Source organism: Apium graveolens, unplaced genomic scaffold (genome assembly GCF_009905375.1).
Source record: "Apium graveolens cultivar Ventura unplaced genomic scaffold, ASM990537v1 ctg4399, whole genome shotgun sequence".
NCBI lineage: Eukaryota > Viridiplantae > Streptophyta > Magnoliopsida > Apiales > Apiaceae > Apium > Apium graveolens.
In genome coordinates this window covers 29,432-101,520 of record NW_027418523.1, presented here as the reverse complement: position 1 = coordinate 101,520, position 72,089 = coordinate 29,432, and the positions used below count along the sequence as shown (strand labels likewise).

At 35.8% G+C, this 72,089-nt stretch overlaps 3 protein-coding genes across 3 annotated transcripts; 2 read left to right on the top strand and 1 right to left on the bottom strand.

Moving 5' to 3' along the window:
• The first annotated feature begins 42,561 nt into the window (after positions 1–42,561).
• LOC141701798 (uncharacterized) lies at positions 42,562–43,773 on the top strand. The gene has a single exon (XM_074505431.1). The coding sequence runs from the start codon at positions 42,562–42,564 to the stop codon at positions 43,771–43,773; it is 1,212 nt and encodes a 403-aa protein (XP_074361532.1).
• A 1,368-nt stretch (positions 43,774–45,141) lies between these two features.
• LOC141701796 (wall-associated receptor kinase-like 14) lies at positions 45,142–49,904 on the top strand. Its single transcript, XM_074505429.1, has 3 exons — positions 45,142–46,032; positions 47,487–47,561; positions 48,496–49,904. Exons 1-3 carry the CDS (start codon positions 45,303–45,305, stop codon positions 49,782–49,784), a joined length of 2,094 nt encoding a protein of 697 aa, XP_074361530.1. The 5' UTR covers positions 45,142–45,302; the 3' UTR covers positions 49,785–49,904.
• Positions 49,905–49,993: 89 nt separating this feature from the next.
• Positions 49,994–50,645, bottom strand: LOC141701797 (uncharacterized). Its single transcript, XM_074505430.1, has one exon. It carries the CDS (start codon positions 50,547–50,549, stop codon positions 50,088–50,090), a length of 462 nt encoding a protein of 153 aa, XP_074361531.1. The 5' UTR covers positions 50,550–50,645; the 3' UTR covers positions 49,994–50,087.
• Between the last annotated feature and the right edge of the window lie 21,444 nt (positions 50,646–72,089).

Sequence of the window (72,089 nt, the reverse complement as noted above, 5' to 3'; positions counted from 1 at the left end):
CTGTCGCTCTCACGAAAGAATACAGTGTTGTGCTGCAGCAGAAGTTACCTCCGAAGCTTAAAGATCCAGGAAGCTTCACTATTGCATATACTATTGGAAAAGTGTCTTTTGACAGATGCTTATGTGACTTGGTAGCTAGCATCAATCTGATGCCTTTTTCAATCTTCAAGCAGTTGGACTTACCTGATCCCAAACCAACTTATATGACTTTGTAATTGGCCGACCGTTCTATTACATATTTGCGAGGTATTGTGGAGGATGTCCTTGTCAAGGTTGATAAAGTCATCTTTCCTGCTGATTTTGTAATTCTTGATTTCGAGGAGGATAAGAAGATTCCCATAATCTTGGGAAGACCTTTCTTGGCAACTGGCCGAACCTTGATCGATGTATAGAAGGGTGAGCTTACAATGCTAGTGTTGGATCAGGATGTTACTTTTAATATGTTCAATGCTATGAAATTTCCTACTGATAATGAGGAGTATTTAAAAGTGGAGTTGGTCGATTCGGTGGTCACATCGGAACTTGATCAATTGCTAAGGTCTGATGCCTTAGAAAAAGCCTTATTAGGGAATTCAGACAGTGAAGATGACGAAGGTGAAGAGCAATTGTAGTATTTGAATGCTTCTCCCTGGAAAAGGAAGATTGATATGCCTTTTGAATCTCTTGGAATGGAGGAATTGAATAAAGCTCCTAAATGCCTCAAGCCTTCTATTGAGGAAGCTCCATCTCTTGAGCTTAAGCCTTTACCTGAACATCTGAGGTATGCATTTTTAGGTGATGCATCTACTATGCCTGTTATTATTGCATCTGACCTTTCAGGTAGTGATGAGGAAAATCTTTTGAGGATTCTCAGAGAGTTGAAGTTGGCAATTGGATGGACTATAGCAGATATCAAGGGAATCATCCCTTCTTACTGTATGCATAAAATTCTGCTAGAGGAAGGTAGCAAGCCTACAGTCGAGAAGCAAAGAAGACTTAATCCTATTATGAAGGAGGTAGTGAAGAAGGAAATTTTGAAGTGGCTAGATGCAAGGATCATCTATCCTATCTCTGACAACTCATGGGTAAGCCTGGTTCAATGTGTGCCAAAGAAAGGTGGAATTACTGTGGTAGCAAATGAGAAGAATGATCTTATTCCTACATGGACAGTCAAGGGTGGAGAGTCTGCATGGACTATCGGAAGCTGAAAAAAGCCACTAGGAAGGACCAGTTTCCATTGCCCTTCATTGATCAGATGCTTGATAGGTTGGTCGGTCATGAGTATTACTGTCTTCTGGATGGCTATTCGGGTCACAATCAGATTTGTATCACTCTAGAAGATCAGGAGAAGACTACCTTCACTTGTCCATTTGGTACTTTCGCCTTCAGACGAGTTTCTTTTGGTCTGTGTGGTGCACCAGCCACATTTCAGAGATATATGATGGCCATCTTTTCTGACATGATTGGCCAGAATGTGGAGGTGTTCATGGACGACTTCTCAGTCTTTGGTGATTCTTTTGATGAATTCTTGCATAATCCGGGACACATTCTCAAGAGGTGTGTTGAGACCAATCTAGTTCTCAATTGGGAGAAATGTCATTTTATGGTGTGTCAAGGCATTATTCTCGGGCACAAGGTTTCTAATAAGGGTCCAGAGGTGGACAAGGACAAGGTGGGGGTCATTGAGAATCTTTCTCTACCTATTTCTGTCAAGGGGATTCACAGTTTTCTTGGTCATGCGGGTTTCTACAGGCATTTCATCAAGGACTTCTCGAAAAATTCAAAGCCTTTGTGTAGTCTGTTAGAGAAAGATGTTCCTTTTAAATTCGATGACACGTGCCTTGCATCTTTTGAGACATTGAAGAAGAGTTTAATCATGGCACCTGTCATAACTGCACCTGATTGGAATGAGCCTTTTGAGATGATGTGTGATACAAGTGACTATACAGTTGGAGCAGTTCTTGGGCAAAGAAAGAACAATATATTTCATGTAGTCTACTATACTAGTCTAAATGGTGTTCAACTGAATTACACTACTACGGAGAAAGAACTTTTGGCTATTGTCTACGGTTTTGAGAAATTTCGATCTTATCTACTGGGGACTAAGGTGACAGTTTTCACTGATCACGCCACCATTCGATATCTCTCTCAAAAGAAGGACTCGAAGCCTAGATTGATTCAATGGGTTCTTTTACTCCAAGAATTTGAACTAGAGATCAAGGACATAAAAGGAACTGAAAATCAAGCTGCTGATCATCTCTCGCATTTAGAGAATCCTAATGTTACTTCATTGGACAAGACATTGATAAATGAGTTTTTTCCCGACGAGTAGCTGTTTGGAGTGCAAGAAGAAGAACCGTGGTTTGCAGATATTGTGAACTATCTTGTGAGTGATATCATGCCTCCTGACTTATCTTATGCTCAAAGGAAGAAGTTTCTTCATGAGGTGAAGTGGTATATATGGGATGAGCCATTTCTTTTTTTCCAAGGAGCTGACCAAATCATCAGGAGATGTATTCCTTACAGCGAAACGAGGGGGATCTTGCGAGATTGCCACTCAACGGCTTATGGAGGACAATATAGTGGAGAAAAGACAGCAGCTCGTATTCTTCAAGCAGGTTTCTTTTGGCCAACAGTGTTTAAAGATGCTCATCAGTTCGTTTTGAAATGTGATCGATGTCAACGAGTGGGTAATATGTCTAAAAAGGATGAGATACCTCTTAATGTGCTTCTCGAGGTTGAGGTCTTCAATGTTTGGGGAATTGACTTCATGGGGCCATTTGTTTCATCTTGTAACAATTAGTATATCTTGTTGGCGGTTGATTATATGTCGAAATGGGTTGAAGTTAAGGCATTGCCAACAAATGATGCGAAAGTGGTGCTTAATTTTCTTCACAAGCAAATATTCACAAGGTTTGGAACTCCAAGAGTCATAATCAGTGATGAGGGGCCGCATTTTTGCAATCACAAGTTCACTGCTATGATTAAAAGGTATAATGTGAATCATCGCATCGTACGGCTTATCATCCTCAGACAAATGGTCAAGCTGAGGTATCTAACAGAGAGATCAAGCGCATTTTGGAGAAAGTGGTATGTCCATCAAGGAAGGATTGGTCTTTGAAACTTGATGAAGCTGTTTGGGCGTATAGAATAACATATAAGACTCCATTAGGAATGTCACGGTTCCAGTTGGTGTATGGTAAGGGGTGTCATTTTCCTGTGGAGCTCGAGCATAAAGCATATTGGGCTTTGAAGAAATTGAATCTGGACTTGGATGCAGCTGAGAAGAAGAGGATACTTCAGTTAAATGAACTTGACGAGTTTTGACTTCAAGCTTATGAAAACAACAAGATGTATAAGGAGAAAGTCAAGAGGTGGCACAATCGGGGTCTAATGCTCAAGAAATTTGTGCCAGGGCAACAAGTTCTTTTATTCAACTCTCGTCTCCATCTTTTTCCTGGAAAGTTGAAGTTAAGATGGTCAGGGCCCTTCATAATCAAAACCGTGTTTCCACATGGAGTGGTGGAAATTTTTGAGAATAATCTGGGCCAAGCATTCAAGGTAAATGGTCAACGGTTGAAGCACTATTATGGTGATACGGCAAACCGTGAGGTGGTTAGTGCCGTTTTATTGTCCACTTGATCTCAAGATTCTACGTCGAGCTAGCGACGTAAAAGAAGCGCTTCTTGGGAGGCAACCCAAGTTTGTTGTACATTAGTAAGTAGAGGAAGCAAGAAGAAAAGAGAAAATCACAAAAAAAATCAAAAAATTGGAAAAATACAGATCTGACTATAAAAGCCTGGCGCGACCGCGCTGCCTCAGGGCGCGGCCGTGTTAGATATATTTGTGATGTCATGTCTAATCTGATTTGTTTAGTTTCAGAACTTAACTGGAAATTAGAACTTACTGAAGACAGGAAGTTATCAAATGTTAAGCCATCAGGACTTATATCAGTACTTAAGTGCGGATACACTACAGGGATGAAAAGCGGCTGATTTACAGGAGAGGATCTGGAGTAAACAAAAGAAGATATGCTTGGAGAGTTGGACATCCAAAGGACTACAATAGATAATCTCTAATTGATGTATTTTAGGAAACATAACATATCATATTAATTAGGAAATATCTTGTAACTGTGTAGTATATAAACACAGATTAGGGTTTACACTATATGTGTTATCATTTACGAGAATATTATTCATTGTAACCCTAGCAGCTCTTAGTGATATTATACATCACTGAGAGAGTAGATTAAACCTACTGTAACAGAGTTTGATATATTAAATAAACTTGTTTTCTGTTACATACTTCTGTTTATAATCGAATGATTGCAGATACTATATTCAACCCCCTTCTATAGTATCATTGAGGCCTAACAAGTGGTATTAGAGCCAATCTGTTAAGCTTACAAACAGTTAAGATCCAAACAAACAATCAATCATGTCTGATCAATCAAAAAAAAAGACCCTCAAGAACCTGCAAAGGTTCAACCCATTCAAAACACTAGTAGATATGAAACCATTAGGGTTCCTATGCTCAGGGTGTCTGAGTACCCTGTATGGAGTGTGAAGATGGCCATGTTTCTGGAAGCTACAGATCCAGAATATTTACACGGAATTTATGATAGTCCACACAAGCCCACAAAGCTTTCTGTTGCAGTTGGGAATGAGCCACAGAGGATGATTCCCAAAGAAAAGAGAGAATTCACCACTGAAGACATCTCTTCACTAGGCAAGGATGCAAAAGTACGACACTTGCTTCATAGTGCACTTGACAATGTCATGTCAAACAGGGTAATTGGATGCAAGTCTGCAAAAGAAATCTGGGATACAAGACTGCAAAAGAAATCTGGGATGCATTGGAAGTGAGATGTCAAGGAACCAATGCCATCAAAGAGAACAGGAAGACAATACTCACACAGGAGTATGAGCACTTTGACTCAAAATCTGATGAGTCACTAACTGATACATATGACAGATTCACAAAGCTGTTGAATGATCTGTCACTAGTGGATAAGGAATATGATCCAGAAGATTCAAATCTAAAATTCCTACTAGCTCTTCCTGAAAGGTGGGATTTGAAAGCTACTACAATAAGAGACAACTATGAACTTGCTGATATGTCTCTTGATGAAATCTATGGGATGCTCAAGACTCATGAACTTGAGATGGAGCAAAGAAAGAAGAGGCATGGAGGGAAGTCTAAGAAATTTACTTTAAAGGCTGAAGAAAAGCCAATTGTCTCTAGGAAGGCAAAAAGAAAGGCTCTCATCATACAGTCTGATTCAGAGTCATCAGGTTCTGATGATGATGATTCAGAACCTGAAAATTTATCTGAAGTGGATGTTGATGCAGAGATGATGCAACTGTGTGCTCTTATGGTGAAGGGTATCACAAAGATTGCCTACAAGTTATCAGAAAGGGTAAGAAGTTTTCCAGGAAAGGTGGAAGTTCTGACAAGAAAGGGTTCAGAAAGACAGAAGATAAAGGAGGAAAGTCTGACAGAGGAGACAACTCAAATGTAAAATGCTACAATTGTGGTAAAAGAGGCCACATCTCTCCTAATTGCAAGAAAGGAAAAAGTGATAAAGGCCAGACACTTATCACAAAGAAGAAAAACTGGGCAGACACTTCAGAATCTGAAGAAGAGGTGAACTATGCCTTAATGGCTAATGCTGATAGCAGTTCTGATGCTGCTGAACTAAAGGTACCTCTATCAACTCTTGCTTTTGATACTGAAGATATTACTGAGTTGAGATTATTTCTGAAAAACATTTATATTAGCTATAGAGATCAGACTTTAGAGAATGAAAGATTAAAATCTGAAAATCTACAGTACAAAAACAGAAATTGCTATCTTGAAGAAGAGTTAGTCAAGATGAACACTATTCAGACAAAGATAGATAATGTTGTGTATGTTAAGAATGAATTGCTTAAACAGAATGATTATCTAAAAACTGAATTAAAAAAAGAAAGAGAAATCATCAGGACTTGGGCTAACTCAGGCAAAACAACTCAGAATATTCTAAGTAGTTGAAACTGGAAAGAGGGGTTAGGTTATAAAGATGGTAAAAGTGAGAAAGGGACTTTGCAAATTAAGCCAATTGCTATAAAACAGACTAAAAAGCCAATGGTAAATCCTGTTAAATTTGTTGCAAAAACTGTTGTGTCTGATTCTGAAGAGATGAAAAACTTTAAATAAGAAGTCAAAGAAAAGTCAACTTGTTAGGTCACACAACACTGTAGAAGGGGGTTGAATACAGTGTAGAATACAATCAAATCGATTTAAAGCATAAGTAACAGAAAACAGATATATTCGATATAACAAACTCTGTTATAATGGAACTATTCTCTCTCAATAATGAACAAATATCATGAGAGCTGCTAGGTTATAATGTATGATCTTCTCGATGATCGTAACTCTTATAGAGTAAACCTATGTTTGTGTTTATATAGACACACAGTTACAAGATAACTTCTAATTGATATGGAATATAATTATGTCTCCTAAAATATATCAATCGGATATCTTATATAATTCTTCTAGTCCTCTAACTCTTTCCATGCATATCTTCTTTTTGTATTAGTCTCGATCTTCTTTCCTGTAAATCAGCTTCCTTCCTTAACTGTTAGTCCTTCAGTACTTAAGTTCTATATCCATCTTCTGATATTATCTTCTGATAATCTAAGTCCTGATATCCTTAAGTCCTGACTTCCAGTAAGTCCTGATTCCAGTAAGAACTGATATTTCCTGTTAGTTAAGATCTGAAAACTAAACATGAAACATATTAGACATGACATCTCAAATATATCTAACAATCTCCCCCAACTTGTAAATTATGCAAGAATGTACAAGTTAATAGATTTGATGATGTCAAAAACATTTAAGTTCAAATGCAATAAGAGTTTAATAAGACTATTAATTACAACTTACAAAACATCCAGCTTTACCAACATCACTGAATCAATCTGAATCCATAATGATTCTTAACAAAATCATTTATCAGATTATCTTCAGCTTTCTTCAGAACTTCAGCTAACTGTGCTTTGACCTGCATCAGTTCTTCTTCTTTACTATCACCAATTTGATAAATGGCTGTTATGAGAGCTTGAATGGATGTTCTTTCAAGTCCATCACCAAGTCTGATAACCTTAGGATGTGAAGAGTTTTCATTATAACATAAGCATCTTCCTCTCAGAATAACTTCCAGCTTAGCAGAATTCTTCAGCATAGGAATTTCTCTTCCATCACCTTCAGTAATCATTGGACTGTAATGAGAAGTCTTTGTACCAGAGATTCTGAATAGATCTCTTATAGCCTTCAAAATGTATTCTGACCATCTTCTTGTAACATCAGATTTTACTTCCAGAAGATAGTGAATATATTGAAGTTCTCTGATAGACTTCTTTAGTACATCAGTATCAGCTAATCTATAAGTCCTTCCATCATTGAGAAATAAGATCAATTTCTCTTTTAGATTCTCCTTATTATGAGCATCTATCACAACTTGAGCAAACAACACCTTGTCAAGGTGCCTTTGTTTGATTTGTTCATATGGTTTGTCTGTCAATATGAAAGGATCTTTTAGAGTAACCTCTACTCCTGTTTGAATCTTTTCTTCGCCAGAACCTAATCCAGCTCTATCTCTAGGTTGCTTGGCTCTCAACCCAAATGTAGCGAGTTGATTAATCATGAGATTGGATTTTGGTTCAACTGGAGTAGCTTTCTTCCATAACAGCTTCTTCTTATCAGCAATTGTCATTTTCTTCAAATTAACTTGAGCATTGTCAGTAGTTGATGTCTTGATAGCTTGATCGGAATTTGTTGTTTCTTCTGTACCTTCCTATCCTTTATTCTGAACAACAACTTGAGCAGTGTCAGAGGTTATTTTAGAATCTTCATTTATCTTTCTTCTTTTCATAATTTGAACAGTTTCATCTTCAACAAGATTATCATCAGTTACTTGAACCATTTTACACACTGGTTTTATCAGATCTTGAGAAGTTTTCAAGTCCAGTGACTTGGTTGGTTCATAAATTTTTCATTTCCCTTTGTCTTTGGGATCTCTCTCAGTCTGTGATCTAGTCTTGAACTTTGAAGTTTCAGAATTTGACTTTTCCTTGATCACAATGCCTTTTTCCTTAGGCCTTGGAGGTTTCTTTGCATCAGCAGCTTTAGACTTAGGATTTGTCTTCTCAGCAGCAAATCTAGCTTCTTCCTCCTTGAGAGTTTCTAAATCCATTCCTGGATTGTGTTTCAAAAATAATCTTCTTGCTATCTCCTCATCAAGTGTCTGGATTTTAGGATCTTTATAATAAACAGTAGTCTGCTTCCCTTTAACTTCAGAGTTTGCAAAAAATTCTGAGAGTCTTCAGATCCTGACTGAATCAGAATATCAGAACTTGACATCAGACGTTGCTTATCACCACTTGACTTCAGTCTTTGAGCATTCACAACATTAGATCTTGACTTGTTCTTAATAGAAGATTTTCCTTGAACTTTTCTTTGACCTCTGCTCTTTTCAGAGTTTCCCTGGTCATCACCTTTATCATCCTTTTTCTTCAGTTCTTGAGTAGGTGAGCATTTGGACTTAACTACCTTCTCCCCCTTTTTGGCATTATCAGGAAGTAAGAGAGAAAGAAGAAGTTCAACTGAAGATTGAATTTCATCCAATTGAGCTTTCTGAGAAGCTTGATTAGCCAGAACCTCAGCAATTTGGGCATGTTGCTTCTCTTGAGTTTTCTCAATGGCTGCAACTTTTTCAGAAATAGGTCTGATATACCTGTTCTTGTCAAGCTTGATCTGTAGATTAAACTTATCAGCTTGTTCCCTGAGTGTATCAACCTTTTCATGAGTAGAAGTATGTAGACCTTGAAGATGTTTTGTAGACAGAGCTGTGATCTTGAGTTGTGTCTTGAAATCAGCATTTGTGAACAACTCATCATCTTTTGCAATATGCTCTGTCAGAACTTTAGAACATGGAATAAAATCTGATTCATTCCACTTCTTGGTCCCCCAACACCTCTGTGAGTATCCTCCCAAGGAATAGGTGCTTCCTTTTCAACAAATTTCTTCACCAATTCTTCCTTGCCCAGAGTAGGTACTGGAGTCTCAACAGAAACACTGTCATCAGAACTTGAGGAAGACTAATTCTGTTCTGATAGCTCAACAGTGTGTGAAATAACTGGAGATTCAGGAATAACATCATCTAAATTCTGATCAGCAGAATTTATCTCCAGAGCTGGTGTCTTTGATGTAGATGGAGCTTCCAGATAAAGAACTTCAGGTATATTCAAATTATGAATATCTATTTCAGAATTGTCAGTTTGTTCTTTAGCATCATCTGTAGCTTTAATAGGAGAGACGGGAGGGGTAACAACTGTGTCATTAGCATTTTCTTTGGCTTGAGCTGGAAGGGCTTCAATGATAATTGGTTCTTGTGAGATCAGAGATTCCTGATCCCCTTCCTCAGCTTCTTCAGTATCTTCTGATATAGCCATAGCCAAATACCTCATAGCCTTCATTTTCTTCAATCTTCTTGCCAATGAAGGAGTTGCTTCTGCAGCATCATAATTTACAGATTTCCTTTTCAAAGTATCAGAACTTTGAGCTGCTGTTTCTTTCTGAGAAGTAACATTCTCAGCTTCGACTATCACAAGTTCAGATGCATGAACTCGTGCTTCAATTGTTTCCTCAAATCAACAAAATTTAATCAAAACATTCATCACAGGATAAAGTTAAAAATCGATGAAGTAAAGATTAACAAATTGCAATTAAACATGCATAGTCACATAATTTGAGAAACAAAGACCAAATCTTGCAATTTAAAGGAAATTTCATTAATATATCAGATGAGCACATTTTATGAAATTTATCAATTACATGCAAAAATTACAAGATAGTCCTATTATAAGATTTTTAACATCAACATCCTTAGTCCTAGTCTAAGAAGCCTTATCGACTAGCTCCTTCTGCTGCTGACGAAGAGCACTGTAAGATGGATGATTCGTTCTTGCTGACGGAGAGCTTCTCTCATTTCCTCCTCCAAACGATCAAGATGGAGGTGGTAGTCCATCGAAAAGAACAAGAGGTCTGTGTGAACCTCTTGTGGAACTGAGTTCCAGAGCTCTTCAGGAATGGCGGTGACATGCCACTCATGTTGCCAATCATCACAACTCAACTCGATATTGAAAGTTTCATAGTTCAGGAACAAATTGAAACGAACCATTTTTGTTGATGAGAATAAAAAGAGAGTGAGTTTGTGAAAAAAAATGTTTTGGATGGGATGAATAGTCGGTTTAAATAGCCAATAGAATACCAAGGGACGCGAGGACTGTTTAACAATTACAAGCAAAAATAATGATGCCTCGTCTCCCTAGACCGATGTGTAATAATAACAATCAGTAAAAGATCTAAAGCAAGAGTTAATGAGCACGGGAAATAATTAATAATTACTGTGCACATGCAGTTTTTCAAGACATACACGTTAACCACTAACCATAATGATTATGACTATTTTTATCTCACCCAAATTTATTCTGATTTAAATATGACTGTTTCAAATTTTGCCACAAATAATTCAAGTAAAGAAAAATGCCACGTAAGCATCAAAGATTCCATCAGGATTTAATATCAGAACTTAACTTATATCAGATTTTAACAGTCATCAGAACATGGCTTCTGTACTCAAATAGTGAATATCTTTTTCTGTGATTCTTCATACAAATACTGACTTGTTTTCTTCAGAGTTTAATCATCAGAACTTCCATCAGAACTTGTCCTCAGAATTTATGCAAATGACACTTAACTGTTTGTCAAAAACAACTTAATCACCACAGTAATTTTCATCATTCATATGGAGTGAAAGTATGTGCATTCAGCAAAATATCAGATAAAGATTAAAGTCTGATCAACTTCAGTACATCTTAGAAATAAGGCATAACTCAGAAAACTCCTTAAAATCTGTCATCAGTCATGATGTCTACTATAGAACAAATCTATGCAAGAATCCACCTCAACCGTTTGTGCTCATTTTATGCATCTTTTGAAATTCCTTTTTATAGTGGCTTCTCAGTGTAAGTGAGTCACGACTCCTTATCAGAATTTATGCTATTATCAGAGTATTTCTCCCGTAATCATAGAGTGTGAAAAGTTACCAAGAATTTTTTTTTCTTTTCTAATGCGTATTACTTAATACCAGCAATGCACTTGGTTCTTCCCTTCCACATTTTTACTATAGATCTCAAAGGAGTACCTGACTTTTATTCTTTTCTTTTCTTTTCTTTTGATAAGTGAGCTTATGAGCACTTAGTTCATTCTTAAGATTTACTGACATCATAATTTGACAGATAAGAAACAAGAATCTAGTTTGTGACTTAGTAATAAGATACACAAAGTAAACTTGACTAAGCTCAATATCAGAATCTGCTTGTGTTAATATGTTTCCATATAAACAACTAATTCAAACATGGGATTTCTAGTATGTTAAAGACTACTAGGTCAGCATCTAGCATAGTTATCCTCATTGGATTGAATAGTCACACAACATTCAAAACACTTATCAGAGTATATAAATCCACATCATATAACAATCAAAATTTAATAAATTTTCAAACTAAGCATAGATTACATATAGATAATACAATATGTAAACACTGATCATAAAGTCTGATGCATGAGAACAAAAACTAGGCAGATTTAGAGAAAGAACCTGAAATCATTCCAAGTTCATTTACCAATCTTATGAAAGTAGCTTCACATAGTGGTTTTATGAAGATATCTGCTAGCTGTTGATCTGTTGGGAAAAAATGCAATTCCACTGTACCTTCATCCACATGTTCCCTTATGAAATGGTACCTATTGCTGATGTGCTTTGTCATTGAGTGGTGAACTGGATTACCTGTCATAGCAATAGCACTTTGATTATCACATTAAATAGGGATTTTAGAAAATTCTAACCCATAATCCAGTAACAGATTCTGCATCCAAAGAATCTGTGCACAACAGTTTCCTGCAGCAATATATTCTGCTTTTACAGTTGATGTGGCAATTGACTTTTGTTTCTTGCTAAACCAAGAAACCAATCTGCCTCCAAGAAATTGGCAACCTCCACTAGTGCTTTTCCTGTCTATTTTGCATCCTGCAAAATCGGCATCTGAGTAACCAATTAACTTAAAATATGATTCCCTAGGATACCACAATCCTAGATCAGCTGTACCCTTAAGGTACTTGAAAATTCTTTTCACAGCTAATAAGTGAGGTTCTCTTGGATCAGCCTGAAATCTTGTACAAAGACAGGTATCATACATGATATCAGGTCTACTTGCAGTTAGATAGAGTAAGGAGCCAATCATACCTCTGTAGTTAGTAATATCTACTAATTTACCAGTATCCTTATCTAACTTGGTTGCAGTGGCCGTGGGAGTGGATGCAATTGAACAATCTTGTATTCCAAATTTCTTCAGTAAATTTCAGGTATACTTGGATTGACAGATAAAAGTGTCTTCTTCAGTTTGCTTGACTTGAAGGCCCAGAAAATAGCTGAGTTCTCCCATCATACTCATTTGATATCTTGACTGCATTAGCTTTCCAAACTTCTCACACAGTTTGGAATTATTGGAACCAAATATGATATCATCAACATATATCTGTACCAAAAGTAAGTCTTTTCCATGGTTGAGGTAGAATAAAGTCTTGTCAATTGTGCCTCTGTGAAATCCACTTTCTAGAAGGAATTGAGCTAAAGTCTCATACCATGCTCTTGGAGCTTACTTAAGGCCATAAAGTGCTTTGTCAAGCCTGTAGACATGATTGGGAAATTTAGGATCTACAAAGCCTGGAGGTTGTTCAACATATACCTCTTCTTCCAATTCTCCATTGAGAAAAGCACTTTTCACATCCATTTGAAAGACTTTAAACTTCTTGTGAGTAGCATAAGCCAAAAAGATCCTTATGGCTTCTAATCTAGCAACTGGTACAAATGTTTCATCATAATCAATACCCTCATGTTGAGAGTAGCCTTTAGCAACCAGTCTTGCTTTATTCCTTGTAATTATGCCATCACTGTCAGTTTTATTTCTGAACACCCATTTTGTACCAACAACTGATCTGTTCTTTGGTCTTGACACTAGGGTCCAGACTTTATTTCTTTCAAATGCATTTAACTCTTCCTGCATTGCTTGCACCCAATCAACATCTTTAAGAGCTTCTTCCACATTCTTTGGTTCAGTCTGAGATAGAAAAGAATGATAGAGACATTCATTTGAAGTTGCAGTTCTAGTTCTGACACCTGCTTCAGGATCTCCAATTATTAAATCAGGTGTATGTGCTTTAGTCCACTTCCTTGCAGATGGAAGTTGATCTCCTCCCCCATGATACATGTTGTCTCCTTCAGCATCTTCTGATGCTCCCCCTGTAGTTATGCTCTCTGAGACTTCAGAATTTGAATTTGATTTTTCAGGAGTTGAAGAATCAGAGTTTCCAAAATTATCAGAATTTGGCTCATCAGAACTAGATGAATCAGAACTTGAAGAGCCAGTGACAGGTTCTGATGCTTCTCGAGAGTCTTGAGATATGGTAGGTTCTTCAACTTGCTCCCCCTGGACAGGTGCATTTTCCTTTAGAGTTGTTAGCACAGTTTCAATGACATCAGAACTTAATCCATCAGAACTTACAGTATCAGGATTTAAGTCATCAGAATTTTCAGAATCAGAATTTAAATCTTCATTCTCAAATCTCAGCTGATCATGATCATCAAAATCTTCAAGTCCAGTAATCTTCTTATCATCAAAAGAGACATTGATAGATTCCATGAAAACTCTTGTTCTTAAATTGTAGACTCCGAAGGCTTTTATGGAAAGTGGATATCCAACAAAAATTCCTTCATCAGCTTTTAGATCAAATTTTGACAGCTGCTCAGGATGAGTCTTAAGAACAAAACACTTGCAACCAAATACATGAAAGTATTTCAGATTTGGCTTCTTCTTCTTCACCATTTCATATGGTGTTTTCCATGCTTGTTTATAAGTGTAACATTCTGTGTAAAACAAGCAGTCTGCACAGCTTCAGCCCAAAAATAGGTTGGTAGCTTTGCTTCATCAAGCATTGTTCGTGCAGCTTCAATGAGACTCCTATTCTTTCTTTCTACAACTCCATTTTGTTGTGGAGTTCCAGGTGCAGAAAATTCCTGTTTAATTCCATGATCTTTGCAGAACTCTTCCATGACTGAATTCTTGAACTCAGTGCCATTATCACTCCTTATTATTTTAACAGAATCTTTGATCATTTTATCCAGCTGTTTGACATGATCAGTTAGAGTAGATGTTGTTTCAGTCTTCTTGTGCAAGAAATACACCCAAGTGTATCTTGTGAACTCATCCACTATAACCATAGCATATTTCTTCTTTGCAATAGACATGACATTGACTTGACCAAATAGATCAACATGCAGTAGGTGATAAGGCTCAAGAATTGATGACTCGGTTTTGCTCTTGAAAGAAGATTTTCTTTGTTTTGCCTTCTGACATGAATCACAAAGGCCATCAGGAGCAAATATTGTTTTTGGCAGTGCTCTCACAAGATCTTTCTTTACAAGTTCATTTATATTGTTGAAATTTAAATAAGAGAGTTTCTTGTGCCAATTCCAACTTTCTTCAATTGATGCTCTACTCAACAGACAGATTGCAAAACCATCATAATTTGTTGAAAGTCTGGATTCATAAATGTTACCATGCCTGTATCCTTTCAGAACCACTTTTCCTGTAGAATTACTTATAACTTCACAGTGTTCTTCAAAAAATCCACATGATAACCTCTGTCACAGATTTGACTTATACTCAACACATTATGTTTAAGTCCTGAGACAAGAGCTACTGATTCAATGATGACATTCCCAAGATTGATCTTGCCATATCCCAGAGTTTTTCCAATATTTCCATCTCCATAAGAAACTCCTGGGCCAGCTTTCTCCACAAAATCTGATAGCAGGGCTTTATTTCCAGTCATATGTCTTGAACATCCACTGTCTAGAACTAGGATGTTCTTCCTGTTGCCCTGCAATCACAAAGACCACTAATGGTTAGTTTTAAGGACCCAGACTTGCTTGGATCCTTTGGCCTTTTTAAGTTTGTTAACATTTTTAGCGGATTTAACATCAGAGTTTATGCTAACATTTTTCTTATCAGTATTAACAGTATCAGACTTTACATCATACTTTATACTAGAAGGAATTAAAGCAACTTTCTTCAAAGAAGGTTTTAATCTGATAATAATCATAGTACAAACTATGATATTCCTTACAAGTATAAATGGAATGTCATATACTACCACAATGAAAACAAGGATTTTGTGGCTTAAACCTGACAGACTGACTCTTAACTCCTGACTTAGAAGGTAAGGAGTTTATATTCTTATTCTTCCTGCAAAAAGAAGCCAGATGGTTAGAGTTTCCACAGTTATAGCATTTCTTTCTAGGAGCGTTAGGAACAGGCATATAATTGTTGCTTTTATTCACACCTTCCTTTCCATTCCTATTTTTCCTAGCTACCTTTACCTTGTTTACACTGGTAATCTCTTTCAGCTTGTGTTTAAGCTGCTTCTTTGTCATTAAGCCTATGTTAACTTCAGTTGGTTTATCCTGTTCTAATTTGTCAGAAGTTGACTCTGCTATCGCTTCTTTCTCAATATCTTTCATCTTTTCAGAATCAGACTTTACAGTTTTAGCTACAAATTTAACAGGATTTACCTTTGTCTTAGTAGTCTATTTAACAATAATTGGCTTAACTTGTTCAGTTCCTTTTTCACTTTTCTCATCTCCATAACCTAAGCCCTCTTTCCAGTTCCCACTACTTAGTATATCCTGAGTTGTTCAGCCAGAGTTAGTCCAAGTCCTGATAATCTCTCTCTCATTTTCTAACTCAGTTTTTAGAGATTTATTCATTTTTAGCACTTCATCTTTAACATAGAAAGCATCATCTCTATCCTTCTGAGTTTGATGGAACATAACTAACTCTTTTTCTAAATAATCATTTCTCTTTTTAAAAGCAAGATTATCAGAAGTTAATCTTTCACATGTTAAAGTTTGATCTCTATAGCTAATAAACATGGTTTTAAGATATAATCTCAACTCAGTAATATCATCAGTATGAAAGGCATAATTTGTGTGAGGTACCTTTAACTCAGCAGCATCAGAACTGCTATCAGCATTTACCATCAAGGCATAGTTCTCCTCATCTTCAGAATCTGAAGTATATGTCCAGCTTTTCTTCTTTGTGACAAGTGTCTTGCCTTTGTCACTCTTTCCTTTCTTGCAGTCAGGAGATATGTGGCATTTCTCACCATAGTTGTAGCATTTGACATTTGAGTAATCTCCTCTGTCAGAATTTCCTCCTTTGCCTTCAGATTTTCTGAAGCCCTTCTTATCAGAACTTCTACTTTTTCTGGAAAACTTCTTCCCCTTCTGAATTTCCTGTAGGCTATCTTTGTGATACCCTTCACCATAAGAGCACACAGCTTCATCATCTCTTCATCAGCATCTACTTCAGGTAGACTTTCAGTTTCTGAATCATCATCATCAGAACTTGATGATTCTGAATCAGACTTTATGATGAAAGCCTTTCCTTTTCCTTTCTTTGATACAGCCACTTTGGGGAATTCCTCCTCAGCATTAAGAGCAACTGTCCTTGACTTTCTCCCATGTCTCTTGCTTCTTTGATCCATATCAAGTTCATAAGTCTTGAGCATTCCATAAATTTCATCAAGAGTAGTTTCATCAAGAGCATAGTTGTCTCTTATAATTGTAGCTTTCAAATCCCAACTTTCAGGAAGAGCTAAAAGGAATTTTAGATTTGAATCTTTAATGTCATATTCCATGTCCACCACTGATAAATCATTCAAGAGTTTGACAAACCTGTCATATAAGTCAGTTAATGACACATCACTTTTTGAGTCAAAGTGCTCATACTCTTGAGTGAGTATAGTCCTCCTGTTTTTCTTGATTACATCAATTCCCTGACACCTTGTCTCCAAAGCATTCCATATCTCCTTTGCAGTCTTGCATTGAATTACCCTATTTGACATGACATTATCAATGGCACTATGCAGTAAATGCCTTACCTTTGCATCCTTAGCAATAGATGAGATATCTTCAGCTGTGTATTCACTTTTCTCCTTTGGTATGGTCTTTGCTGGCTGATCTGCAACTACAACAGAGAGCTTGGTTGGCTTATGCGGTCCTTCATAAATTCTGACAAGGTTTTCTGGATTTATAGCTTCCAAAAACATAGCCATCTTCACTTTCCATATGGGATACTCAGAAAGGTCTCAGCATGGGAACCCTGATAGACTCATACCGACTATGGGTTTGAGTCTTTGGAGTTTCTTCAGTTTTGGCGGGCTTGGTTGGATTTTCTGCTTCTTCAGACATGATTATTTTGGATCTTTACTATATATGTTTTAACAGATAAGCTCTGATACCACTTGTTAGGTCACACAACACTGTAGAAGGGGGTTGAATACAGTGTAGAATACAATCAAATCGATTTAAAGCACAAGTAACAGAAAACAGATGTATTCGATATAATAAACTCTGTTACAATGGAACTGTTCTCTCTCAGTGATGAACAAATATCACGAGAGCTGCTAGGTTACAATGTATGATCTTCTCGATGATCGTAACTCTTATAGAGTAAACCTATGTCTGTATTTATATAGACACACAGTTACAAGATAACTTCTAATTGATATGGAATATAATTATATCTTCTAAAATATATCAATCAGATATCTTATATAATTCTTCTAGTCCTCTAACTCTTTCCATACATATCTTCTTTTTGTATTAGTCTCGATCTTCTTTCCTGTAAATCAGCTTCCTTTCATAACTGTTAGTCCTTCAGTACTTCAGTTCTGATATCCATCTTCTGATATTATCTTTTGATAATCTAAGTCCTGATATCCTTAAGTCCTGACTTCCAGTAAGTCCTGATTCTAGTAAGAACTCATATTTCCTGTTAGTTAAGATCTGAAAACTAAACATGAAACATATTAGACATGACATCTCAAATATATCCAACACAACTTCTGACAAATTAAAATAGGATAAACCAGCTTTGGTAAATATCGGCTTAATGACAAAGAAGCAGCTTAAGTATAAGCTGAAAGAGATTAAAAATGTGAATAAGGTAAAGGAAGCTAGGAAAAATAAGAATGGAAAGGAAGGTGTGAATAAAAGTAATAATTATATGCCTGTTCTTAATGCTCCTAGAAAGAAATGCTATAATTGTGGAAACTCTAACCATCTTGCTTCTTTTTACAGGAAAAATAAAGATATAAACTCTTTACCTCCTAGGTCAGGAGTTAAGAGTCAGTCTGTTAGGTTTAAACCACAAAATCCTTGTTTTCATTGTGGTAGTTTATGGCATTCTATTTATACTTGTAAGGAATATCATAGTTTGTACTATGATTATTATGAAATAAAACCTTCTTTAAAGAAAGTTAGTGTAATTCCTTCTAGTGTAAATTCTGATGCAAAGTCTGATATAAAGTCTGATAAAAAGCATGTTAGCATAAACTTTGAAACTAAATCCGCTGCAAATGCTAACAAACTTAACAAGGCCAAAGGATCCAAGCAAGTCTGGGTCCTTAAAACTAATCAATAGTGGTCTTTGTGATTGTAGGGCAACAGGAAAAACATCCTGATTCTGGACAGTGGATGTTCAGGACATATGACTGGAAATAAAGCCCTGCTATCAGACTTTGTGGAGAAAGCTGGCCCAGGAGTTTCATATGGAGATGGAAACATCGAAATGACTCTGGGATATGGCAATATCAATCTTGGGAATGTCATAATTGAATCAGTAGCTCTTGTCTCAGGACTTAAACACAATCTGCTAAGTGTGAGTCAAATCTGTGATAGAAATTATCATGTGGATTTCTTTGAAGAACACTGTGAAGTTATAAGTAATTCTACAGGCAAAGTGGTTCTGAAAGGTTACAGACATGGTAACATATATGAAGCCAAACTTTCAACAAATTCTGATGGTTCTGCAATCTGTCTGTTACGCAGAGCATCAATTGAAGAAAGCTGGAATTGGCACAAGAGACTCTCTCATTTAAATTTCAACAACATAAATGAGCTAGTAAAGAAAGATATTGTGAGAGGACTGCCAAAATCAATATTTGCTCCTGATGGTCTTTGTGACTCATGTCAAACGGCAAAATAAAGAAAATCTTCATTCAAGAGCAAAACTGAATTCTCAATTCTTGAGCCTTATCACTTATTGAATGTTGATCTATTTGGTCCGGTCAATGTCATGTCTATTTCAAAGAAGAAATATGCTATGGTTATAGTGGATGAGTTCACAAGATACACTTGGGTATATTTCTTGCACATGAAGAATAAAACTGCATCTACTCTAACTGATCATGTCAGACAGCTGGATAAGTTAGTCAAAGATTCTGTTAAAATAATAAGAAGTGATAATGGCACTGAGTTCAAGAATTCAATCATGGAAGAGTTCTGTAAAGAGCAAGAAATAAAGCAGGAATTTTCTGCACCTGGAACTCCACAGCAGAATGGAGTTGTAGAAAGAAAGAACATGACTCTTATTGAAGCTGCACGAACTATGCTTGATGAAGCAAAGCTACCAACCTATTTTTGGGTTGAAGTTGTGCAGACTGCTTGTTTTACACAGAATGCTACACTCATAAACAAGCATGGAAAAACACCATATGAGATGGTGAAGAAAAAGAAGCCAAATCTGAAATGCTTTCATGTATTTGGATGCAAGTATTTTGTTCTTAAGACTCATCTTGAACAGCTATCAAAATTTGATCTAAAAGCTGATGAAGGAATTTTTGTTGGATATCCACTTTCCACAAAAGCCTTCAGAGTCTACAATTTAAGAACAAGGGTTTTCATGGAATCTATCAATGTATCTTTTGATGATAAAAAGATTACTGGACCTGAAGATTTCAATGATCATGATCAGCTGGGATTTGAAAATGAAGATGTAAATTCTGATTATGTAAATTCCGATGACCTAAATTCTGATCCTGTAAGTTCTGACGGGTTAAATTCTGATGTTAGTGAAATTGTGGTAACTGCTCCAAAGGAAAATGCACCTGTTCAGGGGGAGCAAGCTGATGATCATACCACATCTCAAGACTCTCAAGAAGCATCAGAACCAGTCACTGGCTCTTCAAGTTCTGATTCATCAAGTTCTGATGAGCCAAATTAATGATAATTCTGGAAACTCTGATTCTTCAATTCCTGAAGGATCCAACTCAAATTCTGAAGTCTCGGAGAGCATAACTTCAGGGGAGCATCAGAAAATGCTGATGGAGATAGCATGGATCATTAGAAGGATCCAGTTCTAGAGATCAACTTCCATCTGCAAGGAAGTGGACTAAATCACATACACCTGAATTAATAATTGGAGATCCTGAAGCATGTGTCAGAACTAGAACAGCAACAACAAATAAATGTCTCTATCATTCCTTTCTATCTCAGGCTGAACCAAAGAAAGTGGAAGAAGCTCTTCAAGATGCTGATTGGGTGCAAGCAATGCAAGAAGAGTTAAATGAATTTGAAAGAAATAAAGTCTGGACCCTAGTACTAAGACCAAAGGACAGATCAATTGTTGGTACAAAATGGGTGTTCAGAAATAAAACTGACAGTGATGGCATAATTATAAGAAACAAAGCAAGGCTGGTTGCTAAAGGTTACTCTCAACAGGAGGGTATTGACTATGATGAAACATTTGCTCCAGTTGCTAGATTGGAAGCCATAAGAATCTTTTTGGCTTATTCTGCTCACAAGAAGTTTAAAGTCTTTCAAATGGATGTGAAAAGTGCTTTTCTCAATGGAGAATTGGAAGAAGAGGTATATGTTGAACAACCTCCAGGCTTTGTAGATCCAAAATTTCCAAATCATGTCTACAGGCTTGACAAAGCACTTTATGGCCTTAAGCAAGCTCCTAGAGCATGGTATGAGATTCTGACTCAATTACTTCTGGAAAGTGGATTTCACAAAGGCACAATTGACAAGACTTTATTCTACCTCAACCATGGAAATGACTTACTTTTGGTACAGATATATGTTGATGATATCATCTTTGGCTCTACAAATACAAAACTTTGTAAAAGATTTTCCAAGTTAATGTAGTCAAGGTATCAAAATGAGTATGATGGAAGAGTTGAGTTATTTTCTAGGACTTCAAGTCAAACAAACTGAAGAAGGTACTTTTATCAGTCAATCTAAGTACACCAGAAATCTACTCAAGAAATTTAGAATGCAAGATAATTCTACTGCATCAACTCCCATGGCCACTGCCACCAAGTTAGATAAAGATACTGGAGCATCAGTAGATATTACTAATTACAGAGGTATGATTGGTTCACTACTCTATCTAACTGCAAGTAGACCTGATATCATGTATGCTACCTGTCTTTGTGCAAGATTTCACACAGATCCAAGAGAACCTCACTTAATAGCTGTGAAAAGAATTTTCAAGTACCTTAAGGGTACAGCTGATCTGGGATTGTGGTATCCTAGGGAATCAGACTTTAAGCTAATAGGTTACTCAGATGCAGATTTTGCAGGATGCAAAATTGACAGGAAAAGCACAAGTGGAAGCTGCCAATTTCTTGGAGGCAGATTGGTTTCTTGGTTTAGCAAGAAACAGAAGTCAATCCCCACATCAACTGCAGAAGCAGAATACATTGCTGCGGGAAGCTGTTGTGCACAGATTCTTTGGATGAAGAATCAGTTACTGGATTATGGGTTAGAATTTTCTAAAATCCCTATTTACTGTGATAATCAAAGTGCTATTGCTATGACAGGTACTCCAGTTCAACACTCAATGACAAAGCACATCAGCATTAGGTACCACTTCATACGGGAACATGTGAATGAAGGTACAGTGGATTGCATTTTGTTCCCACAGATCAACAACTAGCAGATATCTTCATAAAACCACTGTGTGAAGCTACTTTTACAAGATTGGTAAATGAACTTGGAATGGTTTCAGGTTATTTCTCTAAATCTGCTTAGTTTATGTTCTAATACATCATACTTTATGATCAGTATTTACAGATATTACAATCTTTATGTATTCTGTGCTTAAATTAAAAATTTGCTTAAGTGTTGATTGTTGTCTGATGTGAATTTCTAAACTCTGATAGTGATATGAATGTTTCCGTGACTATTCAATCCAATGAGGATAACTGTGCTAGATGTTGAACTAGTAGTCTTTAATATACTAAAGATCCCATGTTTGAAGTAATTGTTTATGTGGAAATCTTTTAACACAAGCAAGCAAATTCTGATATTGAGCTTAGTTAAGTTTACTTTGTGTATCTTATTACTAAGTCAAAAACTAGAATAATGCTTCTTATCTGTTAAGTTCTGATGTTAGTAAATCTGGTAGATGTACTAAGTGCTGATAAGCCTCACTTATCAAAAGAAAAAGAAAAGAAAAGAAATAAAAATCAGGTACTCCTTTGAGATCTAGAGTAAAAATGTGGAAGGGAAGACCCAAGTGCATTGCTGGTATTAAGTAATATGCATTAGAAAAGCAAAATAAAATTTTCTTGATGGCTTTTCACACTCTATGATTACTGGAGAAATACTCTGATAGCAGCATAAATTCTGATAAGCAGTCGTGACTCACTTACACCGAGAAGCCACTGTAAAATAGAATTTCAAAAGATGCATAAAATGAGCACAAAACAGTTGAGGTGGACTCATGCATGAACTCATTCAATAGTAGGCTTCAGAATAATGAAAGATTTTAAGTAAAGTTCTTAGTTATGCCTTATTTCTAAGATGTACTGAAGTGAATCAGACTTTACTCTTTGTCTGATATTTAGCTTAATGCACACACTTACACTCCATATGAATGATGAAAATTACTGTGGTAATAAATGTTGTTTTAGATGAACAGTTTATGTGTCATATTACATAAATTTTGAGGACAAGTTCTGATGGAAGTTCTGATGATTAAGTTCTGATGAAACCATATCAGTATTTGTGTGAAGAATTACAGGAATACACATTCACTTTTCGAGTTAAGGAGCCATATTCTGATGACTTTTAAATTCTGATAATAATCAAGTTCTGATGCTGACGTGACAGTATTTATTTACTTGGTTTATTTTTGGTCATTACTTGAACAATAATATTTTTACAGAATATTGGTTAATGTGAGATAAAATAGTCATAATCATTATGGGTTAGTGGTTAGCGTGTATGTCTTAAAAACCTGCATGCGCACAGTAATTATTATCATATCCCGTGCTCATTAGCTCTGGCTTTAGATCTTTTACTGACTGTTATTATTACACTTCAGTCTAGGGAGTCGAGGGATCATTATTTTTACTTGTAATTTTTAACCAGTCCTCGCGTCCCTAGGTATTCTATTGGCTATTTAAACCAACCATTCATTCCAGCCAATACATCTTTCATTTTCTCATAAACTCACTCAATTTTTATTCATACCAACAAAAATGGTCCGTTTTAACATGTTCCTGAACTATGAAACCTTTAACATCGAGTTGAGTTGTGATGAATGGCACCAGGAGTGGCATGTCACAGCCATTCCTGACGAGCTCTGGAACTCAGTACCACAAGAGGTTCACACAGAACTCTTGTTCTTATCAATGGAGTATCACCTCCATCTTGATAGGTTGGAAGAGGAAAGGAGAGAAGCTCTCCGTCAGCAAGAACGGATCATCCGTCTTGCAGTGTTCTTCGTCAGCAGCAGAAGGAGTTAGTCGTTAGGTCTTCTTAGACTAGGACTAAGGCTGTTGATGTTAGGAATCGTAGAATAGGACTATCTTGTAATTTTTGCATGTAATTGCTAAATTTCATCAAATGTAATCATCTGATATATCAATGAAATTTTCTTTAATTGCAAGATTTGTCCTTTGTTTCTCAAATTATGTGATTGTGCATGTTTAATTGAAATTTATTAATCTTTACTTCATTGATTTTTAATCTTATTTTGTGATGAATGTTTTGATTAAATATAGTTGATTTGAGGAAACAACTGAGGAACAGGTTCCCATATCAGAACCTGTTGTTGTAGAAGCTGAGAAGATTTCTTCTCAGAAAGATACTGTAACTGGGAGTTCTAGGCCCCTCAAAAGGCTTAGAAAGTTAAAATCTGATGATAAAACTCCTACAGTGTCTCCACCTTTGAAGAAATTAAAGTAACAGAGAGCTCACAGGGACATAGTTGAGTCAGATTCAGATGTAGTGGAAGCAGCTAAGGAAAGGGATCAGGAATCTCTGATCTCAAAAGAACCAGTTGTTATTGAATCACTTCCTTCTGCACATCCAGAAACTGCTCAAGACAGAATTCCTACACCTCCTATGTCACCTATAGTTGATCCAGTACATACTGAAGAACCAGGTACAAGTGCTGAAATTGATATTCATAACTTGATTGTGCCTGAAGTTTTGTACTTGGAAGCTCCACCAATTCAACTCACTCCACCAACAACATCAATTTTGGATGTTGATCAGAATCTGGCTGCAGATCAGAATTTAGACGATGATATTGAAGCCTCTATAGCCTCATATACTGCTGTTTTACCAGAGGATGCTGATACTGCAGGTTCTACAAGTTCTGATGCTGCTAATGAAGAAACTACTGGTGAAGCTGCTGCTAATTTAGATGTTGATGCAGCTGGTCCATCACGACATGCACCTCAACAAACACTTTCTAAAGCTGATTTAGTTAAGAAGTTTGTTATAGGGGAAGCACCAGTACCTTGGAGTGAAACTCCTAGAGGAAAGGAGTGGACTAAAAAATGGAACTCGGTTAGTTTTGTTCCTTCTGAAAATATTCTTGTTGAGCATCTTGCAAAAGCTGATGAAATGCTGATAAATGATGATTTCAAGGCACAACTGAGAGTTACTGCATTAAGTACTAGGCACCTTCAGGGTCAACACTCAACAACTCATGCCAAGGTGAATAAAATTCAAGAAATTTTGATCCAGCAAGATATGAATGTGAAACTTGAAAAGAACAGATTTTTCAAGCCAGCCTTTGACAGAATTGCCTACATTGAGAAAACTCAGGAGAAGTAACAAACTCAAATTGAAGAAATTCTGAAGAATCAAGCTTCTCACCAAAATCAACTCAATGAGATCCAATCCTCAGTGGAATTGCTTATCTCTCTTCTTTTACCTGCTGATGCCAAAAAGGGGGAGAAAGTGATTAAGTCCAAATGCAAATCTATTCAGACACTGAAAGGAAAGGATGATGGAAATGATGACCAGGGAAAATCTAACAAGGGTAGAGGTCAAGGTCAAGGCAAAGGATTTTCATCAAGTAAAGCTAGAATTACAAGTCAAGGAACAAGTTTTGCGCCTGGGAGAAGAATAAGTTCTGATACTGGTAAAAGGATAAGTTCTGGTGAACATCTGGATCTTGATGAAGAAATTTCAAAACAGTTATTTCTTAAAGAAAATCCAGGAATGGACTTGAGAGTCTAAAGGAAGAAGAAGCTAGACTCAAAGCAGAAGGTGTCAAGATAAAATCTAAAGCTTCTGTTGTTGAAAAGAAATTTCCAAAACCTAAGGGTATTGTGATAAAGGAAAGAACAAGTTCTGAGGCAACCAAAGCCAAATCACAAGTGGAAATTGATCCAAGGTCCAAGAGAAAAGAAAAAGTTGATGAACCTGTAAAGGTTAATATGCCAGTCATGGATGAAGAAATAATTGATGATGAAGAAGATGCTAATCTTACTCTGATGCAAAAGAAGATTTTTCAAGCAACCTATGACATGGCTCATGTTGTTCAGAGTCAAGATATAGTAAGTTCTGATATGAAAGTGAAGCAAGCAACCTTTGACATAGCTCAAGTTGGCTTGATATCAGAAAATAAGGAAAAGGAAACCTCTGACATTGCTCATGTTAAGCCTTCAAAGATACTTCTACCGGGATTCACCAAAGCTAAACAGGCTCAACCTTTGAAAACTACAACAAGTGGTTTTGAAGCAAGAGTTGTTACAGGAAAGGAAGCAAGAGATAAATCTGGATTGGGTAGTTCTGATGAAAGAAGAGTACATAACACTACCAATAATCTGACTTCCTTAAGTGAACCAGGTGTTGGAGCAACTCCTGAAAGATTGAATCGACTTGAATCTGTACAAATGGTTTACCATACCTTCTTGAAAGAACATATCTTGTTATATTTCATGACAGATAGAAGGTTATACCAAATTAAGCAGAATGCTATACCACTGAAGTATTTTGAGGAACTGGAACATGTTCTATTCCTACTTCAAGTGAAAGACAGATTAACAGATAGTGCTGCAGGATATTTAAAGTCTCAAATTCAAATACAGAAGAAGCTTTATTCTGTAAAGTCTGACAGCACATACTGTCCCAAGTACAGAGATCACAAAGGTGATATTGTCGATATGAAACCTAACTCTGCTAAGATTATAACTACTTTTCTGGGTTATAAGGCTGTGGAATTCAATCTAGAGTCTGACAAGGCATATCTGATAAGACTAGATCAGGAGATAAGAAAAGCTAAGATGAATGATCTTAGAGTAGCTATTTTTCAAACTGGTGAAGATACAGCTGAATTGATAAATGCTAAAAGGAGGATGGTTAATGAACTTGAATATGCTGAGAGGTGTTTGTTGAAGAACTATCTCAGGACAACTCCTGATATCAAAGAGATCAGAAATTGAAGCCAAGTCAAAGATCTACAACTACTTAAATTCTAAAGTATATACAGACTGAAGCTGTTATCAGAAGTTAAAGATGGTAAAGCTGAAAGGACTGTAAGTTGTAGTTATCTAGTCAAATTCTCATGCATTTGTACTTAATGTTTTTGACATCATCAAATATCTGTTGAACTTGTATATTATGCTAATTTACAAGTTGGGGGAGATTGTTAGATATATTTGATAATGTCATGTGTAATATGATTTGTGTTTAGTTTTCAGATCTTACTTAAACAGGACAAATCCGTACTTAACTGGAAATCAACACTTATACTGAAGACAGAGCTTAAGATATCAGAACTTAAGTTATTAGAACTTAAGATTCAGAAGATATTTATCAGGAGATAATATCAGGACTTAAGATGACTTTTAGATAAGGCAGGCGGCTGATTGAAAGGAAAGAAGATCGATACTAAGACAGAAAGAATTGTGCATGAAGAAGGAATTATATGAAGAATAGAATACTTGGAAGAAAAGATAACTAGTTGATATATTTTAGAAAGCAGAATTATATTCCATATATATTAGAATTTATCTTGTAACTGTGTAGTATATAAACACAGGTATATGGTTTACACTATAAGTGTTACGATTATCGAAGTTATTATTCTTGGTAACTCTAGCAGCTCTCGTGATAATTTGTTCATCAGTGAGAGAGGACAGTTCCATATTGTAACAGAGTTTATTATTTTGAATAAAATCTGTTTTTCTATTACTTGAGTTCTTATATTCGATTTGATTGTGCTAAACATTATATTCAACCCCCTTCTACAGTGTGTGTGACCTAACAATTCTTTTGACCACCTACCTGGTGGGAGGCCAGCTGCTGGTCAAGTGAGCAGGATAGCATGGAGGTCTCGATTAGGAGATGAAGGAGGACCATCGCAGCAGCAGCAGGAGCGGACATGGGAGCTGGTTTGAGCTCGGCATAGTATAGGCGTCTTGCGAGGAGGATGGATGTGATGCATGACATCCATAGTCGTTTTGTACAGAATCTCACCCAGGCACTTGGGACTGTATTTAGAGCCACCGGAGTTGACATTCAGTGGCCAGTATTTGGTGAGGATTCTGTGTATCCGCCTCCTGACACACCTGACACTCCACCCCTTGAGGGTGAGGATTCTGATTCAGAGTAGGTATACCTGATTCCTTACTATTACCTTCACTGAGGATAATGAATATTTTAAGTTTGGGGGTAGTAGTAGAAGGAATATGTCTGTGTGAGTCTCATATAGTTTGTATATTCATGATAGTTTAGTTCATATAGTTTGCATATTTTGCCATGTAGTTTTTTTTATTTTGATAGTTTTTATGATATTTTGTTCATGTAGTTTCATGCATTTGTATTATAACATGATCCCTTAGATAATTTTTCCGATTGACTTGCGATATTGATGCTAGTGTAGTGATGTCGTATTTAGTGATGTTAAGTCTTATTGGATTGATTTGTATGCTAGAGACACTTGTATTTCACTAAGTCTTATAGGTTGCTAGAGTGCTAGATCATGATCATGGTTCATTTGATTCGTCGAGGTTTAATCACTTGTTTATATTTAGAATTTAGGGTATTCTCTTAATAACAAAAGACATGGATATTTAAAAATTGGAGAAATTGGATTTCATTGCTAGTTGTGTGGCTAGGTGTCAAATGGCTAGTGTAACACCCCCAAATCCGGGGTCGGGGATCCGGGTTGTCACAAGTTCCATTTCCCTTAATAATACTTAATCTTAATAATCAACCAACTACTGCGTACTGTGACCCCACAATATACACACACACAAGTTATAGTCTCAGAGATGAATATCCAAAAATAATACAAGTCATTTTATTCCACAATTATAAGTCATTACACCTCAAAAGGGTTTCTGAATAAATTTACAAATTCTTTGCCATTATTACAATTCATAAATATACATAAGTCTGGCACAACAAAAGTTGAAAGCCTAGCCTACTGGTAGTTCCTACCTCAGCTACAACGGCATCAACGCCTATAGGAAACTGCGGAACGTTTCCTAACCGCTTACGAATTGGGAGCTTGATCCTGTTCATCTTGTTTATCTGTTGTTGTGTGATGAAAGAATAAAGCAAGGGTGAGCAACCAGCCCACCGAAATAATATGTATAATAATCAACAATATATAAGCATTCTCATAGTACTCATGAAAGTCTTGGTCAAGAAGAAATGAACCAAGTTTGATATCTTAATGCGACGAAGTCGCAAAATATTCAGTATATATATACATATATACTTCTCAAATCTTTGAAATCCTCTGACATGTATAATATACACAGAGTTCAAGTTTATAACTGTATAAAATATCGTTGCAAGGTGATCTCATATATCTAACCTTGTCTCAACGTTTTTCTGAAAATCTTTGTCATGCATAAGATAATCATTTACTAGATATAAGTTGAAAAGATGAAGTTACAAGATACTCCAATGTACTTATATCTTTTCCGAATACTACTTGAACTACCTCCATTCAAGTTATAATTAGTTCATCCCATAGATGAAGCTACAAGACAAAACTTGTATAGAATCAATCTTTGAAATATCATCAAAATGAAATGAAGTTACGAGATACTTCATTTGATGAAAATATCATTTTGAAAACTCGACTCTGCCAACACTCAACAATCGCCCAGCCGTAGCCTTTCTATCGAAATGCTATGGGTAGTGTTGTATAAATATCCAAACTGGATGATGAACTCATTACGGGAGTTTTCCGCGCCAGGAAGACCACTCACGATGATCAGTCGCAGTAGTGCAACCCCACCATTTTCTACATGTAGAGGAGAACCTGTCGGATTTACTTGTCAACCGAACACTGAACTCCTAAGGAATGGACCGCCTTAGCGGAACTTCCAGGCCATTTGGTCCAATATAATAAGGCTGGGCCGGCGCCACTCGACCACTTACGCCACTCCTAGTTCAGATGAAATCCATGACTGTGAAATGTAAAGCTTGAACCCCCTTTCCCCAAGTAGAAATTTGTTGATACGGCTCCACCAAGAAGTCGTATCTAGTTGGAAAGGAAAACTCACCTATATTTCCCAGGCGATGCCTGTTAATGGATTAACTTAATCCAAGAATTTTACTTCCCGAGTATTGGGTAAGTAATCAAAAACTCTTTTATCAAAATAGCAACCTTGTTGCGAATATAAAAATACACCACAGAGCCGGATCCCTCAGATTTTTAAGCGAGTATTTAAATCCCTTTCGAAAGGAAGATCTTAAATTTGAAAACGAGTTTTGGGATCCGCTCTAACTTTTAATATCATTTTGAAGACTCAAAAACATTTTAAAGAATATTTGGAGTAATGCTGATTTAGTAAAATAAATCAGTCCCGATATATTAGAAAATATCTTAATATTATGGTTTAAATAATATTCCCATAAAGGATAATCTCTATAAAATAATTGAAGTAGAAGTTTTAAAACTCATACTTGAAATGAATAATAAATAACCCAAGATGTGCTTATACGAAAGTACGATCTTTATTTGAATAATCGAAAATAAGTTTAATTTTATTCAAAACTATCGAATATACCTTATTCGATTAATATTTATAGAAAACTATATATATATATATATATATTATACTCGGGAACATCGACTCCCGGTTTAGAAAAATGTTCACCTTCGGGTCCCATATACTAAGGGTATACGCAACTACTGCTTATCTCTAGCATATGTATTATGCAACTTATAAGCATTTGAATTGATAATAGAATATCAAGATTACGAAACAGGCATGCATATAAATATCATATCACATGCTCCAATATATCGCAAGACTTTGCTAATAATAACCATGCACGTATCTCAAGATAATGTATCAATATATTATATCACAACAACAGTATAACAGGTAGAAAACTTGTCTGAGGGTTCCGGGTAGACTTAAGCTTAGAGTGGGTCCGGTAACCTATGAATAACAACATAAGCCGGAATTAGACCACGGTCGCTTAAGAAACTAGTCAAAACTCACTCATACCCTAACGGTCGCTTACACACTTTACGATTTGCGTTAATCGCTTGCGTAGCCTTGACTCCACCAATTTTAATAAATTAACCGTTACGAATTTTAAGGCGACTCTTTCGCGAATACTCTACCAACTGCCTATCTCACCTTAAATAATTGTTTCATACTCCAATTAGTCATTTAAGGGCCTTAACCAAGGTTTCAAAGTAAGGCGAGGGGTAATGGTTCGTTCGCGAAACGCTGTTACTTAAAAAGGTCGTTTCTCCTAAAGCGTAAATCGGATCTAAGTGAACCACATACCAAAACGAATCTTACGATATGATCTAGCTAAAAATGGCAAATTTACAGATTGGTCAGTGAATTATCTGGTCCGAGATTCATGTACAACAGTGTAAGGAAAACGAGCATTACGACGGCTATGTTTACGAGTTTTCCAAGTTTCTCACTACACCAAAACCTCACCAAACAACCCACAATTATTAACACATAAAAACCTCAACTAAATAATACTATACCAGTCCTTATTCTCCAGATTCTTCATCTCAACCAATCACAATCAAGTTCTACTAACTATAACAAGATTCATTCACCAAATCACTCCAAATTCAAATCAAACTACTAATAATCAAAGATCATGCTTCTCATTTAGAAAACCAACCATAAAACTCACTAATAATAAAAGTAAAGGCTATGGTTTGAAGTTTATACCTTCCTTAGGAGGTGTTAAGTTGCTAGGAAGCCTTAGGGAGCCTCCTACAAGCTTGATCTTTCCAAAGAAATTAAGAACACAAAGTTAAGCTTTGAAGTTTCTAAAAGTATGATTGAAAGAACTGTAAAAATTAGGGTCTTACCATGCTTATTTGGACGATACTTGTGAACAAGAGTTGTAGGCCATCTCAATAACTTTCTAACGAGCTATAGTTTACAACATTTGAGTGAGTATTGAAGGAGATATGACAGTTTGAAGTTGCTGGGTTTGTTTTGGCCGAGAGCTTTGAAGCTTGGAATGGGGGAGAGAAGATGAATGGTGCTTGGTTGATTTTTTGGAAAGTGAAATGAATTTACTTGGTTGTAATTCAACCTTGCAAAATGTCTTGCTTTTGCTTTTTGATTACATCATTGCTTACATCAACAATATGCCACATGTCCACTTCTTGTGGTGTAAGGGTGTCTTAACCTTTAACCACATGTTTTAGCTTCTCTTGGAAGCTTTCTTCCCATCCTACTTGCATTAGCTTGTCCCTTGGTCGCTTATTTATTTTACGGTCCGCTTAACTCTCGTTCTCGTTCGTTGTTTGAGGGATCATATTCGGGATCTTATTACTTGGGTTTCCCTAAATATTTCTCAATATCTTATATTCCTTTTATGATCCTCTCTTATAATCCTTGAATTTAAATCATTTTAATCATGTTACCTTATACTCAATTATGTCGGTATTTGGTGGATTTTCGGGAAAAAATCAAAGTGTTCGGATTTGGATTCTGACGATCTTTACATACACTCATTTACTTTATGGAATACTAATACGATCTTAAAATTTCCATAACAGTACTCCTATATAGCGTGGTCTGATAATTTTCCTTAATCAGCATCATCAGCAAAAGTTACTATTCATCAGTGTTTTAAAAATTCCAAAAATTGGGGTTATTACAGCTAGTAGTCGGCCCATATTTTTATAAGTAGTCTAGGGTTGAATGAGATGGAGCGAAACACACCCATTCAGAAAATGAAAAAAAAGAAAAAAAAAAGAAAAAAAGAAAAAAAAGAATAAGTGTTATGTATAATTGATCACGAGTGGGCTCTTTAGTACTCGAGTTATTAAGTTCTTAGGGGACTTTGTGCCTAGTGACCTAAGGCTTTTATGGTCTGGGATTCGCTAACCTAACGCTCACTATATGGGTGCTATTGTATAAGTCTTGTGCGGACCTCACTCATTGCACGATCAAATAAGCATACTTGTGTTGTTTTGTTGTGAATAAAATCATGAATCCGTATAAAACTTCAATATAAAAATTGAAGTGTTATAAGTTATTTTGAGTCTAACTTTTTATTTTATTTATAACCTTGTGATTGCCTTGATGAGTAGTGAGTCATGATTATTGATCTTGTTGCGATAGTATATCTATAAGCCTCTTCACACACACACGTCTCTAGTTTGTAAGTTGATTTGTATGATTTGATTGATCTTCATGCGAATAACTGCATTTGTTGATATGCTGCTGCCTTGATGAGTAGTGAGTCATGATTATTGATCTTGTTGCGATAGTATATCTGTAAGCCTCTTCACGCACACACGTCTCTAGTTTGTAAGTTGATTTGTATGATTTGATTGATCTTCATGCGAATAACTGCATTTGTTGATATGCTGCTTGTTGGTTGGTTGAGTTATTCTATTGGGGATCGTTGCATTCATATAGTTGCATTCATGTATTTTTGTTTCTTGTTCTTTGAGTCTGTTTATGCTTGAGGACAAGCATCGATTCAAGTTTGGGGGTATGTTGAGTGGCATTTATGACACTTTATTATTCTATAATAAGCTTTGAATTGGTATATTTGTACTCAAGTTGTTATGTGTTTTAATGTGTTTTCTAGTATTTTTGCATTTCGGGCACAATTCAGGTAATCAGGTAAATTAACATTGTTTTGGTGCTAATTTGGTGTCCCGGTGGTGGTGGAATAAAAAGCTCGTGGAAAGCCGACTCGAAGCAGCAAGTTTTAAGAAGACATCTGAGTTTTTTCCAGAAGGACGGAGCGCCCGCGCTGTGATAGCGCGCGCCCGCGCCGGGGTTCCAGAAATGCAGCGCGCCCGCGCTGTGATAGCGCGCGCCCGCACCGAGGCCGAATTTCAGAATCCTGTTTCTACTACAATTCTAAAAGGAAAGGCTTCCAGATTGTTGAGGGCTGCTATATATATTCATATTCGGTCATTTTTAATATATATCAAGTCAGAGACGGACCAGAGCGCAAGGAGAAGACGGCAAGAGACCTTTAGCATAATTCAACAAAGGCGAAGATGATCTAGTTTATTCTTGTGAATCTTTGTTCTGAGTTGTAATTTGGATGCTTGTTTCTTGTTTTGCTGAACGTATACTATTGTTTGTACTTGGTTTTATTTATTCGTATAAAGACTACGTTTGTTATATCATGTTTTTATCGGAACCCACGTTGATGATGAGTCCGATTATGGGCTAATCGTTATCGTGGGGTTCTAGCGGATTTATTTATGGATTTCTTTAGTTAAATTGTTTGATGCCTTAGTATGTGGTGATTGTATGATATCCTAGTATTGGTTATGTGTATTCGTCTTATGAGTGTCGCGAACTTATAAGATAGTGTGCTAATTCCTAATGAAGCGAAAGTAAATTTAAGGATTTAGAACTTGCCATGCTAGCATAGGTTCGTCTATGAGTCACGCATGATTCGTAGGTAATTTTAACCATCTTACTTATCCTATGTAATCAAGATAGATAACTTGTGCTTAAACCGTTATGTTGTCAAATTCTATAGACATATAGGGTCTCAATATAATTTGTGCCTATTCAGCTTCGATCTCTTTTGTGAATGTCTGGTAGAATGGTACTTGTGCAACAAAAGTTGGCGTTTATCAGTTTCGTGTTATCTGATTAGTGTCATCACCATTGCATGCTAAGGTTAAGAATAATAAGGCTATTGAATGAAGTATTTAATGAAGTAGAATCCCATGTTTGTCACATATATCAATTCAGTCAATCTTATTCTCGTAGTTATAATTTTTAGCGTAATTCCTAGTTATAAACAATCTCAATTTGTTATCATCTTAGCATTGGATAATAACCATACATTGTTGCTTAAGTGCATAAATTAGATAGTTAACCAATGCAGTCTCTGTGGGAATGAACTAGAAAAGATTCTATACTATTGTGAACTCGTATACTTACGTGAATATTAGCGCGTGTTTAGCGACTAACACTAGTGTGATTCTTGGAATCAAACTAATTCAGTCGGCTGAGGGAATAACCTTGACTCAATCTCCTTATATATAGAAATCTATACTTGAGAAATATGGTTATTCACAGTGCAGAATCGCTAGTACGCCCTATGATCCTAAATTTTCCCTTGTCAAGAATACTTCAGGAGTGCCTGTGTCTCGGTTAAGGTATTCTCATATTATTGGGAGATTACAGTATTATTCTAACTGTACTAGACCAGATATTTCATATTCTGTGTTAAGTTGGATAGATATACAAGTTGTCCAAACAGAACTCATTGGGATGCTCTTGATAGAGTACTTAGATATCTAAAAGGCACAATGTACCTTAATTTACACTATAGAAGATTTTCTTGTGTGCTTGAAGGGTACAGTGATGTAAGTTGGATAGCTAAGAAGTCTGATTCCAATGGAGTGAGTGGATATGTATTCACCTTGGCTGGTGGAGCAATATCCTGGAAGTCAAGTAGACAGACTATAGTGACTCGGTCTATATTTGAGGCTGAGTTGTGTGCACTTGATGCCACAGGGACGGAGGCTAAAAAGTTACACGGACTTATGTCTGCGATACATGTAGTAAACAGACCGCTTCCTGCTATTGCTATTCATTGTGATAGTCGAACAACTATTGACAAGATTAGCAGTAAAAAGCATAATGCTAAAATAAAGAGACACATCCAAGTTAGACACAAGTCTATAAGGGGTTTAGTTTCTGATAAGATTATAGCTATAGAGTTCATAGGAACTCAGAATAATATAGCAGATCCTTTGACTAAAGAATTGGAACCTGTAGTGGTCCTCAAGTCAAGGTTGGGGATGTGACTGTCAACCCACCATAATTCATCAACAGTGGGAACCCAATACACATGAGAGAAGATCCCTCAAAGTATTTTCAATATGGTAATTAAGTTGTAAGGATGAATTGGTAGTACCTTTGCTACTTAGATGATACTATTATATCCGAGTCTATCCCTTGTAAACCTAGAAGGTACTGACACTGCTAGAAAAGCAAGAGTGTTAAAACTCTGAATGGTATCAAGTCATTTGACGAGATAGAAGCAGTATATCTCTTGAAATGCCCAGCTAAGCAAATATAATTGTGAGGTCTTAATTAGAGGAAATGGTTATTCCTTGAAACATTCGACGAACAGGATCGAGACAAGACCATTAATATCTCAAAGCCATAGATTGGCTCCATAATCGTTGACTTGTCATCGTCTATGGAATATGGTTATACTAAATGGATTAATATTCAAGGTGAAATATTCTATTTGAAACCGGTAGCCATTGAAGTAGAGGACTTAGGAGGGTTAAAACCCGAAAGGGTACTGACTCTGAAAAACAAGTCATGATGAAAAACCTGATCGCAATTCTGTAAGGATTTGTGGGGGATTGTTAGAAAATTGGATTTTAGATCATAAGTTTTATTATGTTCTTGATGATAATTCCAAAATCAATTAATTGGAAGTTGTTCCTTGATATGTGAACTTAAACTTTCATGTATGGTTTTAAGAATTTTTCTTAATGAAATTCATAGAGAATTAGAGTTGAACTTAGTGGCTTGAAAGAGATTGAAAAATGAGAATGTATTTTATCCCACATTAAAAATAAATAAATGGGGTGTTGGCTTTATATTGTATCACACACATGGGTAGTGTAAAACTACTAAGGTGTGTGATGGTGTATTTGTTCTTGTGTGCTTCACGCGCGTGCGCGCACCGTCGTACCGCACCGGACCGGACCGGGTCGAAGGGCAATTTGGGCGAATGTCTCGGCGTCTAGCGTACGCGAGGAGACCTGGGCGAGGATTTTATTTATTTGTGATTTAATTTTTTAATTAGAATTTAATTATCAGTTTGGGTTGGGTTATTACTGTTGGGCTGGGTTTGGTTTCTAAATTGGGCTGGGTGAGATTCATTGAACCTGGACATTAGATATGTAACTTGTAACTGATAATATATTCAAATTAAAACATTAAAGCTGATATAATGTGTAAGATAAATGTACAAGCTGTTACATTTTATTTAAATTCAAAACCCATCAGTTTTGATTTATTTATTAAATAGGCAGTTTAATTCTGAAATTAATTTGGGATGGTCAGTTTCACTTAGCCTCTAGTATAAATATAGAACTAAGTTGCTGAGTTTCATACACCACATCTACATTCTCTTCTCCTCTCTGCTTTCTCTTCTCTCCCAATCACTATTTCGAGCTGCTGATTTTTCCGGCGACTGAGGTGCTAGTCAAAGTGGAGTTTGTTGTTGCTGTGAACACCAAGCTCGGAGCTGTTTTATCCCAGAGGAGGCATTGCAAGCATCCCAACACAGCAGATGGGGGCAATTATCTCTTCAAGAGCAAGGCTTGGCAACTCAGCTGATCAGTTTCTTATTTTGTTGTACCTGTTGACGATCTAAGCTTTCTATTTTTTTTCACTATTAAAGTTATGGTTACGGGTACGCTTTTTGTTCTTTCTTTGTTCTTACTGTTTTGTTTCGTTGATTGTTATATTGACATTGTCTTGTTAAATATGTTATATAACTGCCTCTATTGCTGTAATAGTTACTATTTCGAATAATATCAAACCACACCGGATGATCAAAATTTTTAAATAACTCAACACGATATATACAATAATATGAAAATATGCATGTCCTTGTACTCCCTTACCAGCATTCAGCATTCGTTAGCATCTTTACATCTGTCTAAAATATTCATCATCTGAATTCAAGTTATTTTGTCCATGAAAGTGTTTTTTTTAGACCCACTGCTTTAACTTCAACTTCCCTTGGTTAAAGATTTACTGCAATTTTCTAATTTCTGACGTGGACAGAACTCCTGTTTTCATTTCAGATGACACTTCTTATACCTACATAACCAATCTCGGTAACGACATTAATTTTAAATTTAAACCAGCCCTTTGGGGTGGATTTACCACAATTCGGATAAATTTTTGGGATCAAATATCTAGTATTAGCCTATGAATTATCATGTTTTTTTTAATATAAAAATTGATTTTCCGCCATGGGAGTAAAATACATTAAATTATAATGATGGATATCTCGAATTGATCCCCACATAACATGATATTTGACATATTTTTTAATTTATGAACGTATATATATATATACACATTGTATGTCATCTTATTATTAGAAGGTTATCATTTATAAATGTAATGAGTCTAACAATTTTCAGATAAATGCCTTATAAATAAATATAAATATGATAAATAATAATGATGATTTAGTATATTATTTTGAAATATCAACTCCACAATTTATCTTATGATTGTACCTTTATGCCTCATTATTGAAATAATAATATATTTGAATTCAAATTAAAGAAAAGGAAAAAGATGAAAATAGAGAGATTAGTGAAAAGGAGGAAAAATATATTTTATTAATAAAAGTGAAATAAGGCATGCATGGTGGTATAGTGGTATTGTGAAAATAATTTTTGAATAGCTTATTTTAATGATACAAGGCATTAGTGTTAGGACATTTGTTGATCAACTTTTTTTGAATCACTCAATTTTTTTTATCAAAATATCCTAAATTTTAATTTAAGATAACATATAAGGGAGAGTTGGACCTGCTCTATTGCACTGCATCTAAATGTAAGTAGTGAAATATTTTAATTAACAATTACTCGGTATTTTTTCTAAAATTATTATTAAAAAATATATATATATATAAAATCTCTTGACCATCCCAACAATAGAGGAACAATTTTGTATATAATTTCTTGAAATTATTAGTAATTTTCCTTTCCTCTCTTTTCTGAAATTTTTTAAAATATTACATTTTCTCATTTATATTTAGTTAACAATAAATATCCCAAATATTTGTCATTGTATATTTTAATTTTAACCTTTTGAATGGTACATCTCTTCTATATATAATAGCAGAACAAGGGGATAAAATTCATGAGATTAAAAAGTGTCATTGAAAAGACTAAATTACCCTTGTATTTAATAATTATACAAAACATGTGGTTTGTGGAAATCGAACTTAAGATATTTCATTCATCTATACAACCTCGTACCACTACACCATATTGTCACATGTGCTTTTTATCATACACATAATATGTAAGTGTGCTAAATGAATATTTTATTTAACTTTAAAGATAGTTACTTGAATTCCGCAAAAAAGATGGTTACTTCAATATTTCTACGGTTAATTTTAAAGAATTGAATTCCATATATAAAGTTAGGTATAGTACATAAATGTATTATTATCTTATTTACTAATCATTTTTTAGTTTGAAAATATATCTCATATATTTTTAACATATTTTTTATAATAAAAAATAATTAAAATGTACATATATATTTTTTAAAGAAAATATTGAAAATAGAATCGCTTATATATAAATAATTTATATTGGTATCACACATTTAGATAAGTTCGAATTATAATGAGTCAATTCATTTTAATTTATTTCGAATTTGAAATCAGAACTTGACCAATTATTTAAAAAAAATCGAAAAATTTCGTCACATTCTACTTTTTGTAAATTAAAATTAAAAGTTCGGCAAGAATATCTTACCAATAATGTAAAATTTTTATGTTAATATAAATTAATGTGTTTGTGGTGTTTATAGGATCAAGTCAATTTATTATTTGTATTAAAATTACTAACTTCACCGGTAGCGCGTTATTGTTTTTGGGATTTATCCCGATTTTAAAAATATTCGAAATTTGATATAAGATTTTACGAGATTTGTTAAAATTACGATGATATATTAAATCGATTTATTTTTCATTTTTTACTTTAAAAAATAGCTTTTAAAAAATAATTCTTTTAGAGAAGTAAGATTCATTGATTGAGATAATATTGTACCAATATTTTGAATTATTTTTAATATTTTGAATTATTCAAATAAAAGTTATATCTATACTATATTGTGGCATTTTATTCAATGCATTTTATATTATTTAAAGAAAATATATATTGTTCAATAATTTGAAGAAATTATCCAGTTCAACTGATATTTATAAAACTTTATCGAATTGAAAAATATTTAATTTTAGGAGAATAGTATATAATGTTATCAAATTATTATATGAAGAAATATTAAAGTCGTAATGAAAGAAATTTAAAAGCGGTTTAAATAACGATATAATTACAATTTGTCCTTCGAATTCTTGAAAAAACTCATGAATATCAATAATATGTCTTTACAATATATAATTTATTTTTATGTAACAATCATGATTGATACTCCGTTGCGTAAAAATAGATATGGATTGTTTGTCAGTCATAATGTGAATATCATATATAAATTATCGCAATTTATTTATTACATAATTTTAATTTTTGAATAATTATAGATACATATTATTTAAGTAATCAATTGTCTCACTAGATGTTAATAATGATTATACATGTATATAAATCAGATATTTACCACATAAATATTTGAAATTATCGTAATTTACTAAGAAATGTAACATACGATAATTTACATGCTGACACACACATATATACAACTTAATCTTACTTTGTTAACAGTAGTGTAAATAAAAAACTAACATTTTTCCATACATACGTACGTTGAATTTCAAAAACTAATATTTTTCATTAAAATCAACTTTTATATTAACAGTAGTGTATTTTACATTATTGTATATTATAATTGCAAGTCATTCTGACTTCAGTTATGTATTTTTTATCATTTTAAATTGGGTAAGTTAATTGTAAGTTAGTAGTGAACTCAGCAATAATATAAACCAGTACATATAGTTTATTTAAATAAAATTTAAAGTTTTTGGTCAACTCTGTATTCAACATATATGTTAATTTTTAGTTTTTTTTTTGTAAACATACTAACGACATTCTACCGATCAAGTTTAATCATTTTATTTTAAACGTACAATGATTACCATGTTTATATTGATTCATTAAATACAAATTATGCAACATAAATAACAATATATATATATATATATTGTTTAATGAGCTATATCAGAAATGTCGTGTAATTTGGTAATGTCTTGTATAAAAATGATATATATTGATAAACAATCAACATGTATTGGATATAAATTAAATATTATATAATATTTATAAATAAGAAAATAACTAAAAATATTATAATTGATGTGGTATAAAAAAATTCTAAAAAATGATTCTACCTCACACATGTTATTATGCTAGATTTATTTCTATATGTGAGCGCATACAAGCACCGAAATGTCTGATACCTTAATTATAGATTGTTACGTGCTGATCAGTCGTATTGGTTGCCTTAAAAAGATCTACTTTTAATTAATGATAGGTTCCCCAATATATGTATGCAATTTCACCGTAAATAAGAAGTTTAGATTTTAGAGGAAAAGTCAAAGTCATGGTTTTGCGCAGCTGCGCAGGAGCGGCGCATTATAATGAGATTAGACACTCTCATCAACCTTCAATATTTTCAATATCAACAATCACGGACACACTTGCCTTCCCATATCAAGAACGATTTGTTACGGATTTCCCCCCTACGAAATCAAAGTAATTGATTTTTCGCAGGGATCGTGTATCTTCTTTTTTTTCCTTTCTTTTCTAAATTCGTGCTTCAAACAGTGACCGATTCAGTTTCTATTGTAAGGACGATCGAGTTTTTTTATCTAAATCAACACATGTATGTAAAATAACAAATAATTACATTCAGAATAATGTATTATTTACCAGATTATAAGCTTACGGAGCTGTTCGCGAACGAATGCGAGCTCGGCTCGATTCGACTTGATTCATTAATAACTCGAGTTCGAGCATAAAAATATGTTCTTTAAGAAAACAAACTCGAGCCGAGTATTTACATGTTCTACTCGAGTTCGACTCAAAAAAATTCAAAAAACACGATTTTATATATTGAATTATTGCAAATATTTTTGGCAAAAATCATTTCTTAATTGTTGTCGTTGCAATCGTTAGTATCACCAACAATTTTATTGACATAAAACCTCTAGCATATTCATGTTTTTGTGTACTTAACCATCTTGTGAGCGAGGTTAAGATTACCCTTCAAATTTTGTAAATCAGCACTGATCTCGTATTAATTATAAAGTGGTTGACGTAGTTTGCAGTCTATTGCGTGAACCCGTAGGGTTTACCCAGTACGCACCCAAAAGATAGCGGCTGCGGGTTATCTACCATAAAAAAATAATTATAAAATTAAAAAATTGACTTTAAAGTGATTAGAAGACGGTTCAAAACTAATTTTAGCTTATCAAAAGGTGGTAAAAAAATTATGGATTAAGCCAAGAATAATCATGAAATGAATTTCATATTAATTCTATCAAAATTAAAACTAACTTTAAACTGGTGTTAAAATGGTTTAACTATAAATGTTCATTCAATACATATCTATTTTTATCTTTTTTTTTGTCATTTATTTCTAACTTTTATTTTCATTTGTAACTCATAATTTTTTCAAAATAATATTTTTCACTTATAAATTTTGCCCCAATAAACAAATTTTTGACATAAAAAACCTTTAAGCGACAAATTTTTTTCAAAATTAAGGGGGTTATTTTTAATTTTTATATAATTTGAATATACATATTTAGCTAAATTAAAAATTTAATAAGGGTCCCTTCTGATTTGTCGTCTAATATACTTATTCTTTAATTAAATTACAAAGGATAGAGTATATAACTGTAATATTTATCTACAGTAATGTTACATATTTCAAATTCGTTTTCAAAACTTCTTCTGAATAAGGAGCAGTGACATTTGTCACATTTTAATATATATATATATATATATATATATATATATATATATATATATATTTGTACCTGCAAAGAACAAAAGAAAGTTAAAAGTTGCAGAAAAAAAGCAGATTGCACATGATCTCTCACTAAGTTTCAACAACGGCAAACTCAAAATGGGAGTCATCAAACAACTTGGAGTGCATTATGGTGTTAGCAGAGTGACAATATCTAAAATCTGGATAGTTGTGCACAAAGCAATCAATGAAGGTTTGGTTCCTAATGTTGACAGAAAGTACAGGGGTGGTAACAAAAGGTATGCTTTGGATTTAGAAAAGGTACGGCATATTCCTCTCCATCATAGAACAAATATTAGGACATTGACATGTCACTTAAATGCAAGTAAATCTACTGTCCATAGGCTAGTTCAGAAAGGTAAGATTAGATCACATTCTAATGCATTGAAACCTTTTTTAACTCCTTTGAATATGGAAGCTAGAGTTAATTTTGTGTTAAACCATATTGAAAATTCAAGCCTCTACACAAATCCCACATATGTAAACATGTATAATGAAGTTCACATAGACGAGAAGTGGTTCTATATGACAAGGCAAAGTCAAAAATATTACCTCCTACCTAACGAACCCGAAGCACATCGCGCATGCAAGTCAAAGAGATTTATAACTAAAATTATGTTCATGAGTGCAATAGCTAGGCCTCGATATAACAATGACGGGGTTTGCATATTTGATGGAAAAATAGGTATATTTCCTTTTACCTTTGAAGAACCGGCTTTGAGGTCAAGTAAGAATAGAGCAAAAGGGGTTATTGAAGTTAAACCTATCGAAAGTATAAACAAGGCGGTGATTAAACAATGTTTGATCAACAAAATTATCCCGGCTATTAAAGATAAATGGCCCGCTGATTTTGACAAAAATATTGTCATTCAACAAGATAATGCAAGGCCGCATATTAAAGCTAATGATGAGAAATTTGTTAACGCCGCACAATCAGATGGGTTTTTTATAACCTTGGCCAATCAACCTCCTAATAGTCCAGACCTAAACATTAATGATCTTGGGTTTTTTCGTATTATACAAGGTTTGCAGCATGAGAAAGCTCCAAAAACTATATGTCAACTAGTAAATGCAGTGGTTAGGGCCTATGAAGAGGTTACTGACACAACAACAAACTATGTGTGGTTGTCCTTGATGAGTTGCATGACAGAGATATTGAAAAATGATGGGAATAACAATTACAGACTGCCTCATATAGGCAAGAAAAAGCTTTCAAATTTGGGACTGCTACCAAATCAGCTTACCATTCCTGGAGAACTGGTGCAAGGTGTTTTAAACAAAAGAAACAATGTGGAGGACAGGACTGCCTAATACTTGCAGAAAACATCAATCTTTTGACTGGACAACCTCAATCTTTTGACTGGACACAGGTGCTTTTCTGTTTAATCTATGTTGTTTTGACACTAATCTGTAATTTATGTTGTTTTCTGGTGTAAACAAATGGTCCTAGTAGCAGATATATTATCTATGCTCTTGTAATTAATTTACGAAAAGCTCAAAATGTAATTTATCGTAGGATTGCAAAATCACTAACAGATTACAGAGGATTCAGTCCCACCCATTTTGGTCATCATAAAATCTTTCAACAAATTTAAACATATCAGACACAATATAGGGTTAACAAACTTTAAACAAATCATTCAAGTGCAACAAATCAAACACAAATTGCAAATCGAAAAAAGAATTATTTTTCCTCAAAACACAAGGAAATTATATACAGATCAGAAATCTTACACAATTTGGGGAAGATAAATTTGCAACATTCCAGTTGGGTCTTCGAACTGCAGTTTTTTGGGTTTTAAAGCTCTCTTCTTATGTTTCACATATTGCTCAATAATCTTTAAGGGCGTATCCTCAACGATTTCGTTCAGAAATTGCTCTGTAAGATCATCTGGCTTCTCTTCACTGATTTGAAACAGCTCGACATCATCCTCGTAATTTAATTTTGTGAGATTTTTTGAAAGAAGCGGCGAAGGAAAGGATGGGGGAATTTCGGAATCAACATACGTATTTGGGGCTGAATCATTAAAAATTTGGGACTCCATTTTAAGAAGAAGAACACGATTTGCGGTGATTTAATGGTGGTTTAATTGATGTCGAGGAGTGAATACAGGGGATGAAAATGAGTTTTAGGGCTACAACCTACCGGACATTAAGACAGATAGAGAAAGGACAAGTGGGTGGGTGGGGTTCTCTTAATATGATTAAAAATGGTGTTAAGCATTTGATTAATTTTACTAACACGCTGACACTCACGATCCACTTGTAATATAATAACATTATTTTCTTTTTTTAGTATTATAAATGTTTCTATTTTTAGGAATTGTAAAGAATTGGTGGGACGGACCAAAAAGGAAAGTGTAAAGACATGGACGGGACAGAGGGAGTATATATTAATGTACTTGAGGTTTCATCTCATGGTCAGAATTCAGAAAAATTACCAATTATTCTATTGAACATCAACATTTGGGGATAATTTTTAAAATAGTTTCGAAAACTCTACTAGTTTTCATCTATTTATTCTTGTCAAAAAATAAGTGATATTTATTTTTAATATGAATTTCAGAATCGGACACATTAAGGATAAGAAATACAGAGTAACCCATCAAGGATAGCACAGTAATAATCGGGAAAAAATCATTTATGCCCCCTATTAATAATGCGAAAGTTGTGGAAGAAACACACAACAAGCGTGTGCGCCTCGTTTTTCTTCTCAATCAGAAGAATTTAAACCCAGACCATATCATACGTCTAGCTCCACTTCTGTCCTAAAATGATACTCACCTAGTTCATTACAAAACCCTCAAGCCTTCAACTCCCTGTCATAAAAAAAAATAACCATGCTACTAATCATCACTACAATCATCACAACATTTTTTCTACTCTCATCATCATCATCATCACATCCTCAGCAAAATTTATCATGTATCCGCGTTTGCGGAACTCATGATAAATCAACACAGACTCGTGTTCAGTATCCTTTCGGTTTTTCGCCAGGTTGCGAAATTCAGCTGAATTGTTCGGAAAATTTTAGTGTCAAAATCGGTGATTTTAACGTGCAGAACATAACTAATGAGAACATACTAGTCAACATTCCAGCTGAATGTGATCGGCCTATTGGGAAGATCAGGCAGCTGTTCGGGACACACTACGCGCCTACTTGGAGAAATAATTTTTTGTTACACAATTGTAGTAAGCCGCGTAAACGATGCCTGATTGAGCCTGGTTTATTAGAAGATAGATTTGAAGTCAAAGCATGTCAATCAGGCAATAGAAGTTGTTACTTGGAGGAAGATAGAAGTCTTCATTTTACGAGTTTTGATTCGCTGGAGGGAACAGGCTGTTCTACGCTGTTTACATCAATTGCTGTTGAGAATCGCAGTGTGAATTCATCGGTTGAGCTTGAAATTCAGACAGTGGAACTAGGATGGTGGTCTAACGGGACTTGTAATTGTGTTGCGCTAGCTGATTGTACTAATTTGAATCTAGGTGGATTACCTGGATTCCGGTGTCGATGTAAGACTGGATTCGAAGGAGATGGATTTGTCGATGGCGGTGGCTGTCGGAAAGGTTAGTTTATTGCTGCAAGTACTTACTTTTTTCTATCTTACCTGTTTTTTTACATTTGTTCAAATTTTGATCAATTTTTCTTTTGAGTTTTAATGTTTGATGCGCAAAATGTAAATTGTTACTATTGATGTGTATGCTAAAAGTTGAAATGATTATTAAAATGAAACCGAAGAAGTGTAAATTTGGACCGATGACCTAATGAACTTTGACCGGGGAAAGCTCTATTCGTTTTGAACTGGAGTTTCAACTGAATTACGCAACAAACATTTCGGTGATATATTTTAGTGATTATTTGACCAAAAGTAGTTATTTTTAGTTTAGCTAGTTATTGTTTTACTAGCATTGTTCAGCATAACAACAAAGAACGTTGAATATTCCACTAATTTAATCATCTTTATTCTTTAGTGCCTACTTTTCTTCCTCAATATGTATTTTAGTAAGTGGATTCCCGCGGTTTTGAGCTGCTAAATATGCCTTGTGACATGGGTTGGCAAAAAGTCTTCTTGCCACTACAGGATTAGTTTAGTATTAGTTACATTCTTTAATTACTGGAATATCATGGTGAGGTAATAGTTGTGTCAATTAGTTGTTGCTTCACCTAACTGTTTGTATTGTAAATTTCATGTTTAGACAACTGTAGTGTACTATAAAGGATTTGGTAACATGTCTAATTCATTTTGCTTAATTTCACTGGTGAAGTGGGCCTGGGGAGATGTATTCTTATGAAGATTAAGCATGAAAAGTTTAGATTATGCAATCAATGAAACGAAGGGATTATATACGAAGAACACAGAATTGCTTAGATGTTAACACAAATAATAATCTACACTATGACTTTGAAATGTTTACTAGTGTGAAAAGATGCTATTTAAACATGGAAAAGTTTGAAGGAGGTCTTGTGCACTTGTGCTTTATTTGACTTCAATACTGTCTGCTATAATCCTATGACCATTTCTGCATGTTGATGGCCTAGCTTCACACTGAAGCTCTTGATAGGAAAGCAAACAAACATTGTGATACAAACCCTTCTGAAATGGCAGCTGGATTTTTGGTACAAAAGTTATCATAATGTAACAATTTTAATTGCAAAGCGACTCCGTTGTTTGAGGATAGAAGGAGCTATTTTGCCCCAGTTTCATACTTTCATAGTCGAAATTGAAATTCAGATGCTTTCAGACCTATTGTATAGAAGTGCCTGTTTCAGTGTAATTAAATCAATTTCTTTAGTCACACCCTATATTATTATATTGCATGTTACGGTATACAGGAATAACAACGATTCTTTTCCATAAATAAGCCTTGCAGGATAGTGTTCATTGCAAGATGCAGACAAAATGCATATCCTCATTATCTGATCTTTTGAATCCAATACTGTGCTTACAAAAATAAACAATAATTTCAATTTATTGTATTTTGTTTGCTTTACTGATCTTTTGTGTCTTGCTTATTCTCAGTCAGTGACTGCAGTGCCTCGCGATATATGTCTGGTCGATGTGGAGGGACTACGAAAGTAGGCATTCTTATTGGTGGTAAATTTCTCTGTCTATTTACTTTTCTTATCTTTCAGTAAATGCTAATATAATAACCCACCTTCTCTAGAAGTTCTAAGACTAGCATCTTCATCATGTTGCTTTACAACTCCAGAACCTGCATGGACATTGGACAGTGGCTTTGTGCATTTGTTTAGAGAGTAAAGCACGAGATAGGACTAATAGTCTCTCTTCTTCCAATTTCTTGATCCCCCGGTTCATTCAAAATTGGTGGGGGATTATTAGACCTGGGATAACATGCCATTATATTAACTAGCCCAAGTTAACCTTACATAGACACAAATAAATGATATAAACCTACTAAAAGATGCAGAACAGTTTGACTTAATTAATGGTATACTAGTCTCAACAATAGTTGGTCCCATAATTAGCAAAAAAATTAGTTGATCCCTTAAATTAGCATTAAAAAAAATTGGTTCCTTGTATAATGATATCATCACAAACTATTTTTAGGACTCCGTATAATAAATTCCCGATAGTAGTGAAATGATTATAATCAGGCTACTGGATGATAGAAATTAGAATTAATTGGAAGTTACAATTTTTTCTCTTCTGAACCTCTTTCTATGATTTATCAATTAGATGACTACTTAATGTTTCCTAGTCATCAGCTCTGCTCATGCTTCATGACATTACAATAACTGTCAGCAGCTATAACCTTATACTCTTCTAACCTTCTTTGATCCAGATTGATATCCTGTATTCAAAGTTTCAACTCTAGTATCTTTCCTTGAGTATATCTTTTCATGTTTTTTAGGATTTTCTATTTTCTGTAATCACGTCTTGCGTATTTTATCAATTCGTGTGCAACATGTCAAGTATCATTTAAGCTTATCTCAAGTTCTCAACCAATTCGGCATAAAGAGCACACTTGCATATATCTAACATCTTTTTCTTTCACATTAAATTTCAGGGATTGCTGCTGGAGCTGGTTTAGTAGCTGCTCTGGCTCTCATCTATTATTGTATCCGAAAACGGACATCACATCTGAAAAATCAGTTAAGTGCAAAGCGCCTTATAAATGAAGCCACAGGCAGCTCTACTGTTCCTCTCTTTCCATATAAAGATGTTGAGAAGGCCACACATGGCTTCTCTGAGAAGCACAGATTGGGTACTGGCGCCTATGGCACAGTTTATGCAGGAAAGCTTTACAATGATGAGTGGGTTGCAATAAAAAAACTAAGACGTCGGGATGCTGATGGAATCGACCAAATCATGAATGAGATAAAGCTTTTGTCGTCAGTAAGCCATCAGAATCTTGTTCGCCTTTTAGGTTGCTGTATTGAGAAGGGTGAACAGATTCTTGTCTATGAATACATGCCAAATGGAACTCTAGCTCAGCATCTACAAGGAGAAAGGGGCAAGGGCCTTCCATGGACTGTACGCCTTACCATTGCAACCGAGACTGCACATGCAATTGCTCATTTACACACCGCTACACATCCCCCAATTTACCACAGAGACATTAAATCTAGTAATATACTTTTAGATGTCAACTTCAACTCCAAGGTAGCTGATTTTGGTCTTTCAAGGCTTGGAATGACAGATGATTCTCACATTTCCACAGCCCCACAAGGGACTCCTGGCTATGTTGATCCACAGTACCATCAAAACTTCCATCTTTCAGACAAAAGTGATGTTTACAGTTTTGGGGTGGTTCTTGTAGAGATTATAACTGCAATGAAAGTGGTTGATTTTACCCGATCTCCGACAGAGATCAATCTGGCCGCTGTTGCTATTGACAAGATAGGAAAAGGTCGTGTAGATGATATGATAGATCCATTCCTTGAACCTAATAGAGATGCATGGACGTTGTCATCTATTCACAAGGTAGCTGAGTTAGCTTTTAGATGTCTTGCCTTTCACAAGGACATGAGACCTTCTATGACAGAAGTCGCAGAAGAACTAGAACAGGTCAGACTTAGTGGTTGGGCGCCGCTAGATGAAAATATAGGCATGGGATCATCAGTGTCATCATCTTGTGCATCACCATTTAATGGAAGTGAGCAGTCATTAGGCATTACTAACGCAAAGAAAGCAGGCATTGGAAGTCGGAGGGTGATAGTCACACAAAGAGAAGTAGCTTGCCTCAGTACAATGGAAGAAGTTAGTGATAGCTCCCCTGTTTCAGTCCATGATCCGTGGTTAAGCCATCAGAGCTCACCCTCCACAAACAGCTTATTGGGCAACATTACTCACTAACCGCACTGATATGAAGTTATTAATAGCTCGAATGAATTATTCTTGTTAATATTATACACGATTGTCATGTATTCAAGAGCAGAAAGATTAATTGTTGAACTCTTTTCGTCATTTTTCATAGCCTTCCATCCCATTAATTGGATGAAGATTTTGAAGGACTTCCATTTTATCAGTATCATCAATATTGTTTGCACAGCACAATAGCAGCATGTATAAGCAATTTTATTATACTGTATACTATTGAATGTAGTAAACTCGAATGCAAAATACAAAAAGTTTCTAGGAAAATCAAATAGAATACATTCATGATTTGGAAGCTTCAGGTCCTAAAATACCATTAACAATAGCACTAGCCACCACAACTCCAACAACCTCAGCTCCAGCCACCACTCCAGCCTGAGCTAGACCTCCAAAGCTCAACACTGTCTCAATCTCTTCCTCAGCTGACTCCACTCCCCTTTCTGCAGCTTCTATTCCCTTCTCAGCCGTCTCGAAACCTTCCTTGACAATTTCCTCGGCTTCCTCCTCTGCCTTCTCTATTTTCTTTCGTAATCCAAAGAATCCAATACCCTCAGCTCTGGATGGCAGCTCCATGGCTTTCAATGATAAAGTTGACGTGAGCAGGAGCAGGCATTGTCTCCTTCCATTGGTAGGCACCACAACCTGTGCATGTTTAGGAGTGTTCGCGTTGCGGGCGGAAAGTGCTGCATTGTGCACACTTTGTATGGAGAGAGTGCGCCGGAGAAGTGAGCCTGTTGAAGCCATAAGTGTTCTTCTCAAGTGATGAAACTTTTGCTTAACATAAAAAAGCTCATCCTTTGGTGACTATATTTTGTGGTCTGTGAACCGTATGCAATTCAGAAATAAAGATAATGTGGACGTGTTTAGTAATCTATCCATCAACACAAGACAAGGGGAGAAAAAAGAGTATTGTCATCGCCCAACCTTTCATTATTTGAACCGACTTTCCGACTTTCTAAGTTTGAAATAACTAAATGTTCGATATTAATAATAACTTAAAAATTTATTTCAAAAATTAAATAAATTTTAAGTTACAAACGTATAATTTTATATAAATTTTAAATATAGGGTATATTTCAACATGTAATTTTAAATTTTAAAGTGTCAGATCTATATTATACTATATTATAATAGACGAAACATTAAAAGTTTGGTAGTCGGGCGGCCGATACTTGCTGAATTTACTTAATTACTCTTATTTTATTATTCAAATTCTAAGCAGTAGGTTACTCAATTCTAATTCTAATTGAAATTAAAGTCAACTTTCTCTAACAATTTAAATTTTATTTTATATCGAACTCTATATCATTATAATAACATTAAAGTCAACTTCTTTTACCAATTTATATTCTTATTTATATTGAGTTCAACATTATTCTAATTAATATTTCGGGCCGAAATAAACTTAAGCAAACTAAATATGATTAGTTGATATTATGCGCCTCAAGTTAAGACAAAATAATAAATACCAGTGATCAGGCTAAAATTTATTTATTTTGAAAGGCTATATCATTAAAAACAGAAGGTCGAAATATTACATCAGAAAGTTCAACACGACTAAAGAACACGACAGCTAAAACATTAATTACTAATAAACCCAGACAATAAACCCAGACAGACAAACCCAACAGCTAAATACTCCGAGTGGAGACCCAGCTAGCTAGATGCCTAAGACTAAAACGACCGTACAAGTTTACCACCCCAATCAGCATATTAACTAAAAAAAAATATACCATTAAACTAGAATACACAAATTAATATATATTATTCAATTCATGATAAAAAGTTTGTAATACAATTGATCCAAACTAACACAAAATTAAAAATGAAAATCAAAATATAATTTGGCCAACGGGAACAAAATCATATATACTAATTATTTGGGCCAAAACAAAATTATCTAATTGATTCAGACTTAAAAAAATTAAAATTAAACTAAAAATAATTAGTTATATTTAGTCGGAGTAATGAGCATTGTGATAAAATAAAATACTGTAAACCATGTACCCGGGATAAATCAAATTATTATTGTCTATATTATATTTTTTTGTGCGTGTGGTTTGTTTAAATCGAATTCGAGATATTTCATTCACTTATACAACCTCATACCACTACACCATATTGTCACATGTGTTTTTTACCATACACATAATATATAATATGTAAGTATGCTAAATGAATATTTTATTTAACTTTAAAAATAGTTACTTGAATTCCACGAGCAAAAGGATAGTTACTTGAATATTTGTATAGTTAGTTTTAAAGAATTGAATTTCAGATATAAAGTTGGCATAATACATAAATATATTATTATCTTATTTATTAATCATTTTTTAGTTTGAAAATATATCTCATATATTTTTAACATATTTTTTATTATAAAAAGTAATCAAAAAGTACATATATATAATTTTTAAAGAAAATATTGAAAATAGAATCGCTTATATATAAATAATCTATATTGGTATTACATATTTAGATAAGTTTGAATTATAATAAGTCAATGCATTTTAGTTTATTTCGAATTTGAAATCATAACTTGACTTATTGTTCAAAAAATACTCGAAATTTGACTACATGGCCCGGCCGAAAAACATCGTCACATTCTACATTTAGTAAATTTAAATTATAAGGTCATATAATTTCGAGTATAATACTCGAAACCTTAAATTCCTGTTAACTTTTCCTAAAAGTTGGGTTTGAAGGCCACAATTATAAGAGACAACTATAATCTTGAAGAAACAACTCTTGATGAAATTTATGGGATGCTCAAGACTCATGAACTTGAGATGGAAAAAAGAAGGAAGAGGAAAGGAGAAAAGTCAAGGACAGTTGCTCTTAAGGCTGAGGAAGAATCCCCCAAAGCAGCTACCTCCAGGAAAGGCAAGGGAAAAGCGCTCATCACAAAGTCTGATACCGAGTCATCAAGTTCTAATAGCGATGATGACTCAGAAACTGAAATCTTGCCTGAGATGGATGCTGATGAAGAGATGATGAAGTTGTGTGCTCTTATGGTGAAAGGAATCACAAGGATTGCATACAGAAAGTTCAGGAAGGGAAAGAAGTTTTCCAGGAAAGGTGCAAGTTCTGATAAGAAGAGTTTCAGAAAATCTGAAGGCAAATTGAGGGAAGTTTGACAGAGGAGATTACACAAATATCAAATGTTACAACTGTGGTGAGAAAGGCCACATATCTCCTGATTGCAAGAAAGTGAAGAGTGACAAAGGCAAGGCTCTTGTCACAAAGAAGAAAAGCTGGACAGACACTTCAGATTCTGAAAGTGAGGTGAACTATGCCTTGATGGCAAATGCTGATAGCAGTTCTGAAACTGCTGAGTTAAAGGTACCTCAAACTACTTATGTCTTTCATACTGATGACATTAATGAGTTAAGAAGATATCTTAAAACCATGTTCATTAGTTATAGAGATCAAATTTTAACATGTGAAAGACTAACTTCTGAAAATCTTGCATGTAAAAAGAGGAATGATTATTTAGAAAAAGAGTTAGTCATGTTCCATCAAACTCAGAAAGATAGAGATGATGATTTCTATGTTAGGGATGAAGTACTTAAAATGAATGAATCTCTAAAAACTGAGTTACAAAAGGAAAGAGAGATTATCAGGACTTGGACTAACTCTGGAAGAACAACTCAGAATTTGTTAAGTAGTGGAAACTGGAAAGAGGGCTTAGGTTATGGAGATGACTAGAATGATAAAAGAACTGTAGAAATTAAGCCTATAGTTGTTAAACAAAAGCCAAAGGTAAAACCTGTTAAGTTTATAGCTGTAAAGTCTGAAACTGTGAAATCAGAAGTTAAAGAGGAATTAACTTTTGACAAACTAAAACAGGAAAAGCCAACTGAAGTAAATATAGGCTTAATGACAAAGAAGCAGCTTAAGCATAAGCTGAAAGATGTTAAGAATGTAAACAAGGTAAAGTCACCTAGGAAAAATAGGAATGGAAAGGAAGGTGTGAATAAATGCAATGATTATAAGCTTGTTCCTAATGCTCCTAGAAAAACATGTCATAACTGTGGAAGTTCTAACCATCTGGCTTCTTTTTACAGGAAGAATAAGAACATAAACTCCTTACCTTCAAAGTCAGGAGTTACGAGTCAGTCTGTTAGATATAGGCCACAAAATTCTTATTTTCATTGTGGTCGTTTATGGCATTCCATTTATACTTGTAAGGAATATCATAGTTTGTACTATGATTATTATCAAATAAAACCTTCTTTAAAGAAAGTTAGCATTGTTCCTTCTAGTGTAAGTTCTGATACAAAGTCTGATAGTGTAGATGCTGATAAGAAAAATGATAACATAAACTCTGATGCTAAATCCGCTGCAAATGTTAACAAACTTAATAAGGCCAAAGGATCCAAGCTAGTCTGGGTCCTTAAAACTAATCATTAGTGGTCTTTGTGATTGTAGGGCAACAGAAAAAATATCCTAGTTCTGGACAGTGGATGCTCAAGACATATGACTGGAAATAAAGCCCTGCTATCAGACTTTATGGAGAAAGCTGGCCCAAGTGTTTCTTATGGAGATGACAGCATTGGAAAAACACTGGGATATGGAAATATCAATCTTGGAAATGTCATCATTAAAGAAGTAGCTCTGGTCTCAGGACTTAAACACAATCTGCTGAGTGTTAGTCAAATCTGTGACAGAGGTTATCATGTGGATTTCTTTGAAGAACACTGTGAAGTTGTATGCAAATCTACAGGAAAAGTTGTTCTGAAAGGATACAGGCATGGTAACATTTATGAAGCCAAGCTTTCAACAAGTACTGATGGTTCTGCAATCTGTCTGTTAAGTAGAGCATCAATTGAAGAAAGCTGGAATTGGCACAAGAAACTCTCTCATTTAAATTTCAACAATATAAATGAACTAGTCAAGAAAGATCTTGTGAGAGGACTGCCAAAATCAGTATTTGCTCCTGATGGCCTCTGTGATTCATGTCAGAAGGCTAAGCAAAGAAAATCTTCATTGAAGATCAAGACCGAATCATCAATTCTTGAGCCTTATCACCTATTACATGTTTGGTCCAGTGAATGTCATGTCTATTGCAAAGAAGAAATATGTTATGGTCATAGTGGATGAGTTCACTAGATACACATGGGTGTATTTATTGCACACAAAAAGTGAAACTGCATCTATCTTGATTGATCATGTCAAGCAACTGGATAAATTGGTCAAACATTCTGTAAAGATCATAAGAAGTGATAATGGCACTGAGTTCAAGAATTTGATCATGGAAGAGTTCTGCAAAGACCATGGAATAAAGCAGGAATTTTCTGCTCCTGGAACTCCACAACAAAATGGAGTTGTTGAAAGAAAGAATAGAACTCTTATTGAAGCTGCACGAACTATACTTGATGAAGCAAAGCTACCAACCTATTTTTGGGCTGAAGCTGTGCAGACTGCTTGTTTTACTCAAAATGCAACACTCATTAACAAGCATGGAAAGACACCATATGAGATGGTGAAGAAAAAGAAGCCAAATCTGAAGCATTTTCATGTATTTGGATGCAAGTGTTTTGTTCTTATGACCCATCCTGAACAGCTATCCAAATTTGATTTAAAAGCTGATGAATGAATTTTTGATTGGTATCCACTTTCCACAAAAGCCTTCAGAGTCTACAATTTAAGAACAAGGGTTGTCATGGAATCTATCAATATCTCCTTTGATGATAAGAAGATTACTGGACTTGAAGATTTCAATGAACATGATCAGCTGAGATTTGAAAATGAAGACTTAAATTCTGATATTGAAAATCCTGACAGTATAAATCCTGATACTGCAAACTCTGATGGATTAAACTCTGATGTTATTGAAACTGTGGTGACTACGTCAAAGGAAGATCCCCCTATGCAGGGGGAGCATACTAAAGATACAACCACATCTCAAGAAGCAACAGAACCTACAACTGGCTCTACAAGTTCTAAATCATCAAGTTCTGATGAGCCAAGTTCTGATAATTCTGGAAACTCAATTTCTGAAAGATCCAACTCAGAGAGCATAATTTCAGGGGGAGCATCAGAAAATATTGATGAAGACAGCATGGATCATGGGGGAGCATCCAGTTCTAGAGAAAATCTTCCATCTGCAAGGAAGTGGACTAAATCACATACAATTGATTTAATAATTGGAAATCCTGACACAGGTGTCAGAACTAGAACAACTACTTCAAGTGAATGTCTCTATAATTCTTTTCTTTCTCAGACTGAACCAAAGAAAGTGGAAGAAGCTCTTCAAGATGCTGATTGGGTGCAAGCAATGCAGGAAGAGTTAAATGAATTTGAAAGAAATAAAGTCTGGACCCTTGTGCCAAGACCAAAGAACAGATATGTTGTTGGTATAAAGTGGGTGTTCAGAAACAAAACTGATAGTGATGGCATAATTATAAGGAATAAAGCAAGGCTGATTGCAAAAGGATATTCTCAATAGGAGGGAATTGATTATGATGAAACATTTGCACCAGTTGCTAGATTGGAAGCCATAAGGATATTTTTGGCTTATGCTGCTCACAAAAAGTTTACAGTCTTTCAAATGGATGTGAAAAGTGCTTTTCTCAATGGAGAATTGGAAGAGGAAGTATATGTTGAACAACCTCCAGGCTTTATAGATTCCAAATTTCCAAATCATATCTACAGGCTTGATAAAGCACTTTATGGCCTTAAGCAAGCTCCAAGAGCATGGTATGAGACTTTAGCTCAGTTTCTTCTGGAAAGTGGATTTAACAGAGGAACTATTAACAAAACACTGTTCTACCTCAACCATGGAAAGTACTTACTTTTGGTGCAGATATATGTTGATTATATCATTTTTGGTTCTACAAATGACAGACTTTGCAAGAAGTTTGCCAAACTGATGCAGTCAAGATATTAAATGAGTATGATGGGGGAACTTAGCTATTTTTGGGCCTTCAAGTCAAGCAGAATGAAGAAGGCACTTTTATATGTCAATCCAAGTACACCAGAAATTTGCTGAAGAAATTTGGAATGCAAGATTGTTCAAGTGCATCCACTCCCATGGCCACTGCAATAAAATTGGATAAGGATACTGGTATATCAGTAGATGTTACTGATTATAGAGGTATGATTGGCTCACTACTCTATCTAACTGCTAGTAGACCTGATATCATGTATGCTACCTGTCTTTGTGCAAGATTTTAAGCAGATCCAAGAGAACTTCACTTAACAGCTGTGAAAAGAATTTTCAAGTATCTTAAGGGAACGGCTGATTTGGGATTGTGGTATCCGAGAGAATCAGATTTTAAACTAATAGGTTACTCAGATGCAGATTTTGCAGGATGCAAAATTGACAGGAAAAGCACAAGTGGAAGCTGCCAATTTCGTGGAGGCAGATTAGTTTCTTGGTTTAGCAAGAAACAAAAGTCGATTTCCACATCAACTGCAGAAGCACAGTACATTGCTGCAGGAAGCTGTTGTGCACAGATTCTTTAGATGAAGAATCAGTTACTGGATTATGGGTTAACATATTTTAAAATCCCTATTTACTGTGATAATCAAAGTGCTATTGCTATGACAAGTAATCCAGTTCAACACTCAATGACAAAGCACATCAGCATTAGGTACCACTTCATAAGGGAACATGTGGATGAAGGTACAGTGGAATTGCACTTTGTTCCAACAGATCAACAACTAGCAGATATATTCACAAAACCACTGTGTGAAGCTACTTTTACAAGATTGTTACATGAACTTGGAATGGTTTCAGGTTCTTTCTCTAAGTCTGCTTAGTTTATGATTCTGTTTCATCAGACTTTATGATCAGTATTTACAGATATTACTATCTTTGTGCTTAATTGAAAATTGCTTAAGTACTGATTGTTGTCTGATGTGAATTTCTAAACTCTAATAGTGAGATGAATGTGTCTGTGACTATTCAATCCAATAAAGATAACCATGCTAGATACTGACCTAGTAGTCTTTAATAAACTAAAGATCCCATGTTTGAAGTAATTATTTATGTGGAAATCTTTTAACACAAGCAAATTCTGATATTGATCTTAGTTAAGTTTACTTTATCTATCTTATTACTAAGTCAAAAACTAGAATAATGCTTCTTATCTGTTAAGTTCTGATGTTAGTAAATCTGGTGAATGTACTAAGTGCTGATAAGCCTCACTTATCAAAAGAAAAGGAAAAGAAAAAGAAATAAAATCAGGTACTCCTTTGAGATCTAGAGTAAAAATGTAACACCCCCAGATCCGGGGTCAGGGATCCGGGTCGTCACGGTCTTTCTTTCCACAATATCACTTCACTTAATTAATAATAAATAACCTTATGCTGTGACCCCACACTAACACACACCACAACCCGTTATAGTCTAAGAGATGAAATTGAAATAAGTACAAGTCCTTGAATCCACAATTAAAAGTTATTACAACCCAAAATGATTACTTGATAAATTTATAGTTAATTGCCATTTTCTGCCACAAGTTATAATTATACATAATTGATTCTCAAAAGTAGAATGCCTGATCTATCAATAGATCTACCTCTGCAGCTATAGCAGCTACAACATCAACGGGAAGACGCGGGACGCTTCCCACGCGCTTGCGCTGGGTCTACTGGAGTCTGGCCATCTTTCCTAAATGTTGTTGTGTGATGAAGAAATAAAGCAAGAGTGAGCCTTACAGCTCGCAAGATAATATATAGTGATAACAATAATACAAGTATCTAAATGGATACTTACTAGAATCTTTTATCATGTGTAAGGTAATTACTTACTGGGTATAAGTTTTAAAAGAAGATGAAGTTACCAATTACTTCGCTACACTTATACCATTTTAGAATCTACTAGAACTACTACTGTTCCAAGTATAATAAGATTCAAGAGGTCATCCCATAGATGAGACCACAAATAAAACTTGAAAATATTTGATCTTTGAAATATTTTGAAAAGAAATGAAGTTACGAGATACTTCATTCAATGGATACACCAATAAAACTGTTTGACCCTGTCAATGCTTCGGCAACCACCCATTAATAGCCTTTCGATCGAAATGTTACGGGTAGTGTTGCAGAATTATCCAAATGGATGATGAACTCATTACGGGAGTTTGCCGCGCCAGGAAGACCACTTACGATGATCAGTCGTAGTAGTACAACCCCACCATTTTCTACATGTAGAGGAGAACCTGTCGGATTTACTTGTCAACCGAACACTGAACTCCTAAGGAATGGACCGCCTTAGCGGAACTTCCAGGCCATTTGGGCCAATATAATAAGGTTGGGTCGGCGCTACTCGACCACTTACGCCACTCCTAGTTCAGATGAAATCCATGACTCTGAAACGTAAAGCTCGTCTCCACTTTCCCCAAGTAGAAACTTGTTGATACGGCTCCACCAAGAAGTCGTATCTAGTTGGAAAGGAAAACTCACCGATATTTCCCAGGCGATGCCTGTTAATGGATTAACTTGTTCCAAGAATTTTACTTCCCGAGTGTTGGGTAAGTAATCAAAAACTCTTTTATCAAGACAACAATTTTGTTGCGAATATAAAATACACCACAGAGCCGGATCCCTCCGGTTTTGAGCGAGTATTTAAATCCCCTTTTTAAAAGGAAGATCTTAAATATAAAAATGAGTTTTGGGATCCGCTCTAACTTTTGAAAATCATTTTAAAGACTTGAAAACACTTTAAAGAGTGTTTGGAATAATGCTGATTTAATAAAGTAAATCAGTCTCAATATAAAGAAATATCTGAATATTATTATTTAAATAATATTCCCATAAAGAGTAATTGAGGTAGAAGTTGGAAAACTTATACTTGAAATGAATAGTAAATAATCAAAGATATACTTATACGAAAGTAATATCTTTATTTGAATATCAAAAGTAAGTTTGATTATCGAACATTATTCTTTAATAAATAAAGAATATTAATAAATAATAAGCGGAGTCATAATACCTCGAATGAATATTATAAATAATATTCATTAAATAAAATAAAGGAGTCATACATCCTCAAATGAATATCCAAGTAATATTCAATAAATAATATAAAGGAGTCATAAGTCCTCGAATGAATATTCAAGATAATATTCATTAATAAAATAAAGTTATCGAATAAACCTTATTCGATTAATAGTTTTGGAAACTATTACCATATATATATAAAATATATATATATATAAAATCTACTCGGGATCCTCGACTCCCGGTTTTAGAAAATGTTTTCACCTTTGGGTCCCTATACTAAGGGTATATGCAAATTACCGCTATTCTCTAGCATAGGTATTATCAACTGAACCAACAGATATATATGGCAAGAATACAAAACAGGCATGCATATGTACCATATAACATGCTACAATATATCGCAAGAATTTGCTAATATAACCATCATGCATCTATTACAAGATAATGCATATACAAGTGTATACATCACAACAACAGTATAACGGGTAGAAAACTTGCATGAGCGACTGGGGGTGATAAAAGGCTCGGGACGAGTCTGGTAACCTATAAACAACAAGTAAGTTGGAATTAAACCAAAGTCACTTGTAAATCTATACTTTAACTAACTTAGACTCTAACGCTTGTTTTGCGCTTACTGATTCTCTTAAGTCACTCGAGTACCCTCGGCTCCACCATTTTTAATAATTTAACCATTATGAGTTTTAAGGCGATTCCTTCGCGAGTGTCTTACCAACTTCCTAACACTCTTACCATAATTGTTTCATACACTAATTAACCCTTTTTGGTCTTTAACCTATGTTTCAAAGTAAGGCGAGGGGAATAGTTTCGTTCGCGAAACGCCGTTACTTAAAACGGTCGTTTCTCCTAAACCGTACATCGGAATCAAACGAACTACATATCAAAACGAAGCTCGTAACATGAACTATCTAAACATGGCAATGTTCATAATTTAGCAGGGAGTTCTCGGGTCCAAAGGTTATGAACAAAAGCAGTCTAAAGTAAATCGGACATTACGACGGCTATGTTTACGCGATTTCCCAAATTTAAACCAATTCAAAACAACCACAATTCAACCCCAATTCACAATCCAATCAAAACTCCATCCATATTACTTTACAACAGCCCCAAATCAACTCATTATAATCAATTTACTTAATACTAAAACTTGAATTTAAACTATACTACATTCTTTAATCAAATCATAAGATTTCAACATTCCAATCTCCACCATTCCAACCCAAACTCTTAAACAAACAAGTTTCAAGCTACTCTTTACTCTAACAACCAAAATCAACCTAATATACAAATTAAAGCTAGGTTTTGGAGATGATATACCTTCCTTGAAGTGGTGTGAGTAGCTAGGAAGCCTTAGGAAGCCTTGAGGAGTCTTAGGAAAGCTTGGATCTTAAAGGAAAAGCAAGAAAAATCAAGTTAAAAACCTTGAAATCACTATTCATTGTCTTCTTCATTGATTTATTGGAGAAGATAGAGAATGAATGGGATGCTTAAACTCATAATATAGCCATATCTATGCATAAGGAACACTAGGGAATTATCTTACCAATTTAGGAGGCTTGGATCTTGGATTTTGAAAATTCTTTCCTTTAAAATTATAAAAAGCCGAGAGCAAGCTTTTGTTGAAGAGAAATAGATTTCTTTTGTTTTGATGAAATGATTTGTTTGGCTTGGTGGATGTAATTTTGTTTTTGTTTTGGTTAATTACCTTTTTAGCCTTAACTTTGTGTGGTTCTACTTCAACCACATCTCCTTCCTTCCCATGTCATGCTTATGTCATGCTATGATGTCATCTTCCCCTCCTTGTCCTCTTCTCATTGGTTGGGTGACATCATCCTCTCTAATCCCTTTGATTAACTTCCTAATTGTTTGCCTAATGACCGCTGATCTGTTATACGGTCCGCTTAACTTTCGTTTTCGTTTATCGTTTGAGGGATCATACCCGGGATCTTATTACTTAGGTTCCCTTAACCTTTCTCAATATATTATATTCTTTTTATGATCCTCTCTTATAATCCTTTAATTTAAATCCTTTTTATCCTGTTACCTTATACTCAATTCTTTCCGTATCTAATGGATTTCCGGGAAAAATCAAAGTGTTCGGTATTGGATTCTGACGATCTTTACATACACTTATATACCATGTAGAGTACTAATAAAATCTCAGAATATCCATAACAGAACCCCTACATAGTGTGGCATGAAAAGTTTTCTCATTCAGCTAAAACACTATTCATAAGGGTTACAAAAAGTTGAAAATTTTGGGGGTTATTACAGTCTCCCCTCCTTAAAAGGATTCCGTCCCGGAATCACATAGAAAACAAATGGGGGTACTTTTCTAGCATTGCGCTCTCTAGTTCCCAAGTTGATTCTTCTACATTATGATTCTGCCATAGTACTCTGACTAGCTTGATCACTTTGTTCTGAAGCACCTGCTCCTTCTTATCTATAATCCTTACTGGCTTCTCCATGTAAGTCAGATCTGGTTGCATATCCACCTGCTCGTACTCCACTATGTGTCTGGCATCCCGATGATACTTCCTTAGCATTGACACATGGAACACATTATGAACTTGTTGCAAGTTAGGGGGTAAGGCTAGCTCGTAAGCTAACTTTCCAATCCGTCTTAATATCTCAAAAGGTCCAATGTACCTTGGGCTTAGTTTTCCTTTCTTTTCGAACCTCATTAATCCCTTCCAAGGGGATACCTTTAGCAGTACTAAGTCCCCGACTTTATATTCCTTGTCCTTTCGGGCTAGGTCTGCATATTTCTTCTGTCTGTCTTGGGCTGCTACAAGTCGTCCTCTGATAAGATCCACTATGTCTTTGGTTCTTTGGACCACTTCGGGTCCGAGCATCTTCCGCTCTCCTACTTTATCCCAGTATAAGGGAGATCGACACCTTCTTCCGTACAGGGCCTCATAAGGTGGCATTCCGATGCTAGCATGAAAGCTATTGTTATAAGAAAACTCGATCAACGGCAAGTGGTCATCCCACCTTCCTTTAAGGTCTATTGCACAGACTCTCAACATATCCTCTAATGTCTGGATGGTCCTTTCACTCTGCCCATCCGTCTGGGATGGTACGCGGTACTCATTTTTAACTTGGTCCCCGCACATTCTTGAAAGCTCCTCCAAAATCTGGAGTTGAACCTGGGGTCTCGGTCTGAGACAATGGACGCTGGGACTCCATATCGCGTCACTATTTCCTTAAGGTAAATGTCCACCAGTCTATCGACTGTGTATCTCTCATTGATAGGAATGAAATGGGCTGACTTTGACAGTCGGTCTATAATTACCCATATGGCGTCATGATTGGCTTTCGTCCTTGGCAAGCCTACAACAAAATCCATCGCTATTTGTTCCCATTTCCACTCGGGAATCTCCAGGGGTCGTAAAAGTCCACTGGGTCTCTGGTGCTCTGCCTTTACTCTTTGGCAAGCCAAACATTTGTTTACCCATTCTGCTACGTCCCTCTTCATGTTGGGCCACCAGTAATATTCCTTCAAATCCCTATACATCTTGGTACTTCCCGGGTTAATGGAATACCTTGAACTATGGCTTTCATCCAAAATCTCATCTTTAAGCTCTTGAACGTTCGGAACCCAAATCCGGTAGGAGTACCTCATTATCCCTTTATCATCTTTCTCAGTATGGATCTCCTCTCCAGTCATTGACTTTCTGCCTTCATTCATTATTTTCTCTTGGCACAATCGGATCTTTTCCAATAACTCTGGCTGCATTGAGATCTCAAAAAGCTTTTCAGTTCCGGTTCCGGTTACCTTTACTTCTATTTCCATTCTCTCAAAATCCCTTAACAATTTTTCCGAAGTCGCTATCATTCCGAGTCTTTCCTTTCTACTAAGGGCGTCAGCCACCACATTGGCTTTCCCCGGATGATAGAGAATCTCACAATCATAGTCCTTGATTAGTTCTAACCATCTCCTCTGGCGCATGTTGAGCTCTTTCTGCGTAAATATGTACTTGAGGCTCTTATGGTCTGTAAAAATCTCGCACTTCTCTCCATACAAGTAGTGCCTCCAAATTTTTAAGGTGAATACTATTGCCGCGAGCTCAAGGTCATGAGTAGGATATCTAATCTCGTATTCCTTCAGTTGTCTCGATGCATACGCAATCACTTTACCGTGCTGCATAAGCACACACCCTAATCCTTTGTGCGACGCGTCACTATATATCACAAAATCTCCTTTTCCGTCCGGCAATGCCAACACCGGGGCCGTTACCAACCTTTTCTTTAATTCTTGAAAACTGTTCTCGCATTTCTCCGTCCATTCAAACTTCTCTGTCTTACGAGTAAGTCGTGTCAAAGGGGCTGCGATCTTCGCAAAGTCCTGTACAAATCTACGATAGTAGCCGGCCAATCCTATGAAACTCCTTACCTCTGTGGGTGTGGTTGGCCTTTCCCAATTTGAGACCGCCTCTATCTTGGAGGGGTCGACCAATACTCCTTCTTTATTGATCACATGTCCTAAAAACTGTACTTCATTCCGCCAGAATTCACACTTCGAGAATTTGGCATACAACTGCTCCTCTCTGAGTATTCCTAGAGCTATCCTCAAATGCTCTGCATGTTCTGCCTCAGTCCTGGAGTAGATCAAAATATCATCGATAAAAACTATCACACACTTGTCCAAGTACTTCTTAAATACTCTATTCATTAAATCCATGAAAGCCGCTGGGGCGTTGGTTAATCCAAAGGACATTACCAAGAACTCATAATGCCCATACCTGGTACGGAACGCTGTCTTGGAAATATCTTCGGGTTTAATCTTTAGTTGGTGATATCCAGTTCTCAGGTCAATCTTGGAAAAATAAACAGCATCCTTTAGCTGGTCGAACAGATCATCTATTCTAGGTAATGGGTAGCTGTTCTTTATGGTTAGCTTGTTCAACTCTTGATAGTCGATGCACAGCCTCATGCTCCCATCTTTCTTCTTAACAAATAAAACCGGTGCTCCCCACGGAGACACATTGGGTCTTATCATACCCTTATCCAAGAGTTCCTGCAATTGGATAGCTAATTCCTTCATTTCTAACGGGGCTAACCGGTAAGGTGCTTTTGAAAATGGCGCCGTCCCGGGAGCCAATTCAATAGCAAATTCAATCACTCTATCGGGTGGTAATCCCGGAAGGTCTTGTGGGAATACATCTTCAAATTCGTTGACTACTGGAATATCTTGTAAGTTGGGCACCTCCTTCTGCGTGTCCACCACATAGGCTAGGTAGGCCTCATTTCCTTTTCGTAGCATCCTTCTGGCCTGGGCCATAGTCAAAAATTTTTGTGTCTGCCTCTTTTCTCTAAATATAACTTCTTTTTTCCCTGGGATATTTAACTTAACTTTCTTTCTTTTACAGTCTATCTGAGCATCATTGCTAGATAGCCAGTCCATTCCCAAAATTACATCAAACTCCCCTAATTTAAAAGGGATCAGATCAACACTAAAAGATTGTTCCCCTATGCCTATCTCACAGGCTGGGTGAATCTGGTTAACAGGAATAATTCCATGATTGGCTATTTCTACTTGTAAGGGTTCTATCAAGGGTTCAGCTTTAAGTCTTAATTTACGTGCAAAGTCCCTTGATATAAAAGATTTAGTTGCTCCTGAATCAAATAAAATGTTTGCACTGACTGAATTTAGAGAAAGGGTACCTGCTATCACATCTGAGTCTTTCATAGCATCCTGGACTGTCATGTTGAAAGTCCTCGCAGTAGGTGGCTTATTGGAGGCAGCCATGCTGGCTCCTGAAGCTGCTGGTTTGTTCATTGGGCATTCCCTCTTCCAATGACCCGGGCGTCCACACTGATGACAAGTGGTGGTTGGAATGACGGCAGGGGCTGATGAAGGGCATTTGTGAGAATAGTGACCTTCCCGATCGCACTTAAAGCAGGTTACTGGCTTTCCTTTACACTCCCCAGTGTGCATCCTTCCACAAGTGTTACAGGCTGGCAATGGGGGTCCAGACTGGTTGGAATAGGACATTCTTGACTTCTGGCCGCTCTGGCTCACACTCACGCTCATTGGCCGCTTAAACCCAGTGTTCTTTCCCGGTAGGGACACTGCTCCTCGATTAAATCTAGTTGGGAAGCTCCTTCCTGTGGAACCTCCACCCATGCTCATACTTTTCCTCTTTATTCCCTTCTTCTCCCTTTCCTTTTGCATCTGTTCACTTCCGGCTTCTACAATCGTTGCCTTTTGCACCAGAGTGGCATAATCCGTAAGCTCAAGGATTGCCACCCTATTCTGAATCCACGGTTTCAGTCCCTGCTGAAACCTCCTAGCTTTCTTTTCCTCGGTGCTCACAAACTCCGGCACAAACCTTGATAACTCAGTAAATTTCGCTTCGTACTCTGCTACAGACAAGTTATTCTGCTTTAGCTCCAAGAACTTGAGCTCCATCTGGTTTTCCATAAACCTCGGGAAATACTTTCCCAGAAACAACTGACTGAATCTCTCCCAGGTTATAATAGCATCTGTCTCCATGTTTTTCTTGGCCTCCCACCAGTAGTTAGCCTCTCCTTTCAGAAGGTAGGTAGCAAATACAGTCTTCTGTGCCTCATCGATACTCAGAATCTCAAAGGATTTCTCCATTTCCTTTAACCATGCCCTTGCCTCAACTGGGTCGGCTGATCCGTGGAACTCAGGGGGCTTAAGGGACTTAAAAGCCCTGAAAGAGTTTGCCACAGCATTGTTATTTCCTTGAGGGGGTGGGTTGGGTTGACATTCCAAGTTCTGCCTTAGGAGTTGCATGAACTGGCCCATGGGATCCATGCTTGGGTTTGGTACTGGTTGCTCAACCTCAGTTTCTCCTTCTTCAGCCTCTATCTCAAATCCCTCAACATCATATGTTTCCTCTTCCTCTTCATACAGGGAGTCATCCTGTTCCACATAATCCTCGTCTTCCTCTTCACTGTGTTCCTGGTTCCTATCATCCTGGTTATGGCTTCCCTGGTCCTCAGATCTAGGGTTCGCCCTAGTTCCAATCTTTCTTGGCGGCATGATACTGATAATAAAAAAAATTATTGGGAAATTCAACGTTAGGTCACAATCAAACACAACATTGTGTCTTGCATAATTTTATAATGGGGAGAATGTATCTCGCAATTTTATTATTTTATGACAGTTCTAATACGAAGTGTAGTAATAATAATGATAAAAACAGTGATCTCGTCACTAAGGAACTGAACCGAAAGGAAACAAATATATACATAATGCGAGAAATACATAGTTTGATCTGGTCAAAAGTACAACAGTGCTACAGCCATCTGTCCCAAAAGTGATACACAAGAGTCTATCTGTCTAGTCAGAAAAAGGGATGCTATATACAAGTCAACTATCCCAGAAAATTGGCTCTTACTAAGGCCTCGGCTAACTAGACAACTAGAGTATTCCATCGTCAATCCTGAATCACACACCGGAGCGGGTCAGCTCCCATACCCTTTTCATCGCACGACGGAAGATATAGTCGGTCTGCCGCCTGGAGATCCTACCATGCCTGTCCCCCTGGAGCGATCTGAGCCTCGCTCGGGACGTGAGCTCTATCCCCGTAAGCTCCCTCCTCAAGGATCGGGGTATAGAAGACCTAGTCTTATAAGCTCGGGTACGCCTGCCCGCCCTCTCCGCATCTAACTCCCTCCTGGCCTCATCCAGTCGGGCCTGGCAACAGCCACTCGGGTCCTCAGTACATCCTGAACATAGCCGTGGGCTAACGAAGACTGCCTGTGGGCAGGGTCAAGAGGTGGTGAATCCGGAGCCACTGGGGGTGCCTCCTCAGTCTGCCTAGGCTCGGAAGTATGGGTCTATGAGCTGTCATCATAAGGGATCCAAGATAGTGGTGGAGGGGTAGGAGCTCTGACCACCGGAAGTGTGGGTAAAGGGGTACCAGCATACACTACCATAGGTCCAACACGCTCCTCAGCTACTGGGACCTCATCCGGGTCCTCCTCATCTGGAATAGCAATGACCTCTGTCTCTGACTCCTCTGAGGGGTCCTCCTCATCTGAAATAGCAATGACCTCCGTCTCTGACTCCTCTGAGGGGTCCTCCTCATCCTCCTCCATTTCAGGCTCCTCCTGATCCTCAACATCTAGCAGTGCCTCATCATGCTCACGCTCGAACATCTCAGGGTCCTCTATCTCAGGCGCCTACACATTAAACGAGCTAAGTTACTATCATGATACTTATAAGGGTTCCCGTAAGGGTTTTAACTGTCAGCACTACTTTAAGTAGTCCGACCATGAACTTGGCAAGAGTTCTTATTATCTTTGTGAGTTTGTTATTATATCGTCGCATCATCTCTGAGGTTTATAACGCTTAGCTCTGATACCATTTCTGTAACACCCCCAGATCCGGGGTCAGGGATCCGGGTCGTCACGGTCTTTCTTTCCACAATATCACTTCACTTAATTAATAATAAATAACCTTATGCTGTGACCCCACACTAACACACACCACAACCCGTTATAGTCTCAGAGATGAAATTGAAATAAGTACAAGTCCTTGAATCCACAATTAAAAGTTATTACAACCCAAAATGATTACTTGATAAATTTACAGTTAATTGCCATTATCTGTCACAAGTTATAATTATACATAATTGATTCTCAAAAGTAGAATGCCTGATCTATCAATAGATCTACCTCTGCAGCTATAGCAGCTACAACATCAACGGGAAGACGCGGGACGCTTCCCACGCGCTTGCGCTGGGTCTGCTGGAGTCTGGCCATCTTTCCTAACTGTTGTTGTGTGATGAAGAAATAAAGCAAGAGTGAGCCTTACAGCTCGCAAGATAATATATAGTGATAACAATAATACAAGTATCTAAATGGATACTTACTAGAATCTTTTATCATGTGTAAGGTAATTACTTACTGGGTATAAGTTTTAAAAGAAGATGAAGTTACCAATTACTTCGCTACACTTATACCATTTTAGAATCTACTAGAACTACTACTGTTCCAAGTATAATAAGATTCAAGAGGTCATCCCATAGATGAGACCACAAATAAAACTTGAAAATATTTGATCTTTGAAATATTTTGAAAAGAAATGAAGTTACGAGATACTTCATTCAATGGATACACCAATAAAACTGTTTGACCCTGTCAATGCTTCGGCAACCACCCATTAGTAGCCTTTCGATCGAAATGCTACGGGTAGTGTTGCAGAATTATCCAAATGGATGATGAACTCATTATGGGAGTTTGCCGCGCCAGGAAGACCACTTACGATGATCAGTCGTAGTAGTACAACCCCGCCATTTTCTACATGTATAGGAGAACCTGTCGGATTTACTTGTCAACCGAACACTGAACTCCTAAGGAATGGACCGCCTTAGCGGAACTTCCAGGCCATTTGGGCCAATATAATAAGGCTGGGCCGGCGCTACTCGACCACTTACGCCACTCCTAGTTCAGATGAAATCCATGACTCTGAAACGTAAAGCTCGTCCCCACTTTCCCCAAGTAGAAACTTGTTGATACGGCTCCACCAAGAAGTCGTATCTAGTTGGAAAGGAAAACTCACCGATATTTCCCAGGCGATGCCTGTTAATGGATTAACTTGTTCCAAGAATTTTACTTCCCGAGTGTTGGGTAAGTAATCAAAAACTCTTTTATCAAGACAACAACCTTGTTGCGAATATAAAATACACCACAGAGCCGGATCCCTCCGGTTTTGAGCGAGTATTTAAATCCCCTTTTCAAAAGGAAGATCTTAAATATAAAAATGAGTTTTGGGATCCGCTCTAACTTTTGAAAATCATTTTAAAGACTTGAAAACACTTTAAAGAGTGTTTGGAATAATGCTGATTTAATAAAGTAAATCAGTCTCAATATAAAGAAATATCTGAATATTATTATTTAAATAATATTCCCATAAAGAGTAATTGAGGTAGAAGTTGGAAAACTTATACTTGAAATGAATAGTAAATAATCAAAGATATACTTATATGAAAGTAATATCTTTATTTAAATATCAAAAGTAAGTTTGATTATCGAACATTATTCTTTAATAAATAAAGAATATTAATAAATAATAAGCGGAGTCATAATACCTCGAATGAATATTATAAATAATATTCATTAAATAAAATAAAGGAGTCATACATCCTCAAATGAATATCCAAGTAATATTCAATAAATAATATAAAGGAGTCATAAGTCCTCGAATGAATATTCAAGATAATATTCATTAATAAAATAAAGTTATCGAATAAACCTTATTCGATTAATAGTTTTGAAAACTATTACCATATATATATATATAATATATATATATATAAAATCTACTCGGGATCCTCGACTCCCGGTTTTAGAAAATGTTTTCACCTTTGGGTCCCTATACTAAGGGTATATGCAAATTACCGCTATTCTCTAGCATAGGTATTATCAACTGAACTAACAGATATATATGGAAAGAATACAAAACAAGCATGCATATGTACCATATCACATGCTACAATATATCGCAAGAATTTGCTAATATAACCATCATTCATCTATTACAAGATAATGCATATACAAGTGTATACATCACAACAACAGTATAACGGGTAGAAAACTTGCATAAGCGACTAGGGGTGATAAAAGGTTCGGGACGAGTCTGGTAACCTATAAACAAAAAGTAAGTTGGAATTAAACCAAAGTCACTTGTAAATATATACTTTAACTAACTTAGACTCTAACGCTTGTTTTGCGCTTACTGATTCTCTTAAGTCACTCGAGTACCCTCGGCTCCACCATTTTTAATAATTTAACCATTACGAGTTTTAAGGCGATTCCTTCGCGAGTGTCTTACCAACTGCCTAACACTCTTACCATAATTGTTTCATACACTAATTAACCCTTTTTGGTCTTTAACCTATGTTTCAAAGTAAGGCGAGGGGAAAAGTTTCGTTCGCGAAACGCCGTTACTTAAAACGGTCGTTTCTCCTAAACCGTACATCGGAATCAAACGAACTACATATCAAAACGAAGCTCGTAACATGAACTATCTAAACATGGAAATGTTCATAATCTAGCAGGGAGTTCTCGGGTCCAAATGTTATGAACAAAAGCAGTCTAAAGTAAATCGGACATTACGACGGCTATGTTTACGCGATTTCCCAAATTTAAACCAATTCAAAACAACCACAATTCAACCCCAATTCACAATCCAATCAAAACTCCATCCATATTACTTTACAACAGCCCCAAATCAACTCATTATAATCAATTTACTTAATACTAAAACTTGAATTTAAACTATACTACATTCTTTAATCAAATCATAAGATTTCAACATTCCAATCTCCACCATTCCAACCCAAACTCTTAAACAAACAAGTTTCAAGCTACTCTTTACTCTAACAACCAAAATCAACCTAATATACAAATTAAAGCTAGGGTTTGGAGATGATATACCTTCCTTGAAGTGGTGTGAGTAGCTAGGAAGCCTTAGGAAGCCTTGAGGAGTCTTAGGAAAGCTTGGATCTTAAAGGAAAAGCAAGAAAAATCAAGTTAAAAACCTTGAAATCACTATTCATTGTCTTCTTCATTGATTTATTGGAGAAGATAGAGAATGAATGGGATGCTTAAACTCATAATATAGCCATATCTATGCATAAGGAACACTAGGGAATTATCTTACCAATTTAGGAGGCTTGGATCTTGGATTTTGAAAATTCTTTCCTTTGAAATTGTAAAAAGCCGAGAGCAAGCTTTTGTTGAAGAGAAATAGATTTCTTTTGTTTTGATGAAATGATTTGTTTGGCTTGGTGGATGTAATTTTGTTTTTGTTTTGGTTAATTACCTTTTTAGCCTTAACTTTGTGTGGTTCTAGTTCAACCACATCTCCTTCCTTCCCCTGTCATGCTTATGTCATGCTATGATGTCATCTTCCCCTACTTGTCCTCTTCTCATTGGTTGGGTGACATCATCCTCTCTAATCCCTTTGATTAACTTCCTAATTGTTTGCCTAATGACCGCTGATCTGTTATACGGTTCGCTTAACTTTCGTTTTCGTTTATCGTTTGAGGGATCATACCCGGGATCTTATTACTTAGGTTCCCTCAACCTTTCTCAATATATTATATTCCTTTTATGATCCTCTCTTATAATCCTTTAATTTAAATCCTTTTTATCATGTTACCTTATACTCAATTCTTTCCGTATCTAATGGATTTTCGGGAAAAATCAAAGTGTTCGGTATTGGATTCTGACGATCTTTACATACACTTATATACCATGTAGAGTACTAATAAAATCTCAAAATATCCATAACAGAACCCCTACATAGTGTGGCATGAAAAGTTTTCT

Excerpts from the sequence above, each read along its gene's own strand:
- LOC141701796 (XM_074505429.1), top strand. The coding sequence starts at position 45,303 with ATGCTACTAATCATCACTACAATCATCACAACATTTTTTCTACTCTCA. Across the intron at positions 46,033-47,486 it reads TGGCGGTGGCTGTCGGAAAG|TCAGTGACTGCAGTGCCTCG; the intron begins GTTAGTTTATTG and ends GCTTATTCTCAG. Across the intron at positions 47,562-48,495 it reads AGTAGGCATTCTTATTGGTG|GGATTGCTGCTGGAGCTGGT; the intron begins GTAAATTTCTCT and ends ATTAAATTTCAG.
- LOC141701798 (XM_074505431.1), top strand. The coding sequence starts at position 42,562 with ATGGGAGTCATCAAACAACTTGGAGTGCATTATGGTGTTAGCAGAGTG.
- LOC141701797 (XM_074505430.1), bottom strand. The coding sequence starts at position 50,549 with ATGGCTTCAACAGGCTCACTTCTCCGGCGCACTCTCTCCATACAAAGT.